The sequence below is a fragment of the Meles meles genome, chromosome 18 (genome assembly GCF_922984935.1).
Source record: "Meles meles chromosome 18, mMelMel3.1 paternal haplotype, whole genome shotgun sequence".
Lineage (NCBI taxonomy): Eukaryota > Metazoa > Chordata > Mammalia > Carnivora > Mustelidae > Meles > Meles meles.
Window position 1 is genome coordinate 9,989,275 of NC_060083.1, and position 60,948 is coordinate 10,050,222.

The following is a 60,948-nucleotide window of genomic DNA, read 5'->3' on the forward strand; positions in this document are numbered from 1 at the left end:
TAAAATCCTAAAAAAATAAAAATAAATAAAAAGTCTGTCCATCTGTCGGTGGACGTCTGGGTTCTGTCCATATTTTGGCTACTGTGGACATTGCTGCTATAAATATTGGGGTGCGTGTGCCCCTTTGAATCACTGTTTTGTATCCTTTGGACAAATACCTTGTGCTGCAATTGTTGGGTTGCAGGGTAATTCTATTCTCAACTTTCTGAGGGACCTCCATACTGTTTTCCACAGTGGCTGCACCGTTCCCACCAACAGTGTAGAAGGGTTCCCCTTTCTCCAAGACAAACACCACAAGATTTCACTCATATGTGGAATTTAAGAAACCAATCAGATGAACATAGAGGGAGGGAAGGAGAAATAAAATAAAAACAGAGAAGGCAACAAACCATAAGAGACTCTTAACTACAGGAAGCAAATAGGGCTGCTGCAGGGGAGGTGGGTGGGACTGGGTAACTGGGTGATGGGCACGGAGCGGGGCACGTGATGTGATGAGCACTGGGTGTTACACGCACCTGATGAATCACGGATCTCTACCTCTGAAACCGATAATACACTCTATGTCAACTAAATTGAATATGAATAAAAACAATCATAAAGTCTATTATTTGTTTAAAACCTAATGGGAAAGATATCTATTCGTCCAAGACCTGTGGGCCATATATAAACCAGTAGAGCCTACACTCCCTCTGGTTTCACACCCTCAGAATCCTCCTCACTCCAGTACCCCCTCAGCACCCCCAGGACCAGTTACGTCGCTGGTTCTGACTCATGCTTCCATCTGGAGGTCTCCAGCGGTTCCCAGTATCTGTCTGCCTTCTCCTGGGAGCCTCGGGAATGCCTCTGATGGTTATGCACCAGGGTTTACAGCCCATCTCCCCCATCCCACCCCTCCCCCAGCGTCAATGCAGAGGGCTAGAGGTCAGAAAAATAATAGAGATTTGCCCATCCTGGGAACACCCCCCCCCCAGCCCATCTCAAGGAAGGGCCTTCCCGCTGCAAGGGTTGGTTTGGTTGGTTGCTTTGGGTTTTGGCTCCAAGCTTTGAGCCCGTCACCACCCTGGTTCTTTCCAGCTTGGATACTGCTGGTACCGGAGAAAATTTCTATCCATCTGGTCTTTGTGACTCTGGCAGGTCTTGTGGTCAGGTGTTCTCCCCACAGCGACACTCTTGAACGGTTTCTCCTTGCTTGAGTCTGGATTTATTCTCAGTTGACGACGATGTTGGCAAACTGGTCTTTTCCCTTAGTTGTACTGGAACTAGGCAGTTTCACTCTGAGAGTCCATGTTGCTCAAATACGGGAAATTCTCTTATTTTTTATGTCTTGAAGTACAAGTTACATATATAAAATTGTGTTGTTGGGGTGCCCGGGGCTCAGCGGGTGAAGCCTCTGCCTTCGGCTCAGGTCGTGATCTCAGGGTCCTGGGATCGAGCGCCGTATCGGGCTCTCTGCTCATCAAAGAGCCTGCTTCTCGCTCTCCCACTCCCCCTTCTGATGCTCTCTCTCACTCTCTCGCTGTCAAATAAATAAATAAAATCTTTATTTTAAAAAGTGTCTTGTTGCCAGCATACAGTCTGATGGCATTCTCAAACCGAACACACTCCTGTAATCGGCACCCGGATAAAAGGCCAAAACAGCCACCCGGAAGTCTTTCTCATGACCCCTTCCAGTCTGTACCCTCCTCCGAAGGGTAACCCCTGTTCTGACCTCTGGCCCCATGGATTCGTTTTTTTTTTTTTTTTAAGATTTTGTTTATTTATTTGACAGAGCGAGAGATCACAACTAGGCAGAGAGGCAGGCAGAGAGAGAGGGGGAAGCAGGCTCCCTGCTGAGCAGAGAGCCTGATGCGGGGTTTGATCCCAGGACCCTGAGATCATGACCTGAGCCGAAGGCAGTGGCCTAATCCACTGAGCCACCCAGGCGCCCCCATGGATTCGTTTTGCCCATCTCTGTACTTTGTATAAATAAAGCCGCTTCATGCATGTTTTTTGTTCAACACCAATGTTTGTGACATTCACCCACATGGCTGCTGAGGGGTGGAGCTTTTGTTCTCCAGAATGCATGGAGTTCTTCTGGGCAAATATACCATAACTAATGTGCTCGTCCCGTTCCTGACCGTAGCTTCCAGCTGGGGGCTATTAGGAACAGTCGTGCTATGAACCTTATAGTGCGTGTCTTTCAGCAAACACATGGAAACACATCCACTGGATGGATAATTGGGAGTGAGTCACTGGATCATGGGACGTGCATATGCTCAATCTCTTGGAAATATTGTCAAAAACTTTCCCAGTGTGGCGGTGCCCATTTCAGCTCCCGAAGTCGGTGCACGGGAGCTCTGTGTTCACGCCCTCCCTCCACCGTCCTCTCCCCTGCAGAGCTGGTTCTCACAGGATGAGGACAGCACGAACCCCGCATCCACCCGACCCCTGTTCCTGGGATATACCCCAGAGAATAATGTAACACTCACCCGCATACTCACTACCCAGAATAATCAACCGTGAACGTTATTGCTTCAGATATGTCTTTACAGAAAACAGTTACAATATCACAGGAGGAAAATGACCCCTTGCCCTTCCTGCCTTCTCGTTCCCTAGAAACAGCCACATTTCACGTTGCTGAAATAGTTCTTCCGATGTTTATATTCGTGTCTAAATAATATCCTCGTCGTTCTGTTCACCGAGCAATCTGTTTTAGAAACTATTTACTGAAAATGGTACCATTTAAAAAAAGAAAACCTATTTACTGATTATCTGACCTCCTGCGACAGTAATGAACAATTAGCTTCCTTAGACTCCCCTCCTTTCCACTGTCCCCTGGGGTCTCCTGTATGATTACACCTAAATTTTTGTTAAATGGATAGAGTTGACATTTTTTCCAATTATGTAAGTATTGTTCACTGCAGAGTCCAATAAACACAAGATTGTGGTTCCTTTCTTGCCCGGCATTTCTTCCCTAGAAATTAATAATTACCTTGATTTTTAGTTGCTTAATTTTGTAAGTGTATCTCCTTCACGATCCCCTGTGCACTCCATCCCATCTGTAAAGTGTCTCTCCATTTTATTTCTTAATTATAAAATACATGAGATCATACACCAGGGACAATTAATTCCTTCCCAGAGCCCTCTGTCCTCCTGCGCCAGCGCAAAATGGCTGCTCTGAATTCAGATCTGACAAACGGTTTTAATTCTGGAATTTGCCTTTATATTTCTCCCGTATTGGATCCTCTGCTCACTAAATCCCCAGCTTTCCTCTTCTTGGTTTTTGCCTTTGTTCCTGTAGCTTCCTTATGGACATAACTCCTCATGCATCTTAAATATCTCCAGCCTTTCCTGACATTTCACAGTTTGGTGTAAACAGAAGTACCGCTTTATTGTCTCTGGCTTTTTATTGTGCTATTTTATTTTATTTTATGGCTACCTACCTGCTCTTTTGTCAGGGTAGGCTTCTAGAATGTTCTCCTTCTCTCTAGGGACATGAAATGTTCACAGTGTTGTGCCTGGAAACGGCTGCTGGTGACAGCATGGTGGTGTAATTTATGTGGCTTCATCCGGGTGATTCCCAGGAGCCTCGCTGGGAACGCGTCTCCCCCTTCCCAGACAGTATCGGGTTCACACATAAAGCCTGGAGTAGGTGCCACGGCGTTGCCCCTGTGGTGGAAACAGCCTCAGGACAAGGCTGACACCGCGGGAGGCAGGACGGAAAGATCCAGAGAAATCGCAGCTTTGAAAACACTGAATCAGACTAATCCTAAGTAGCCGAGCCGCTGACTTCGGTTGTATAAACTGGTGAATCCCCTGTGTGACACCGGCCCGGCGGCCGCGGGGTTTGGTTTTAACAGGGCTGGTGTCATCACTTGGAGCTGTGTTGTTCTTGCTGGAGGTACGCCCCTGGAGCCCTGGGTGGGAGCCGCCCGCCCCGTGCTTCAGCAGCCCCGGGATGGGCGACTGCAGAAACCTGGCCACCTGCCCACATGCTGTATTCTGACACCCCCACCGCAGAGGTCAAGGAAGCAAAACGTCGAAGTGCGCAGGGACAAAAAGCGCAGAAAAGGGAGGACTGGCCACATAGCAGGTTCCAGCCTGGTTGGGAAAGACTGAAGGCAGGTGGAGAAACGGATTCCAGCTTCACCTGCTCGGTGCTATAAGGTGCAGTAGGGGGGGACAGCAATGAGCACCGGCACAAGAGCCCCCCCCCAGAACCCCCCTGGAGGCCCAGCCTCAGAGATGCCGTTTACCCTGTGACATGTGTGCACGAGTGACACGTGGCATGGCCGGAGACCTCTCTGTCTGCAGACTGCATACCCCACCTTGCAGAGCTAAGCCCCACGTCTGTCGCAGTCTTAGTCTCTGTGTGTCCGGCGTGGGTCAGTCCCTGAGCAACCTCCGTCCACACACACCTCCAGCCAGGTACCCCTCAGTCACCAAACTCGCTTTTGGAAACTCGGTCACACTCCTCCCTTCTTGCCCCACCACCCTCACGGCCGCCGTCCCCGCCCTCCTCCTCACTGATGTTGGCGACAGTGCCCTGTCCCAGACATTCATCCTGGGAATTCCCAGTTGACTCTGACGCCGGCCCTCCTTCTTCCCCGCACCCCCATCTCCAAGCCACTTGGTTCCGCCTGCGCTGTGTTTCACACGCCCACCTGCGCTGCGCCATTCCCACTCACCTGCCCTCTTTGTGTTGCTGGCTGCTGGCATAATCGGTCTTCCCCACCCCACTATCTTCTATCACCGAACCCCTGCCAAGTTCATCTTTCACACGCGCAGGTCTGATGACACGCCCATTACTCAGAAATCAACCTTGGCTCCTTGCCAAAGCAATCACCCAAACTCAGTGCACAGATTAATCTCCCCATGCCTCAGTTTTTACGGTAGCACGCGGAGAAGCCGTAACAGTAGAGACTGCATGGGTGGTGCGTCTCCCTAAACACTCACATAGAAACAGAGCAGAGAAAATTCCTGCTCGCCTCAAAACAGACCAAATGACAAATAACCACAATGAGCTATCACGTCACACCTGTTAGACATGCTGTTTGAAAAAGACAAAAAATGACAAGTGTGGGCAAGGATGTGGAGAAAAGGAACCTTTGTGCTCTGTTGGTGGGAACGCCAATCAGGGCAGCCACTGCGGAAATGGCATAGGGCTTCTTCAGAAAATTTAAAAAATAGCGATAGCATATGACCCAGTAATTCTGGGTAGTTATCAGAAGAAAACGAAAACGCTAACTCAAAAAGGTACCTGCCCCCACATTATGTACAATAGCCAAGATATGGGAACAGCCCAAGTGTCCTCGGATGGAGGAGGACATAAAGAAAACGTGCTGTAGGTATCCAAAGGAATATTATTCATCCGTAAAACAATAAGAGATCTTGCCATGTACAAGAGCAGGAATGGACCTTGAGGGCGTTATGCTAAGTGAAATAAGTCAGGCAGAAGGTGACCAATGCTTACATGTGGACTCTTAAAAGGAAGGAGGGGGAGGGGAAGTGGAGGAAAGGGGGGGGGGGATTAGTTAGAAAATAAATAAGTCATGGGGATCTAACGTCCAGCATGGTGACAGCCTAGAAGAAACGGGTAGATTCCCACAAACACACAATCCTCTAGAACTAAATCGGAAAGAAATAGAAAACCTGAACAGACCAATTACTACTAACGAAAGGAATCAGGGAAAAAATGACCAAAAAATGAATTCTTCCTGGTGGTGGAAGTCTGTCTCACCCCACCAAAGCATTTATGCCCAAAGGAATTCCTCTCTGGTTTTGTAAGAAAGGGAATTTGAAGAATGAGATTGGATGCACAGAAATTCGTTCTAGCAGCTGAGCAGGAACACGTTCTTGCAGGAACACGTCCGTTCAAGGGCAGTGTCCGTTGATCCTGAACCGTGTGCGGTAGGAAGGGGGTGAGGAGTTCAGGAAGAGCCAGAAAGAGTTGAGTAAAGCCAGAGGAGCCTTTCTGGAGACGGTGCCTTTTTTTTTTTTTTAAGATTTTATTTATTTATTTGACAGAGATCACAAGTGGGCAGAGAGGCAGGCAGAGAGAGAGAGGGAAGCAGGCTCTCTGCCGAGCAGAGAGCCCAATGCGGGGCTCGATCCCAGGACCCTGGGATCATGACCTGAGCTGAAGGCAGAGGCTTTAACCCACTGAGCCACCAGGCACCCTGAGAAGGTGCCTTTTGACGGGGTTTTGCGAGCACCGGAGGGCAAGAGTGTCTGAAGATATGCAGAGTCGGCATTTCAGGAAGGAGGTCAAGAGGAGGGCGGGATCGGTCATCACAAGCTGCGATGGCCACACTGGCCAGATGGAGGGGACAGCCAGCGTGAACCACTCCTGAGAGAAGCCGGGATGATGATGACAACACCGGTCGAGGACCGTCATTCCAGCGGTGTTGTGGACAGCACGCACGGGAGCTGGAAATGGGAATGAAGGACGCATCCAGGCTTGTATCCCGATCTGTGCGTGAGCGGCGTGGGCTTGGGCGAGCATGCATGGCTGTCTGTGAAATTAAGTAAATATATAAAATTCACAGCTTATTTAGGAATCTAAGTATTCCCTGAAGAGTTGGTCATCCCAGTTACGGCTGCATCAATGAAGCGAAGTTCCTCCAAATTGAAATCAACAAAAATTATCCAAGAACCACAATGACTCAGGTCAAGAAAGATGTTCTAATTTGGCACGCCCATCACCTGTTAACTTGATGAATTATGCACTTGAGTCTTCTGAAAACAGAAATGAATTACACGAAACAAATTTCTACTAGTTTAGTTATTACATATGTCTTAATTTTGTTACTTAGGCAAACATTGCCAGCCCTGGTATCAGTGTATCCTGTCGTCATGATAATAAATTCAAGTGTCTCTCTTACATTGCTGACTTTCTCATTTCATGCTTTTTTCCTCATCTTTTATTCTGATAATATGATGAACTATTTGTCAAGACAGAAGAAAGTATTTCACTGAAGGGTTTGTTGGTTGGATTTTTTTTTAAAGATTTATTTATTTATTTATTTGACAGAGAGAGATCACAAGTAGGCAGAGAGGCAGGCAGAGAGAGTGAGAGGGAAGCAGCAGAGAGCCTGATGCGGGGCTCGATCCCAGGACTCCGAGATCATGACCTGAGCCGAAGGCAGCGGCTTAAACCACTGAGCCACCCAGGCGCCCCTGTTGGTTGGGTTTTTGACCTTGACCTTGTGGATGGTGGATGGCAGACCTGTAGGTTTTGTAGAGTAAACGTGCCTTGAACCCACCATCAGCCTTCCTGAACTGTCCCCTACTCGCAAACAGAGATCATTGTACCTTCCTCCCCTATATCTTGAATGTTTCCATGAAATCATGTACTCAGGAGTGCTTATCTCAGAGAGACGCTAAATTAAACTTGTTGAAGAAAGAGGATCCTGTCATGAGGGTCTAGGCGGGAGGGCTGAAGTCTGCAAATGAAAAACACAAGAAGGGCTGGGCTTAGCCACCAATGGTTCATGCCGGGGGAGAGCCGGCAAGCACTCAGAGCCACCGGTGTGCCTGCCGCCAAGGAAGTGGACCCGATGAATAAAGTTGAATTGTACAAAGTTATTTTTTTAAGATTTTATTTATTTATTTATTTGACAGACAGAGATCACAAGTAGGCAGAGGCAGGCAGAGAGACAGGGGGAAGCAGGCTCCTCGCGGAACCCAGAACCTGATGCAAGACTCGATCCCAGGACCCTGAGATCATGGCCTGAGCCGAAGACAGAGGCTTAACCCACTGAGCCACCCAGGCGCCCCTTCATAAATTTTAAAAATTAAATTCCTTATTAGCTATTTTGAATCTTTTGTTTAAAAGATATAGAACGGGGCGCCTGGGCGGCTCAGTGGGTTGAGCGACTGCCTTTGGCTCGGGTCATGATCCTCGAGTCCCGGGATCAGAGCCCCGCGTCTGGCTTCTTGCTCGGACGGGAGCCTGCTTCCCCCTCTGACTCCTCCCTCTCCTGCTCGTTCCTCTCTCTCATTCTCTCTCTCTCTCTCAAATAAATAGAATATTTTTTAAAAATAAATAAAAGGTCTAGAACACTGATGTGTTTCGAAGATGAGCAGAAAAATCCCCGGTTTGCAGCTGTTGGACGTGACTAGTTTCTACTTTGCGGAAAGCTGGTTCGGGACCGTGCACGGTTCTCCTTCCCATCTGCTGTGATTTTATCTGTTCGTACATTGACTTTGTTTCTAAAATAAAGGGGGGGTGGACCCGATGGTGCCCCAGGCCCATGCAGGACCGAGCTCCTGAGAGAGGTCGGGGAGCCTGAGGGTCGGCAGGCCGTTCCCCCCCCAAGGCTCCGCGGGCGCAGGCGGCGGCTCTCGGTCCAGTACCGCCGGCGGCCGGCAGGTGGCGCCCCCGCGCAGCCCCGGCCCGGCCCTGCACCCGCGAGCGGCACCGAAGAGGTCGCTCCGCGCCTGCCCACTTCCCCTTGCCCCTTCCCGCCACGCGGGGTGCAGACTGCCGGTCTCGTAGGCGGCGTCCTGCAGCCCAGGAACGCGCTGCTGTTCGAGCGGGAGAGGCCGAGGCAAGCCTCACCCGGTGTCGGGCGCCCCGAGCCCGCGTCCCAGGCCGGAAGGCGCTGCGGGGGGCGCTGGGCGGGGGCGCTGAGGGTAAGCCCCCCGGGAGCCGGGGCTGCCATCCGCCCGCAGAGGCCGCCCGGGTAGCCGCTGACTGCCATGCCCCAGTGCCCCAGGCTACCCCACACCCCCACCGCGCAGGCGGTGGGACTGCAGCAGGCTCAGCAGGGAGGGGAGGGGTGCAGCCGGGCGGGCTGGCCCGCAGCTGGGCTGGGGGTAAACCCCGTGGGGCCAGCTGCGAGCAGGCCTTGCACCCCACCCCCTTCTCTCACCTGCAGGCCCCTCGCTTCCCTGTGTGCGCGCTGCTCCCCCCCCCCCCCAGATGCCCGGAGGCCTGCGGAAGGGGGGGGGGTGGGCCCCGGGAGATCGCCCAACTTGCGGAGGAAGAAGTCCTTGCTTCCCTGCTCCCACTGAGCACCTGCTGTAGGCCTGGCCCTTTGCTAAGCCTGTTTGGGGGATGGAGGAATGGGGGAGGGGCAAAGGAAAAGGTGAGTAAGACGGGACCTCCGCAGAGCGACCTCAGGCACTCATGGAGGCTGGCCTGAGGCGCCCAGCTACGAGGGGGCCTTGGGCACCACGCCTGCCTGGGAAGCCCAGGGAAGGCGGCACAAGGAGAGCCGCGGACTAGTCCTGCGCCCGAGGCAGAGGGGACAGCAGGTACAAAGACGAAGGAGACGAAACCGTTTACTGGAGGGTGGCCGGTGGGGAGGGGGGATTCAGGACAAATGATTCAGGGGCGGTCAGGTGTCCTGCTCAAGGGGCTCCCAGCGCAGACATGAGGCACCATGACCCGACTCACAGGGCGGCTTCTTAACTGAGCAGAGACTCAAGTCCAAGCAGTGGCAGAAACTGAGCATCAGCCCCACGTGCGTCTGTGCCCCAAGGCCAGGGGAGAGGGATATATTGGCTAGAGGGGACTCGGTCCCTTTTCTTGCCTTTATTGTTCCCCGCAGGTCACAGATCCCTCCGTTCAGCTCACTGGTTAAGGATGGAAGTGCCTGGACAGGGGCCAGCATAGTGCACTCTGCGGGTGTGTCTCTGGACAGTGATGCTGATGTCCTCTCTCTCTCTCTCTCTCTCTCCTGTCCTGACCCGGGGGCAGCACCACATTTCTCGGCTCCTAACCTGTGCTTCTGACCTTCCTTCTGAGCTTGGTGCCAGGATACCTATGTCTCTGCCTCTGTTACCAGGAGGTCCTGCCCGAGGAGCCCAAGCTGGGTGCCCAGGGAGTGCCCGCAGTGGGCCTGGACCACCATGACGGATGGATGTTTGCCTGGGTCTTCAACATGGGCTCCACCAGCTTAGGTCAAGAAGTCAGATCCTGGGTGGAAGAAGGAGTATCGGATGCTCTCTCCACAAGCCTTGACAAGTGCTCACCCTCAGGGAAACACCAGTGCTCCAGAAGGGTCCGGCTTTACCACGGAGCACCCTACCACACGTGCAGAGAGGGCTGTGAACTTCCAATAACGCTCTGTCTTCTCGTGGGAATTGCCAACGGAAAGCAGATGGAAGCTCCTAGCCCACATAGCCAGGGCCCCCAGGCATGCTAACCTCGCCGCAGGGGTCATCTCTGAGCGATCCACGGTGCCAAGGACAGGGGAAGCCTACCCATTCCAGGTAAGCTCTGAGGGTCTGCTGAGCACTGCCCAGGGAGCTCTGCCAGCGAGAGCGAGCCCCAAGGATGCACCAGGACTGGGAGAGGCACGGGGCGAGAGAGGTGGAGGGCCGTCTGCGGCCGAGTTCTCAACTCAGCGCCCAAGCTTATGTGCTCTGTCTACGCTTTCAACACCAACAGAGTCACTTCTGCTTCTCCCAAAGGAGGAGAATGAATCTTAAGTTGTTCATCTCGAACCTTCAAGACCAACTGGGCTATTCTAAGATTTGCACACAAACAAAGCTCCTTTAAGAGCCGCTGAATGAGCTTACTGTGGGGTGTTTTTATATTAACTGATACACATCTGTAAGCATCACGAATCTGAAACAACTTACAGAGGCTCCTTAGTGTCCATGAAGAAGAGAGCAAGAGATGACTTCTTTTTGGTATTATTTTGACATCGGGGTGTGTGGGGGGGGGAGTCTTCTCTTTCTAAAAGAAAAAAAAAATTGCTTCTTGTACAGAGGAACTGAGAAATAGATTTGCTTTGAAATTAATTTTTTCCCTTTAATATGGAATCTTGCCAGGAAGAGAGAGAGGCAAGTGTTTCAACATTCTTAAAAGAGACACTCATAATTGTAGATCATACTTTTCCTGAAGTTAAAAGGCTGGGGTGAGGGATGCCTGTGTTTTTAAGAAAGACAAGAGCCTCATCTGAATGTGTCTGGAGTCATGGAAGCTTGACTACCCTGCCTTCTCCTACAAGTGGTCCTTGAGGGCTTGTCTGGAGGTCCTAGGAGGGGAGCACAGCCACCTGTAAACATTCGACAGAGAAACACTCCTCCTCTGTCGTGGCAGGTGTCCTCGCCATGTGGAGCAGCGAGGGACGAAGGAGACACTGTCTAGCCAGCCACATCAGCCCAGTCAACCCTAGTGATCAACATGGGGACAGAACTTGCAGCCAGATTGCCCTCACATCCAAAGTTGGGGTTTCTTTTTCAAATAAAGAATCACCTTCCTAATACAAACACACATAAACTATAAACCACTAAGAAATGGAAAGTTCTAAGTCCTAGCCAGCAGGTGGCTATCCAACACCCAGGGTTGACAGAATGCTTGAAGATGCGTGGCATCTACACAGGCAGAGGGCGCCCCACCCACCCTCAGCTGTGACAGTTTCCAAATTCCCTCTCCTCCTCGAGGACCACAAGAGGCACTCCATTCCACATGAAGTAGGTGTCGGGGTGCCTGTGTGGCTCAGTGGGTTGGGCCTCTGCCTTCGACTCGGATCATGATCTCAGGGTCCTGGGATTGAGCCCCGCATCGGGCTCTCTGCTCCGCGGGGAGCCTGCTTCCCCCCACCCCTCTCTCTGCCTGCCTCTCTGCCTACTTGTGATCCCTGTCTGTCAAATAAATAAATAAAAATTTTTTTAAAAAGTTGAAGTAGGTGGTCTAATGCTTTTCAGATAGCTCGAAACTCTCACGATGTAAAGGACTTCTCTCTGGATAGGTGTTATGCGACACAGGAGCCGAGCCTCCCAGAAGCTAAACTGGCAATGAACACCAACAAAGGGACTTTTAACCGAAACTGAATCTGCGACACTGTGAATTCTTGCAGCTACTCTTAAAAGAACAGTGATAAGATGTTCAAACTGCGTGATTATCCGTAGTTTAAAGTACAGTTTGGAGCGATCTAGCCAGCAGAGGGAAAGGCAGACCTTCCCTAGAGGAGGACAGGTGGGGCCTCTACAATGCTTATACCCCTTTTCCAGCATTCAGTCAAAAAGTACTAGTCAAGCCAAGACACAGGACCGTAGACAAAAGGGCCAAAGGAAAAAAAGTCAAAGGAAAAGAATCAGAAATGATACAGATTCAAGTTAACAACACAAAGTCCGTAAAATAGCAGATTAACGCAGGAATGGAGGAAGAGATTAAAAAAATAAGTAAATGATTTAAAATTTTCACCACAGGACTGTAATCAATAAAAATAAATTTAACTGAAAATGTAGCACCAAGCACTGCAGCAGCTCAGAGATTTCAGTCAGTGGATTCACAGCAGAAAAAAGGCAGCAGAAAACTGGGTTAGTAAACCAGAGCCAGGTCTAGAGACAATAACCACGCAGAAGTGGAGAAAGAATTAAAAACAAAAAACAAAGGGCATAAGTATGCTGAACACAGATGGGCTGGCACGTGGAATTTGAGCAGAAAAGAGAATTATACAGAAGGATAAGATGTTTCCAAAGCTGGATTAAAGACATCAACCCACAGATCCAAGAGCCTCTGTGAGCCCCAGCAGGGCCAATGCAAAGGGAACTTGCCAAGCACACAATAGTGAAAACCCTGGAAAACAGAGACAAAATCAGCCAGAGGGGGAAAGAGACACACAGCCAACGTGGTGAGAGTGGGGCTGTCTTCTCTGTCTCAGCAGATGTGATGGAAGCCAGGAGGCAACAGAGGGGCATCTCTAAATTGCTAGGAGGAAATAACACCCACCTCTAAGTCTATACCAAGGAACAATATCCTTCCAAAAAAAAATACAAAGTAATCTTCAGACAAATAAAAACAGAGTTCCTTGCTATCATATATGCTCAAAAGCAGGAGTTTTTCAGGCAGAAAGGAAAGGTTCCGAATAGAAACGTAGAAATACGGCAAGAGAGTGTGTACGCCACACACATGCGTGTACACGTAAACACAAGGGAATATTACTCTGCCATGAGAAAGGATGGACTCTCACCATTTGTGACAATGTGTATGGTCCTATAAGACATTATGTTAAACGAAATAGTCTTAAATTTAAAAATAAAAAGGAAAACAATAAATGGGGCACTGGGTGGCTCAGTGGGTTAAGCATCTGCCTTTGGCCCAGGTCATGATCCTGGGGTTCTGAGGTTGAGTCCCGCATTGGGCTCCCCACTCAGTGGGGAGCCTGAGCCTCCCTCTCCCTCTTCCCAGCCATCTGTGCTGTCTCGCTCAGTCCCTCTTGCTCTATCTCAAATAAATAAAATCTTAAACAACAACAACAACTCAGAAACAAAGAATAGAGAGTGGTGGTTACCAGGGTTTTGAGGTAGGGGGAGTTGGGAGAGGTTGGTCCAGAAGGACAAACTTCCAGACAGAAGGTGAGTAAATTCTGGGTCTCAGTGCACAGCATGGTGATTACAGAGAACAATACTGCCCTGTTTACTGGAAAGTTGCTATGAGAGCAGATCTTGAATGCCGATCACGGGACGTGTTGCAGGTGGGAACTGACACCCCTCGCGGTAACTGGTTACGGTGACCTTAACGGAACTGGATATTTTCACTTCCGAATCAAGCATCAGTTGTTCTCCTGGGGCAGACTGAATGGAGATGCTGGAAGAATCAGATGTTTTCATCTCTAAAGGACATCTTTGTGGGCAGGAGTCCCCATGAAGTCTTTGGCAGAGAAGTGACGTGACCAGACTAATGTCTAAATGGCACCATTCGGGTCGTTGCTTCGAGACTATACCATAGACTTGCTTGAGTTGGCAGGAGTTGGTATCTTTGCTTGGGAGGGAAAAAAAAAATGCAGCTGGGTGGAAATTAAGAGTGGAGAGCATGTTGCAAACCACCAGTACTTTGGAAAATATAAGGTGTTTGGTGGTGGTGAGGCCAATGACGGTGACGTTCTCATTAATATGCTAGCGGCGGAGATCCTAGAAGCTCTTGGGATCTGGCAACAAAATGACAAAGTTCTTACTGCAGTCAGTGGGAGCAAGCACTTCAAAGACCAGGACCAGGGACGCCTGGGTGGCTCAGTTGGTTAAGAGGCTGCCTTCAGCTCAGGTCGTGATCCTAGCATCCTGGGATCGAGTCCTATATCGGGCTCCTTGCTCGGCAGGGAGCCTGCTTCTCCCTCTGCCTCTGCCTACCTCTCTGCCTACTTGTGATCTTTCTCTCTCTGTCTCTCGCTCTCTCTGACAAATAAATAAATAAAATCTTAAAAAAAAAAAAAAAAAGACCAGGACCATGCAGAAGAAGGTTGCCTTTTCTACAGAGCAACGTGGGAAGTCCTAGGAGTTCCAGAAAGTAGGGCCCAGGGACTGTTTGTGATGCCTGTGGAAAACTGAAAAGAGTGTCAAATTCAGATCCTTAATTCATGGCTTCAAGGCAACAACAACTGAGAGACTCTCTTACCTCTTGGGGCCCACATGTGTGAAAAGGAAAGCTCCGTGTGATTTTGTGAATTGAAGAAAGCCATGGGTTAGGAGCCACTGGGGCTTGGGCTTGTTCAAATGGGATATCACGAGCATTTGCATGCCACAGGTATCCCCAAACCCTTCTAACGTGCTCCAGACTTTGCCTCCCTAGAGCAGACCAAATCATGATTGTGTTTTCTGCTCAAATACTAAAATATGGAGACAAGGACATTCAGTCAAACAAACACTTACCAAATGGTAGAAATACAGAGATTACTGTGTTGGCCGTGAAGTCACTGACGGGAGTGTTAGCAAAGACTTTCAGTAGTCAACTTACTCAGTAGACCCTACAAAGTGGGTCTCCCCAAGCATGGGGAATCAGGAGTGTCTCTGTCCTGATGTTTTAGAGTAGCCTGGAGCATTTAGGAACCACTAGCCAGGTTTCAGATGCTTTGCTGCTCTTCATCAGTCCTCTGTTATCGAAGGCTCTTACATAATAGAATGTTCATTTGTACCAAAAACTGTTTTCTGTCATTGTAGATATCTTATTTAGACAGTTGGGCTGTTGCCTGGAAAAGAAAGTTCATAGGAATTTTATCTTCTGACTATCCCCATTAGGTGAAATTCCATAGTTAGGATTTCCAAGAAAATCTGTCATGCTTCTGGCATCCAGCCTGTTAGAGATGCTCACGAAGCCACTCCTTGGCTTAGAGATGCTGTTACTGCCTTGTCAGAGGAAGGCTCTGTGCAAGGAAAAAAATTAATAACAATTTCCCTCAGATGCGCTCCCCATCCCTTCAGCAGCTGGGAATCAGAATGGGATCCCAGCGGTCCAGGGTGGAAGGTGTAAAATCAGGTTCTGGAAGAGAAATTTTACATGCGGACAGGATTTCAGAATTTGCATATTTACATCAGGAATAGTCTAGAGATTGCTTATGGAAATGGATTTTGGAGGACTTCAGTCCATGGAAGAGGAATGTTATTTCCCATCAGCCTCCATCTAGTGATGTGCGTGGGCTTACAGAGATTCTGCATTTGCCCATCTCCATGTGATTCCCACACTTGGCTCTGTCGGATGATACGCTGTCAGGTCAGGCTGGGTGATGCAAGGAAGTTCAGACAGTACAAAACTCTTGACAGATTGCAGAAGGACTTCAAAGATCTGGTACATAACAGTGCTGGGCTAGACCCATCATGAATGTCCTACCCGCCCACACACACACTGTCTGCTGGGAGGACCCGGAGGCTTCTCCCTCACCAGAGTCGAAGAGGCAACATCCTTTAAGTGAGATTTTCTGGGTGTTCAATAAAAGCAACTAATAAACACACAAATGAAAGGAGGATCATCTGGGCCTATGAGTTTTAATTCAAGACAAGTTTCCAAAGAAAGAAAGAGGACTCACTCATTACCTCAATTTTGCATTAGTGGGAGGAGCCATGCCAAATAGGAATTCTATAAAGTACATTTAAGTGACCGTCATAACACCACAAAACCATTCATGATTATGAGTACCTGTCAGAGAAGTCGTTATGGCCAATGTCAGTGACCTTACTGCCTCTGTTCGCTTCTAGGATTATTATGGTTTCAGGTCTCACTTTTAGGTCCCTAATCCAATTTAACTTTATTTTTGTATGTGGCCAAGAAAATGCTCCAGTTTCGTTCTGCGTGGAGCTGTTCAGTTTTCCCAGCGCCATTTTTTGAAGAGACTGTCTTTTTCCTGTTTATATTCTTTCCTCCTTTGTCTAAGATTAATTGACCATATACGAATGGGTTTAGTTCTAGACTTTCTATTCTGTTCCATCGATCTATGTGACTGTTTCTGTGACAGCACCGTAGTGTTTTGATGACTATAGCTTTGTAATATGACTTGATATCTGAGATGATGATGCCTCTAGTTTTGTTTTTCCTTTTCAAGGGTACTTTGGCTATTTGGGGTCTTTTGTGGTTCCACACAAATTTTAGGATGGTGTGTTCCAGTTCTGTGAAAAACGCTGTTGGTATTTTGATAGGGATTGGATTAAATCTGCATATTGCTTTGGGTGGTGTGGACATTTTAACAATATTTGTTCTTCCAATCCATGAGCATGGGATGTGTTTCCCTTTATTTGTGTCGTCTTCAATGTCTTTCATCCGTGTTTTATAGTTTTCAGAGTACAGGTCTTTCACCTCCTTGGTTAAGTTTGTTCCTAGATATCTTGCTTTTTTTGGTGCAATTTTAAGTGGGATTATTTTCTTAACTTCTGTTTCTGCTACTTCATTATTGGTATAGAAATACAATGACTTTCTGTGTATTCCTTTTGTGCCCTGGAACCTTACCAAATTCATTTATCAGTTCTAGTAGATTTTTAATGGACTCTGTCAGGTTTTCTATATATAGTGTCATGTTATCTGCAAGTAGTGAATGTTTTCCTTCTTCCTTACCAATTTGGATGTCCCTTCTTTTTCTTGTCTGATTGCTTTGGCTAGGATTTCCAGTACTATATTGAATGGAAGTGGTGAGAGTGGACATCTTTGTCTTGTTCCTGAGTTTAGGGGAAAAGCTCTGTTTTTCACCACTGAATAGGATATTAGCTGTGGGTTTTTCATATATGGCCTTTATTATATTGAGGTAAGTTCCTTCTAAACCTATTTTGTTGGGGCACCTGGGTGGCTCAGTGAGTTAAGTCTCTGCCTTCAGCTCAGGTCATGATCTCAGGGTCCTGGGATCAAGTTCTGCATTCAGCTCTCTGCTCAGCAGGGAGCCTGCTTCCTCCTCTGTCTCTGCCTGCCTCTCTGCCTACTTGTGATCTCTCTCTGTCAAATAAATAAATAAAATCTTTTTTTAAAAAAACCTATTTTGTTGAGCATTTTTTGGTGGGTTTTTCATTTGTTTGGGTGCCAATTTTAAATAGAGTTTTAAGACATTGCATTTTCCACTTACACTTCACTACTTATAATGTTATAAGTAATGTAATGTTATTTCGTTTCTCTGTACACATGTTTACTGTGTAATGTTATTTCGTTTCTCTGTAACGTTATTTCTGTACGTTACAGAACTGTACTGTTCTGTAATGTTATTTCGTTTCTCTGTACACATGTTTCATATCTACGTATCAAGAATGCCCAGTTGGGGCGCCTGGGTGGCTCGGTGGGTTAAAAGCCTCTGCCTTCAGCTCGGGTCGTGATCCCAGGGTCCTGGGATCAAGCCCCGCATCGGGCTCTCTGCTCTGTGGGAGCCTGCTTCCTCCTCTCTCTCTCTGCCTGCCTCTCTGCCTACTTGTGATCTCTATCAAATAAATAAATAAAATCTTTAAAAAAAAAAAAAAAAGAATGCCCAGTTATTCAGCACAGCAGCTTGGCTTTGAAAAATGTCATGGAATCTACTACAACTTTGAGTCCTTTGATGTTTTGTGGAACAAGGCAAATCTAGGCCCAGGTTGGCTTAATGAACCTCTTCCATGGTGGGGCCAGAGGAGGCACCACCAGATCGAGTCACTCCACCATGAGGGGAGCCCTCCCACATTCCTCCTGCTGCACTCTGCTACCGCTGGGTAATGATGGAGTTGTAGACGTTCTCCAGCTCCTTCTGCAGAGACATTCTCCCCACTCTGCAGTCTGCTTGATTTGGATTTTTTTCCTTCCAGTTTTTATTTAGATTCTAGTTAGTTAACATCTAGTGTAATATTGGTTTTGGCTGTAGCATCTAGTGATTCACCACTTACATACAATTCCAGTTGCTGAGCATTTTTATCATGAATGAATGATGTGCTCTGTCACGTGCTTTTCTGCATCTGTTGGTATATTCATATGTTTTTATTTTTTCTCTTGTTGATGTGATGTATGACATTAATTTGTGAATATCGAACCACTCTTGCATCCCAGGAATAAATCCCACTTGACTGTAGTGAATGATTTTCTTTTTGGTATTGTTGGATTCGGTTTGCTAATATTATGCCAGTACATTTCTTTTATTTATTTATTTATTTATTTATTTATTTATTTTTGACAGAGAAAGAGAGCACAAGCAGGGGGGCAGGAGAGGGAGAAGCAGGCTTCCCACTGAGCAGGGAGCCTGATGCAGGACTTCATCCCAGGACCCTGGGATCATGACCTGAGCTGAAAGCAGACTTTTAACCAACTGAGTCACCCAGACACCGCTATATCAGTACTTTTTAAAGAACATACAACTTAGGGGCACATGGGTGTCTCAGTCTGTTGAGCTCCTAGCTCTTGATTTTGGCTCAGGTCGTGATCTTAGGGTCCTGGGATGGAGCCTTGGGTCGGACTTCATGCTCGGCAGGGAGCTTGCTTGAGATTCTCTCCCACTCCCTCTGCTCCTCCCCCCTGCTCACGTGCATTCTTTCTCTAAAATAAGTAAATAAGTCTTTAAAAAAAATAAAGAATATACAGCATCATCAAACTATTTTTGCATCATCAGAAAGACTTGAGTGTTCACTGGCATCCCAGAATTATCATCAACACTCCATCATTCATCTCTCAATTAGTACAGGTTTTCACATGGGGGGGGGGGAATCTCTTATATGAACAATGGGAGAAATTATTGAATTGAGATGAGCAACTTTAGAAATTCATATGGTCTCTTTTCTTTCAAGGATAAGAAGGGGAAAAATATATGCATTCGGAAAACACAACTCAGTGCTACGCTTCAGCTGCGCTTGGCCCCTGAGAAGATGGCAGTCTCCATGGTTAAGGGCAGGGAACTTTCTTTTTCTTGAAGAGAAAAGAAATCCACTTGCCTCAGCTCACAAAGTTCAGCTGTATTTCATGAAAATATGCCCAGTGCTATCTAGCAAAAAATGCATAACATAACAAATAGAAAAGACCAAAAAAAAAAAAAAAAAAAAAGACCAGCAGACAACAAAAGTAATTTTCTTGCTTTCCAAAGAGCAGCAGAAACCACTCAAGAAACCATGACCTGGGACACCTGGGTGGCTCAGTCAGTTAAGTGGCTGCCTTCGGCTCAGGTCATGATCCCAGGGTCCTGGGATCAAGCCCCACATTGGGCTCTCTGCTCAGCAGGGAGCCTGCTTCCTCCTCTCTGCCTGCCTCTGTCTACTCGTGATCTCTGTCTGTCAAATAAATAAATAAAATCTTAAAAAAAAAAAAAAAAGAAACCACGACCCAAGGAAACTGGTGTTTGCATTGGTGTAGCACAAGAGGAAATAGATGTTAGCCAAAGTGGGGCTTGAGAATCGCATTGCTCTGGACCATATTCTTGCCAAACAGGGTGGAGTATGCGTCCTTGCTGACACCATTTGCTGTGTTAAATGAACAGTTCTGCGAAACTGAAAACTCGTTTAGATAACAGTGGGACAGCAAACCACTTGGCTGCGCAGATTTCCCCAGAAATGCTTGCAGGAACGGATTGGTTTACGGGACTGGTTTCAAGATTCTTCAAGGGATTAGATCAACATCACAGGGAGTACGAAGATTTGGGTTGTCTGTCCTCTGCGTCTCATTAATTGGATATGTCATTTTTAAAAAATGTGTTTTCCCGTCCTGCCCCAAAAGAACCAGAGGCGGAGCTCATGTTTTGTTCATGCAGACCTTACACATCAAGCCAAGTGCTAGGAAATATTTTCCGCAAAGTGCAAAGTTGTTTCATTCCCCAAACCCCCCAACACCACGCCCCTTTCCAGCCGGAAGTACCATGATTGTGGTCACCCAGTCCCTCAAGACTGAGGAATGACGAAAGGCTAGGAGGCCTGGACCCCACACTTAGGAGAGCAAATGCCTCGAAGCTCTGCCCCAGGAACTGCGCACCCGGCTGACCTCTGCACCTGTTTCCCGGAAGCGGACTGACCCCCACCTCGCCTTTGCCAAGCTCCAGCCACCTACATCCACCCCCCACCCCGAGACCTGCTAACCCACGGAATTCCCCGGATCCTCGGCGGTGCTTCCTTGGGCAAACTCCTCCCGCTTCCCTGCTCACAAGCCTGCAGCAAAGCCCACTTTCTCCGCACACATCCAGGGTCGGGGGGCTCTGCACAGCGGGCAGCGCACCCGGGATCCCCGGCCTCCTGCACCCCTGCCAAATGCCCCGAGCAGCCGCGGACTACAGCCTGGGGCCTGCGGCTCCTGCTCTCCTTGACGTCCCACGAGGGGCCCCGCTATGCTCACACCCCCGGCTGCACGCCCTGAGACCTGATGGTGATGTCCCACCACCTGCTGACCACAACTCAGCTTTGACCCCAACCCGGCTGCAAACACCAAGGCCCTTGATTTATGGAGTAAAGCTTCCAGATTACCTGGAGCACCTGCCCTGGCCTGTTCCTTGAGAGAGAAATAAAGGTCTATTTCCTGGAGTTATCGGTCTCTGTCAGGCCGTGGAACCGACCCTAATCAATACTCCTAGCTCCGTAGATGTTCTCACACGTTCTCTAGCGGCATTGCTCCCCGTTGGGTGGACACACGGCAGAGGCACTCAGGCCTCGCCAGGACCCAGTAGGAAGGTCCATTCGGGTTGCTATAACGGATGCAACAGAGATGGAGTGGCTTAAACCACAAGCCTCTGTTTCTCACGTTTCTAAAGGCCGGTAGGTCCCAAGATTCGGGCAAATCTGGCACCTGTGGGATCCCTCTTCGTGGAAGTCAGATGTCACTTTGCCCTTGGGGCGGAGGGCAGGGGAGAGGAAGCAAGTTCTCGCTTGCTTCTTCGTAGAAGGACACTAATCCCATTCAGGACACCTCCAGCCCCGAGCCCTATCTACCTCCCAAACACCCCACCCTAAATACTATAACACTGGGGATGAAGGTCTCCGCATACAAATTTGGGGGGGACCCCAAACATTCAGTCCATAAGAGATGCTAATCTTTTCTTTTTAAGATTTTATTTATTTATTTGACAGAGAGAGAGATCACAAGTAGGCAGAGAGAGAGGAGGAAGCAGGCTCCCTGCAGAGCAGAGAACCCGATGCGGGGCTCGATCCCAGGACCCTGAGATCATGACCTGAGCCAAAGACAGCGGCTTAATCCACTGAGCCACCCAGGTGCCCCAAGAGATGCTAATCTTACTTTCCTTTCGCTGGCAGCAACGTGGGCACAGGCTTTAATCCACAACTTCCTGCTCAGTTCAGCTAACCCACATCAAGGCACCATTTGTTAATTTATTTTTTTAGGATTTGGGGCTCCTTGCTCAGAGGGAGGCTTGTTTCTCCCTCTCCCACTCCGCCTGTTTGTGTTCCCTCTCTCGCTGTCTCTCTCTCTGTCAAATAAATAAAATCTTAAAAGAAGAAAAGAAGAAGAAGAAAGAAGGAAGGAGAAGAAGAAGATGATAAGCATTCTCATTGAAAACAAAAATTCTTAAAGGTTCAGGGTGATTTTCTCAGGAGACCTTGTCACCGGAAGTATTTCCCACAGGACCCTCACAAAACACAGCAACAACCGGCCTAGAAAAGAAAAGGGTGGCCCTTCCTGGAGAAAGACAACGTGAACCAGATGACGCTTTTTAATAGACAATGTCCCACGTTCATTTAAAAAAAAAAAAATTGTTCCTCGGGCCATACCGTCAGAATCCAAGGAAACAAGTAGCTAATCCTATTAGGCTCATAAGTGATGCAGATTTTTTTTTTTTTTTAAAGTCAGCACTAGGACCATTAAAATAACAGCAACTCATCTAGTCAAGAAAACTCAGAAAACTGAATGAAAAGCTGGCCAATGTCAGCAAGGAATTTGAATCCATAAAAAAACCAATTATGGATGTTCTAGAATTGAAAGAGACAAGACCGAGAACGAGAATTCAGGGGATGAGGACAAGCGCAGATTTGTCATAGCAGAGGACAGGGTTTGCTGACCACAGACACTCGACTGTGCTCCTCCGGGGTAAGGAAGGGGTTTAGCGGCCGCACATGCTTCTGCACAGAAGGGCGCACTGTCCCCCTCCCCCCGCTGTAGTCCCATCAGATCTTCGGTTCGGTCAGCATATTCAGAGTTTGTATTCTTGTGGTATGTGAAGGCTATCGCAGCTGAAACACACGGTTTGCCGGAATCGCATTTTTCCATTTTTTTTTTTAAGATTGTATTTATTTAGAGAAAGAGAGCGCGCATGCGCACGTGAGCGGAGGGGAGGGCAGAAGGAGAGGGAGACTCTCGAGCAGATCCCGCCCTGCACTGAGTCCAGAGCCGGATGTAAGGCTTGATCTCAGGACCTTGAGATCATGATCTGAGTCAAAATCAACTGGGCCGGGTGCTCTGCATTTTTTTCTTTAGAAAAATGTTTTCGGGCACCTGGTGGCTCAGTGCGTTAAGCCTCTGCCTTCAGCTCAGGTCATGATCCCAGGGGCCTGGAATCGAGCCCCACATCGGGCTCTCTGCTCAGCGGGGAGCCTGCTTCCCCCTCTCTCTCTCTCTGCCTGCCTCTCTGCCTCCTTGTGATCTCTGTCTGTCAAATAAATAAATAAAATATATTTTTTAAAAAGACGAATATTTTACAGGAGTTGATAATTGCCCCAATTTTTTGTTGACAGTTTCGTATATGCTGGTCATTAATTAATCTCCAAACGCTCAGTGAGATTATATCTTCCCAGCACGTTCAGACACATGAGGTAAGTTGGCAGCTTCTTTTCTGACTGGCATCGTTTCCGTAGGAGCCCTCTACATGCCTCTGGGGCTGGGACTCACACCCGCTGGACCAGCCACACGCTTGCCATCTGTGAATTCTTCACTGTCATTGAGGGAATTCCTCTCTCCCCCGAAAGATCTCCTGCTCCCCAACTCATTCTTTCACCCAACAAACACACTGTCTGTGCCAAGCACTATTACAAGCTCCAAGAACTAGTGACATACTCGTTAGAAAACAGATCGTTTTCTAACAACTCCCTTCCCCTAGGAGATAAAATTTCCAGTAAAATCATGTAGTGATAAACAGTCATTGTTTCTATGGCTATTCTAGTTTTAAGGCAATTAGCAAAAGAGAACAAGTTTTCATTTTAAAGATTTTTTCGGGGCGCCTGGGTGGCTCAGTCTTTAAGCGTCTGCTTTCGGCTCGGTCCTGATCCCGGGGTCCTGGGATGAAGCCCCATGTCAGGCTTTCTGCTCAGCGGGGAGTCTGTTTCTCCCTCTCCCACTCCCCTTGCTTGTGCTCTCTCTCTCTCACTGCGCCTCTCTCTGTCAAAAAAATAATGAAAATCTTCAAAAAAAAAAAAAAAGATGGTTTCAAATTCTGTCAAATATGTCATATTTGAACTACAATTTTTCTTGCCAAAAATGTAGGGATGTATATTACACTTTGCGGTTTGGATGCATTACGTTGTAAACACGACAAGCGCCCCAAATTTGGACAGGCATTCCCACCACACTGTCCTTGGCACGCCACTATTGAGGATACATTAGTGAACAAAACATAATGAAGGAAAATTTTCATCCTCGTGAGCTCAGCGACTATGGTGCAAGGAGACAGACAATAGGAAATAAAGAGGGGCGCCTGCGTGGCTCAGTGGGTTAAGCCTCTGCCTTCGGCTCGGGTCATGATCTCGGGTCCTGCGATCGAGCCCTGCATCGGGCTCTCTGCTCAGCCGGGAGCCTGCTTCCCCCTCTCTCTCTGCCTGCCTCTCTGTCTTCTTGTGATCCCTGTCAAATAAATAAATAAAATCTTTTTAAAAAAATAGGAAATAATGGACGTACACAATATTCCAGCGAACGCGTGGTGACGTACACAATATTCCAGCGAACGCGTGGTGGAGGGTGGATACAATGTTACCCAGACGTTCAGGGAAGGCTGAGGTTGAAGGAAAACCCTTAAGGAGGGGTGAGCCATAGCTATATCTAGAGAGAGAACATTCCACGTTGAGGGAACGGCCAGAGGCCCTACAGCGGAGCGTGCCCAGAGGGTTGTAGAGGAGAGACTAGAGCGGAGTGAGCAGGGGAGAGCAAGGCAGGGTGTGTGTTCAGAGAGGAAACAGGGCGCCCTGAGCTCCTGAATAAGAAGGAAGGCGCTGGGTACTGGCGGAGACGTCAGAGAGGAGACTGGGGCCAGCAGCAGCCCTGACGGCCCCGCCGTGGGTGCAGGAAGATGGGAGGTGAAGTCGGGGCATCTCGGGAGGCCTGAAAGGATCCAGGCCAAGGCCCAGGCTCGCACAGAAGCGGCAGCTGGGGGGGACGGGTGTGTGGCGGGGCACACGTGCAGACAGACAGAGGCTGTGTGTGGAGGGAAGAGCAGACAGGACGTGCTGACCAGTCGCCTACAGGATGGGAGGGAAGGAGGGAAGCCAAGGTGTGTTCGCGGCGACACCGGGGCAGGGGCGGCCAGCTGGAGCCGGGGACGCAGCAGAAGCGAGCCGGGGCCCGAGCAGTGGTTTGCCGGCGCCCGCGAGGTCCGGGATGCCTGTTATGTCACAAGCATGATAGTTACAGGAAGTCACGGCTCCTCCTTTGGGGCCCGGGGGTGGGGCGGTGCTGAAGGTGCGTCTCTGGGAGTCAGCGTAGACAGATGGCATTTCCACACACGCCTCCACGAGGTCCGGAGGGGTGAAAAGGAGAAGGGCCAGCCCTTGGGCTGTGGCGCTTGAGGCAAATGCTGGGATGCGTCACCCACTCGCCCCAGCAGGGCTGAGGGTGGGCAGCTCGGTCCCTCCCTAGAAACTGCCTCTTGCCGGGTGCAGCCCTCCCCGCACGGAGCAGACCTAAACCCCGTTGAATCCGTGCTCGGTGGGAGAGCCACCCCGGAACCCCTTTGCGTGAGCTTGGGGGAGCTTGGAGGACAGTCCAGCTCCGGAGCTCCCTGCGCCATCAGCATCGCTGGGTACCTTCCTCGTGTGGCCGTCCTGGTCCCCGCGGGGACCGTCTCCGCCACTGCCTGCTCCCCTGGGACCGAGCTCAGCCAGGGCTCCCGCTGCAGAGCTAGAGCTGGGGGGGGCGGCCGAGGAGGAGCGGCCGGCTGGGTACGGAGGGAGGAGTGCGGTTTCCCGCGGGGGTCCTTCAGGGAGTGGGGCAGGGAGGAGCAGACTGGAAGTTCTGGGAGGACGGGAGAGGCTTGCCAAGGGGCAGACCAGCCCGTATTGCCATCGGCGGCGTCCTTGGGTGAACCCGGCTGTCCCCATCGTGGGTTCTTTGTCAGGATTGTCAGACTCACCAGATAACAATTTCCAGGGAAGGAGGCTGTTAGCCACCAGCGTTTGGTGTGGGAACGGAATGGGGACCTGAAGGATCGTCCTTTAGACTTTCCTGTCACACCCCGCCCCATTCCGAGGGCTGCGTCTCCCTGTCCTCAGCTGTGTACGTGTGTTCCCAAGCCCAGAGCCCGATTTCTCTAGAGAGTGAAGCCCCGTCTCCTGCTACTGAGGGAGGGGCAGCGAGGGGGCCCCGTGGGGGGCGGAGGGCCACCTGCCTCTCGCAGCCAGCACGGTGAGCTCTGCTCATGCCCTCGGAGCCCCTCGGAGCTCATCTGATGCTTTTTTAAATTAAAACAATTCAAAGTGCACACAGCAAACTAAATTGGAAAGGCTTTCTTTGCCTAATTCTTGCGTATTGAGCAGTTGAGTCTGTAGACGATTTACGAATGCTCGAGATTTACTGCACTCGGACACCCACTGTGACTCTCAGTCACCTCCTCTCCTCAGTCTCCTCTTTCTGTTCTGTTTCGTGTCAGTCCCGCCTTCGCTGGTTTCCCCTTCTGGCCCACGCTTGAAAATATGGGGGTTTTTGCAGCTCTATCAACTAACAGCGGCTGAGTTATGGAAGCAGCCCAAGGGTCCGTTTACAGAAGATGCGGTGCGTGTGTGCACAATGGAATATTACTCAGCCGTCAAAAAGAACGGAATCTTGCCATTTGCAACATTGAGTGGAACTAGAGGGTACTACGCCCAGCGAAATGAGTCCATCGGAGAAAGGCAAATGCCGCATTGTTTCACTCATATGTGGAATTTAAGAAACAAAACAAACAAGCAAAGGAAAAAGAAGGGAGAGAAATCAAGACACAGACTCTTAACTCTAGAGAACACACTGATGGTCACCAGAGGGAAGGGGTTGGGGAGTGGGAGCAGCAGGGGTGGCGAGTTCGGACGGGGCCGGCCGTGGTGAGCCCAGCTGTGTAGGATTGTTGACCTGCTGTATCACGCACCTGGAACTAACATTTCTCTGTGCCTTAGCTCACTGGAAGTAAAAGAAAGAAAGAAAAGAAAACGTGGGATGGTGTTCCTTGAGCTTTCGCCATCTCTCATTTCGTATATCTCACCTCTGCAATCTTCTCCCGGGGCTTTGAAGGCAAAAAGACCTCACTAGAGCGAAAACCCTGTTTTCAACACTGATTAAAACACATTTCATGACCAACGCAAAGAACCTGTCTTCTTTCACCACTCCGAGCTGGGAATCCAAAAAATAAATAAATAAATAAAAGTATAGAGATTCTGTAGGGCAAAGAATGAGAGAGTTCGCTGAAAGCATATTGTTATCAGGTCCCATCGTAGATGACTGATAAGGAAAAGAGCAATGGGATGGGTTTTCCGGGGAAATGAGAACACTTCGAGAAACCCCAAAGCTCCTTGGGAGCATTTCCCACTGGCATGAGAGAATGACTTTACTCAAAAACACGTATATGGCATTTCATCCAATGGGTGAAATTCCGAAGTTAACGGGGCATCCAAGAAACGTCCATCCCATTAGAGCATCATGCCCATTAGGGCATCCCACGAGAGATGGACCTCCCTCGCCCCCCTGTCCGGCTTAGACCTGCCCTTACCACCTCACCAGAGAAGACCCCCCCCCATGCAAGGAAAACAAACAATGCCCCCGGAGACCCAGCCCTGCCCTGAGCCGGCAAGGAGGGTGGGCTCCCAGCACTCAGCGGCCTGCCCTCCCAGATAGAGCACACCATACGTGTAACCGTGAACTCAGTTTCCAGAAGAGAAAGTTGGCATCGGGAAATGGTTCAAGGTATTTTGCTCATCGGTGCCAACCTGATTCCAAGGACTCTCCTGGAAGTGGATTTTTTTTCAAAGATTTTATTTATTTATTTGACAGAGAGATCACAAGGAGGCAGAGAGAGAGGAGGAAGCAGGCTCCCCGCGGAGCAGAGAGCCCGATGCGGGGCTCGATCCCAGGACCCTGAGATCATGACCTGAGCCGAAGGCAGAGGTTTAACCCCCTGAGCCCCCAGGCGCCCTGGACGTGCATTTTGAGAACAATCCACCGAGGAGAAGGGAGCGTCACCGGACGCCAGTCTGAAGTTGGGTTCCGCAGATCGTAACTCTGGCACACCGGTCCACACGTCTGCGTGCGCCTCCAGCCCTTCGCCGGAGGAGGCCGCCCCGTACAGTTCCGCTTGGTATTAAGGACGTGTAAATGCCATAAACCCTGGATCTTTTGTACAGGAGGAAATGCCAAGACTCGGGCCCAGAAGAACACTGGGTTCGTCCTACCGAGTGTGTCCCACCCACTCTCACGCTGTCCCTTGAGACGGTCCGGAAGTTTCTCCCTTCACGGAGAGTGAGACACACGTCCGCAGAGTTTACACCTGTTCTCTCAAACGAGCCTCCTGGCTTCACTAACGAAACCAGCATGGCTCAAAAGGACATGAGGGGGCTGCCCAATACACACGAGCGGTATTTCCTCCGCTCTGCGATGTTTCGTGTTAATAGGAGCCTTAGGAGGAAGTAAAGTCATTCATTCGACTACCCCCACTTTGAGTGTGAGCTCTCATAAGCAGTGCGGGATTTCCGGAAGTGCGTTTCCCACTCTAGGACACGATCACGATTGAAATAAGCATTTGTCAGAAAGATGACGGCATCTTTGGGGCGCCCGGGGGGCTCAGTCGGTTAAGCGTCTGCCTTCGGCTCAGGTCATGATCTTGGGGTCCTGGGATCGAGACCCACATGGGGCTCCCTGCTTAGTGGGGAGTCTGCTTCCCCCCTCCCCCTGCTTGTACTCTCTTGCACACTCTCTCATGAGTAAATAAAATCTTTTAAAAAAGAAAATTGAAACCAGGAATACCATACTTTCCAATAATTCCTCTACTGGGCATTTCCCAGAGGGAACAAACACACTAATTCAAAGACATGTATCAGGCCTCTGCACACAGAGAGCAAAGTGACGGTTGCCCAGGGAAAGTGGGGTGGGTGTGGGTGAGAAGGGCGAAGGCGAGGGGGAGGCCCAGGCTCCCGGTTATGGAGCCAGGAAGTTACCAGAATAAAAGGTACAGGAGAAGACACAGAGTCCATTATACCGTGACACCGTTGTGTGGGGACAGGTGGGAGCTGGCTTTGAGGGGAGCCGAGCATAACGGGTGAGAGCCTGAACCACTGCGCTACGCACCGGGAAGTAATGTAACACTACGCGTCAACTCTGCTCAGATTCATACAAAAAAAAATTTTTTTAAGATTTTATTTATTTTTTGACAGAGAGAGAGAGAGAGAGATCACAAGTAGGCAGAGAGGCAGGCCGAGAGGAGGGGGAAGCAGGCTCCCCGCTCAGCAGAGAGCCCAATGCGGGGCTTGATCCCAGGACCCTGAGATCATGACCTGAGCCAAAGGCAGCGGCTTAACCCGCTGAGCCACCCAGGCGCCCCATACAAAAATTTTAATAAGTAGACGCACAAGTAAAGGTCTCGAGGTGTTCTTTAAGGCTTTCATGACCACTGATAGTTGGTGCAATATGAACTCGTATATTTTTCCGTTAGCTCACAGCACAGCCGGGAAGAGTAAAATTTTCCTTTTAACCCATCCAAAAACTTGAGAGATGGAGTGTATTTTAATAACGCTGCCAGTTAAAATTTTATTAATTACAGTTGTTCTGCACAGTTAACATGTGGGTTTATTTTTCCTCCTCAGTGTGCAACATTTATCTTTTAACTAAGTGTTTGATCTTATCAATATATTTTTCCCTTAAAAATATGCTTTTGCAACATGAAAACCCTAAGACTCTGTCCCTTTGAGGCTAATTTAACCAACATATGCAGTGTGTTTGTGCAAGAGTTTAATGAATGACTGAGCTCTCTTTTCAAAAACTGGGACGTTTGGGGTGCCTGGGTGGCTCAGTGGGTTAAAGCCTCTGCCTTCAGCTCAGGTCATGATCTCAGGGTCCTGGGATCGAGCCCCACATCGGGCTCTCTGCTCCGCAGGGAGCCTGCTTCCTCCTCTCTCTCTGCCTGCCTCTCTGCCTAGTTGTGATTTCTCTCTGTCAAATAAATAAAATAAAAAATATATATATATAAAAAAAAACTGGGACGTTTTAAGATGTCATTTTTTTTTCTGACATATCTCTTACGTCAAGCCTAAAGAGTAACTTCATTAACCTTCATGTTTATTAACCTTCATATTTAAAATATTGCCAATTTGGGCTTTATTTCTACCTGCACATAGCCTGGCCACTCTTTGGGATTTCTTATTTTAGGTTTTTGTAAATACTTATTAATTTCTTATAATTAAACAAGATGGAAACTCTTTAATTTTAAGAATCTTATTATCTTCATATTCTAATACCTCTAATTAAAGGTGCTCTCTGAAGGAAATTGGGTTTTTTGGTTATTTATGGAGTCTATATGATACCAATCCTTGAGGAATTCACAACTTTGGTAAACATATTGGTTTATTGTTGTTGTTGTTGTTGTTTAAAATTTTATTTATTTATTTGACAGACAGAGATCACAAGTAGGCAGAGAGGCAGGCAGAGAGGAGGAAGCAGGCTCCCTGCTGAGCAGGAAGCCCAATGTGGGGCTTGATCCCAGGACCCTGAAATCATGACCTGAGCTGAAGGCAGAGGCTTAACCCACTGAGCCACCCAGGCGCCCCAACATACTGTTTTATCATCAGGAAATCCAGAGTCTCCGCTAGACTCTTTGAATTTTCTTGGAATTTTCACTCCCTAATCCTCAATTCACGTGGATTTTGACTCAAGGATCTCGAGGATGTGTCTTGAGTCATAATACCTCATATGCAAACAGGGTGAAAAAAAATGGATTTCACGGCACCTGCAGATGGTATGGAATCTCTTATTTTCAGGAAAGGAAAGGGGGAAATGCATACATTCAGAGGAGAAAGGACGACCCTGACCTGAAGCTTCCCCTCTGTTTATACTCCGAGAAGGCAACAACATGGAGAAAGGGCAAGGTTTCAGGTCACTGCTTTCCCTCTTGGGGACCACGTACCCTACACTTGGTCTAGCGGCCTTTCAGGAAAACTCACTCATTGGAGTCGTAATGCTCCCAAACAAAGGAAACCCAACTTCCGGAGCTAGAAACATTCTTTCGAAGAAAACCCAATGTCTGTGCTCTGCTACTGGGATCAGACTTCACCTGTACTCCGTGGACACCTACCGCATACCTCTGCCAAAAAAGCCCTTAGAAACAAGGACCCACAACAGAAAACAAAAAGACGACAGTCCCAATTCTTTCACTTACCAGTGCGTGGCGGAGACTGCTCCCTGTCCCGCAGGGTCCACTCTGTCCTTACTCCCGGCCACTCAGAGCTCAGCCTGCTGTGGGCTGGCCCACCAGCCCAAGCTCCCAGCCTCCTCTGCAGTGCACCGTGCTCACGTGACTCAGCCCTCTCACATGTGAGGCAGATGTGAGGTCCGCCATTACCGGGGCAACTCAAGACTAGACCCTCTGTCCTCAATATTCTCTCTTTTTTTTTCCTCCCCACTTTATTGCGGAATAAGTGATGAACAAAAATTGTATATATTTAAAGCATCCAATGCAACGTTTCGATATATGTACACACTGTAAAATGATTCCACAGTCGAGCTAACATATCCAGCCCCTCATAGTCGCCTGTTTTTATTTTTTCCTGTTAGAAAGGGGTTTTTTTCAATGAAGGTTTTAATTCCAGAGTAGTTAACACACAGTGTGATATTAGTTTCAGGTGTACAAGCTCATCACACGTGCCCTCCTTTATCCCCATCACCTGCTTAACCCACCTCCACCTCCCCCCACCCGCCCTCTGTGGACCAGCAGCTTCTTCTCCGTAGCTAAGACTCTGGTTCTTGGCTTGCCTCTCTCTTTCTCTGCCCCTTTGTTCATATGGCATTTGTCTGTCTCTGACTGACTTATCTCACTTAGCACGACACTCTCCAGGTCCTTCCATGTCATTGCAAATGGCGAGATTTCCTTTTTTGTGGCTGAGTAATATTCCATTCTAGCTACACCACACCATTGTTAGCCATTCATCTGCTTCCATAACTTGCCTATTGTAGATAACGCTGTAGCAAACACAGGGGAGCTTGCATCCCTTTGAATTACCGTTTTCGTATTTCTTGGGTAGATACCTAGTAGTATAATTCCGAGATAGCAGGGGGGCTCTATCTCTAACTTTTTGAAGAGCCTCCGTGCAGTTTCTGCAGTGGCTGCACCAGTGCGCGCTCCCACCAACAGTGCACGACGGTTCCTTTCTCCCCACTTCCTCACCGACCCCTGTTGGTTCTTCTGGCTTTGACTCTAGCCGTTCTGACAGGCGCGAGGTGGGATCTCGTTGTGGTTTTGATGTGCGTTTCTCCGATGCCGAGTGACGTGGAGCACTGTTTCCTGGGTCTGCTGGCCATCTGGATGTCTTCTTTGGAGAAGGTCTGTTCGTGTCCTCTGCCCGGTTTTTACCTGGATTATTTGTTTGGGGCTGTTGAGCTGTATCAGTTCTTACACATTTAGGATTCTAGCCCTTTATCCACAAAAACAGCCATTTGCAAATATCTTCTTCTACTCCACAGGCTGCCTTTTCGTTTTGTGATTATTTCCTTGGCTGTGCAGAAGCTTTTTATTTTTTATTTTTATTTTTTTAAAGATTTTATTTATTTATTTGACACAGAGAGAGATCACAAGTAGGCAGAGAGGCAAGCAGAGAGAGAGGAGGAAGCAGGCTTCCCTCTGAGCAGAGAGCCCGATGCAGGGCTCGATCCCAGGACCCTGAGATCATGACCTGAGCCGAAGGCAGAGGCTTAATCCACTGAGCCACCCCGGCGCCCTAGAAGCTTTTTATTTTGATGAGGTCCCAGTAGTTTATTTTTGCTTTTGTTTCCCTCGCCTCGGGAGACTTACCGAGAAAAATGTCCATATGGCCAATGTCAGGCAGTGACTTTCTTTTCAAAAGAGAACAGTTAAGATCTACCCTTGGTAAATTTCAAGTGTGTGATGCAGCATTGTTCACGGTAGTCACCCTGCTGTCATATTCTCTTCCTCTTTCCCACTCTTACAACCCAACCTCCGTCACACAGAGGAGTGTAATATCCTATGAAATGGAAGAAAAGCATGGTGACAAAAACCAGCCTCTTGAGTTGAGGAGCAGAGTCCCTAACTGACTCAAAATGCCAGCCTGATGGGCACAGTGAGGAGAAACGTGATCCTGGCTTTGCTGCTGCATGTTTGGGTCTCTTCATTATAACAGTATAATCAAGCCATGGGACGCCTGGGGGGCTCAGTGGGGGAAGTGTCTGCCTTCGGCTCAGGGCCTGATCTCAGGGTCCCGGGATCGAGCCCCGCATCGTTGGACTCCCTGCTCCGTGGGGAGCCTGCTTCTCCCTCTCCCTCTCCCTCTGCCTCTCCCCAGCCTGTGCTCTCTCACTCTCTCTCAAATAAATGCATAAAATCTTGAAAAAGAAAAGAAGAAAAAGCACGTTGGGGAGGATGTGGAGAAATGGGAACACTTGCACGTTGCTGGTGGGAATGCCATCAACGTGGCCATCGTGGCAAACATTTTGGCAGCTCTGCAAAAAATTAAACATGGAGGGGCGCCTGGGTGGCTCAGTGGGTTAAAGCCTCTGCCTTCGGCTCAGGTCATGATCTCAGGGTCCTGGGATCGAGCCCCGCATCGGGCTCTCTGCTCCGCGGGGAGCCTGCTTCCTCCTCTCTCTCTGCCTGCCTCTCTGCCTGGTTGTGATTTCTCTCTGTCAAATAAATGGAATATTTTAAAAAAAAATTAAACATGGAATTACCATGTGAACCAGAAAATTGATGCCTAAACGTCACTGTGTCACTGCGTCACTATGACCTTACGTTTTATTCTGTGACTTCACTGGAACTTAAGGGGCATAACTTCGTGTCTTAGAGAACATCAAGGCCGTGTGTTGTGGTTTTCTCCCCACGAGCCTGTTTGTAAACCTTGTGTCAGGGGCATTCGGATGGTGCCGTGGATAGAGCATGCAATTCTTTTTTTTTTTTTTTAATTTTTTAAATTATGTCGTGTTAGTCACCATTCAGCATATCATCAGTTTTTGATGTGATTCACTGCTTGTGTTTAACACGCCGAGCTCCATGCAGCCCGTGCCCCCCTTGATACCCATCACCGGGCTCACCCATCCCCCCATCCCCTCCCCTCTGAAAGCCCCAGTTTGTTTCCCAGAGTCCACAGTCTCTCATGGTTTGTCGGCCCCGCTGATATCCACCCTTCATTTTCCCTTCCTTCTCCTAATGTCCTCCATGCTGTTCCTTCTGTTCCACAAATAACTGAAACCATATGATACTTGTCTTTCTCTGCTTGACTTACTTCACTCAGCATAACTTCCTCCAGTCCTGTCCATGTCAATGCAAATGTTGGGTGTTCCTCTGCCCCAAAGATACAGATGGAGTGAAAAGAAGGGCCACCTGCACCCCAGTGTTCATAGCAGCCATGGCCACAATTGCCCAACTACGGGAAGAGCTGAAACGTTCCTCGACAGATGAATGGATAAAGAAGATGCGGTCCATCCATACAATGGAGTGTCCCTCGGCCATCAGAGTACGCAACTCTTGATCTTGTGGTCACAAAATCAAGCCCCACGTAGGGCCTGGATCTTATTTAGAAATTTTTTTTTCATTTCCCAAAAGCAATGGGATTTGAAGTTTTCTCTGTCAGGGAGTGAGGGGGAAAGCTCTCAAAATGAAAGCATCTGACGAGGAACCAATAATGAGAGCAAAGGGGGTTGGCTCCCAAGAAAAGGGGTGTGGTCTCCACAGAGAAGGTCTGCCATCCCACAGAGAAGGGATGTCCCTCAAGGAGAAGGGGTGCCTCTGTGTTGGATTTCCAGGACCCTGTCCTGTCATTACTTAAAATCCTCAACAGCTAACTCTTTCCTGAAGGTCAAGCCTAATTTCCTTCATGAGACCACCCTTCCTGGTGCCTCTCTTCCAGTCCCATGGTTCCCCGTGCCCCACTCCCCAGCCTCCCCAGGTGCCTCGTTTCTGGTGTGGAGACTGGGCCACGCTCTCTCGCCAGATCCCAGTATTGAACTCTACCCCACCTCTCAACCGTGTATTTCCTGTTCTTGCTTTAAGAATCAGACCAAGCATCACCCCTACGTCTTCTGCCGAAGGAAACGATCAGAGGCAAGAAGCAACTTCGTTCATCTTGGAAAGGAAATGGTTCGGGCTGGTGTGTAGTGTGAATTTCTGCTTTAAAATACTCACAAGGGGGCACCTGGGGGGCTCAGTGGGTTAAAACCTCTGCCTTCGGCTCAGGTCATGGTCTCAGGGTCCTGGGATCGAGCCCCGCATCGGGCTCTCTGCTCCGCGGGGAGCCTGCTTCCTCCTCTCTCTCTGCCTGCCTCTCTGCCTACTTGTGACCTCTGTCTATCAAATAAATAAATCTTTTAAAAAATAAAATAAAATACTCACAGAGGGGCACCTGGGGGGCTCAGTTGGTTGGGCATCTGCCTTTGGCTCAGGTCATGGTCCCAGGGTCCTGGGGTCAAGCCCCACTGACGTGAGCTTTCTGCTCAGCGGTGAGTCTGTTTCTCCCTCTCGCTCTCCTTTGCCTCTCTGCCTGCTTGTGCTCTCTTTCTCTCTCAAATAAATAAAATCTTAAAAAATAATAATAATAACATAAAATACCCACAAAATAAAGTAAATTCAATACCCACAGATGGTCATATTAAGAAGTAAAACTTCTAGGTTTATTTTTCCAAAATTTTCATCAGATACAGAAATTGGATTGTACTGATTCCTTTGTTGTCACTCATTAAAATAAGGAGGGTTTTATTAAAAAATTATTTTATTGCTCGGGCGCCTGGGTGGCTCAGTGGGTTAAGCATCTGCCTTTGGGTCAGGTCATGACCTCAGGGTCCTGGGATCGAATCCCACATCAGCTCCCTGCTCAGTGGGGAGCCTGCTTCTCTCTCTCTCTCTCTCTCCCTGCTTATGATTTCTCTCGCTCTCTCTCCCGCTGTCAAATAAAAAAATAAATAAAATCTTTTTTAAAATTATTTAAAAAGAAAAGGTTTGGGGTTTTTGTTTTTTGCTTTCTCACAATGGGTCTGTTGCCAGAACACAAGTTTCATGGAAAGCATCGCTGACCCTAAGCCAACACGGGAAAGGAGAAGACTGCCATCCACATTGTCGTCATGGGACGTGTAGAATCGGGCAAGTCCACCACCCCTGACCACCTGATCTACAGACATGGTTGGGTCAACAAAAGAACTATCAAAAAACTTGAGGAGAGGCTGCTGGGATGGGACGGGGCTCCTTCAACTATGCCTGCGTCCCGGCTGCCCTGAAAGCTGAACGGGAACGTGGTGTCACCATCTAGATCTCCCTGTGGAAACCTGAGACCAGCCAGCACTAGGTGAGACCATCACTGATGCCCCAGGACACAGAGACCCTCTCCAAACCATGATGGCAGGCTCGTCTCGGGCTGACCGTGCTGCCCTGGTCCTTGCTGCTGGTGGTGGTGGATTTCAGGCAGGTGTCTCCGAGAACGGGCAGAACCGTGAGCTTGCCCTCCTGGCTTCCACACCGGGTGTGAAACAACTAACGGTTGGTGTTCACAGAATGGATTCTACTGAGAGATGCGAGCAAATCGTTCAGGAAGTCGGCGTCTACATTGAGAAAACTGGCTACATCCCTGACATAGCATTTGCGCCAGTTTCTGGTTGGAATGGTGACAAGTGCTGGTGCCGAGTGCCAACGGCACGCCTTGTTGGTTCGAGGGATGGAAAGTCGCCTGTGAAGATGGGCCATGCCGGTGGAACCGCGATGTGTGAGGCTCCAGATTGCGTTTCTGCCACCGACTCCTTCAAGGCCTTGACTCTTCCCCTCCAGGATGTCTACAAAATCGGTGCTACTGGTTCTGTCCCTGTGGACTGAGCGGATCTGGTATCCTCAAATCCAGCAGGCGGTCACCCTTGCTCCAGTCGGTGTTAGAACGGAGGCAAAGTCTGTTGAAACGCACCATGAAGCTTTGAGTGAGGCTCTACTTGGGGACAATGTGGGCTTCAATGACAAGAGCGTATCTGTCAAAGATGTTTGTCATGGCAGTGTGGCCGGTGACAGCAAAAGTGACCCACCCGTGGAAGCAGCTGTTTTCATGGCTCAGGTGATTACCCCGAACCGGCCCGGCCCGTCAGTGCGGGACATGCACCAGCAGCCGCGCTGATGGTCACGCGGCCCACAAGTTTGTTATTGTTGTTGACAAGTTTGCGGAGCTGAAGGAGGAGACTGATCCTCATTCTGGAAAAAAGCTGGAAGATGGTCCCAATTCTCGAAATCTGCTGATGTGGCCATGATTGATATGCCTGTGTGTGTTGAGAGCTTCTCTGACTATCCTCCTCCGGGTTGTTTTGCTGTTGGTGACATGAGACAGATGCTTGCTGTGGGTGTCATCAAAGCGGTGGACAAGAAGGCAGCTGGGGCTGGCAAGGTCACCACGTCTGTGGGGAAAGCTCATAGGCTAAATGGATATTAACCCCAGTACCTGCCACCCCGGTCTTAACCGTGGTGGCCTCAGAACTGTTTGTGTCATTGGCCTTTGAAGTTTATTAGGAAAAGACTGATTGATGATAACAACACATCATAAAACAAAAGGAGAGGGGTGCCTGGGGGGCTCAGTGGGTTAAAGCCTCTGCCTTTGGCTCAGGCCATGGTCTCAGAGTCCTGGGATCGAGCCCCGCATGGGGCTCTCTGCTCAGTGGGGAGCCTGCTTCCCCCTCCCTCTCTGCCTGCCTCTCTGCCTACTTATGATCTCTGTCTGTCGAATAAATAAAATTAAAAAAAAAAAACAAAAGTAGAATGCTTTGTGGACCGTTTGTTTTTGTGTGTCTGTGGCAGTTTTAAGCTATTAGTTGTTTTTGTTTTTTGTTTTGTTTTGCTTTGTTACTTAGAGAGAGTGCACAGGAGCAGGCGGGGTGGGGCAGGAGGGGCAGAGGGAGGGGGAGGGAGAATCTCTAGAAGGCTCCATGCTGAGCGTGGCTGATGCGGGGCTCAGTCACATGGACCCAGAGATCACGATATGAGCTGAAATCAAGTCAGATGCTCAACCATCTCAGCCACCCAGGCACGCCTTGCTAGTTTTTAAAACCAGTACTTTTTTTTATTAAAATATAATGTATTATCAGCCCCAGGGGTACAGGTCTGTGAATCGCCAGGTTTACACACTTCCCAGCACTCGCCATAGCACATCCCCTCCCCAATGTCTAAAACCCAACCACCCTCTCCCTACCCCCCTCCCCCCGGCCACCCTCAGTTTGTTTTGTGAGATTAAGAGTCACTTATGGTGTGCAAAAACAATGAATACTGTTACGCTGAAAAAAATAAATAATTTTTTTAAATGGAAAAAAAATTTTAAAAAAAAAAGAGTCACTTATGGTTTGTCTCCCTCCCAATCCCCTCTTGTTTCATTTATTCTCTTCCTACCCCCCAACCCCCCACGTTGCATCTCCACTTCCTCCTATCAGGGAGATGACATGATAGTTGTCTTTCTCCGATGGACTTATTTCACTAAGCATGATACCCTCTAGTTCCATCCACGTCGTCGCAAATGGCAAGATTTCATTTCTTTTGATGGCTGCATAGTATTCCATTGCGTATATATACCACATCTTCTTTATCCATTCATCCGTTGATGGACATCTAGGTTCTTTCCATAGTTTGGCTATTGTAGACATTGCTGCTACAAACATTCGGGTGCACGTGCCCCTTTGGATCACTACGTTTGTATCTTTAGGATAAATACCCAGTAGTGCAATTGCTGGGTCATAGGGTAGTTCTATTTTCAACATTTTGAGGAACCTCCATGCTGTTTTCCAGAGCGGTTGCACCAGCTTGCATTCCCACCAACAGTGGAGGAGGGTTCCCCTTTCTCCGCATCCTCGCCAGCATCTGTCATTTCCTGACTTGTTAATTTTAGCCATTCTGACTGGTGTGAGGTGAGATCTCATTGTGGTTTTGATTTGTATTTCCCTGATGCCGAGTGACATGGAGCACTTTTTCATGTGTCTGTTGGCCATCTGGATGTCTTCTTTGCAGAAATGTCTGTTCATGTCCTCTGCCCATTTCTTGATTGGATTGTTTGTTCTTTGGGTGTTGAGTTTGCTAAGTTCCTTATAGATTTTGGACACTAGCCCTTTATCTGATATGTCGTTTGCAAATATCTTCTCCCATTCTGTCAGTTGTCTTTTGGTTTTGTTGACTGTGTCCTTTGCTGTGCAAAAGCTTTTGATCTTGATGAAATCCCAATAGTTCATTTTTGCCCTTGCTTCCCTTGCCTTTGCCGATGTTCTTAGGAAGACGTTGCTGCGGCTGAGGTCGAAGAGGTTGCTGCCTGCGTCCTCCTCAAGGATTTTGATGGATTCCTTTCTCACACTGAGGTCCTTCATCCATTTTGAGTCTATTTTCGTGTGTGGTGTAAGGAAGTGGTCCAGTTTCATTTTTCTGCATGTGGCTGTCCAATTTTCCCAGCACCATTTATTGAAGAGGCTGTTCTTTTTTCCATTGGACGTTCTTTCCTGCTTTGTTGAAGATTAGTTGACCATAGAGTTGAGGGTCTCCATAGCATTCTTTTATTTAATGATAGAGTTAACTGTATCTAGATTGTGGGAAAAGAAAATCTACTGGAGTTGTTTACTGTCCCTTAAGGACTAGAAATCCACTTCCTATAAGAATTTTCATCTTTAAAGATTAAGGTTAGGGGAAGAGGGAATATTACTGCACTGGGGATTCAACACAAAATTTGGCAAAATTTCACCTAATGAGAGGAAGGACATTTTGGACTGGAGTGTAGGGTAAGCTTTGTTTTATTTTTTTAAAAGATTTTATTTATTTATTTGAGATAGAGTGGGGGGGATCATGAGCAGGGGGGAAGTGTTGGGCAGGGAGCCAGATGGGGGACTTGATCCCAGGACGCTGGGATCATGACCTGAGCTGAAGGCAGATGCCCAACTGACTGAGCCCCCAGGCGCCCCTATTCTTGGCTTTAGAGAGTCGGCAAATCTCTCCGAACACGTGCATTTGATAAAGCAACTGTGAATCTTGCCCGTTTGAACATGAGTTCTGTCAAGATCCTGTTTGGTCCTTGAATAGGCTTTTTTTTGTTTTGTTTTCCCTCTAGGAAGGGGAACTTTTTCAGGCTGCTTTGAGTATGGCAAAAAAGCACACAGGGCCACTTCGTGTTTTATAAGGCAAACGATGCTACGTGAAATGTATCCTATAACTTGGCAACCCTAGGTGAGAAATAGCTGCAATTGAAAATGTTTTTCATTTAGTTGTAAGCTAGGTAAAATGGTCTCTTAACAGTACTACCAAAGGCACTGATGAGGCCTGTAAATTAGAAACTAATAAAAGATTTTGTCCACAACTCAAAAAAAAAAAATATTTTATATATGCATTTATTTGAGAGAGAGGGAGAGCAGGAGCATGAGCAGAGGGAGGGGCAGAGGGAGAAGCAGACTCCCCATTGAGCAGGGAGCCTGATGCAGGATTAGATCCCAGGACCCCGGGATCATGACCTGAGCCAAAGGCAGCTGCCCAGGTGCCCCTCTGGTTAATTACTTCAATTTGGAGCTTTCTAACTTGGGGGACTGCAAACGGGTTATAGATATGGACGCCCCGGTTTTCTTCCACTTTCACTCTCTACATGAGCCACGAGACAGAAATATTGAGGTCTGCTGTGATTGCTTTGCTGTGTGGGCTCTGCCTTCAGGACGCCCGTGCAGTCAGAAAGATGTGCTACGTTCTTCGGCCAATATTTGCTATGGGATAGTTTGTTCTTCTTTTCTTTTGTTGCCCAATGTATCTTTTTTGTTGCCATTTAAACCCAATTTTGTTTCAAAATCATATTTGGCTCATGGACGAGGGGCCTGACATGTGCAGACATCCTATCCTACTCTTGAAACAGTTTACATAAATGTGGCTATTATCTGCCCCGGAGCGGGGGTGGGGGCCGTGGACCCAAATGATGCAGGAGGCAGCAGGCAGAGTCTAAAAGAAAATGTGGCCACAGACCATGGAAAAGGAGCTCTCCTTGGGGCGAGCTGGGGACTGCTGGGGGTCGGGGGGGGGCAGGACCGCAAGCACGGAGGGGTGGCGCGTGGCTTGGGGAGGGGGGAGGCGGCGCTCAGATGGCCACGCTGTTTTCCACCAGGCTGGGCAGCAGGTACTCGTAGGGCATGTCCAGCTTTTCATTCCGGGTCTTGATTTCCTTCTCCAGGACAGCCAGCTCCTCCCTGAACTTCTTCAGCACAGCCTTGGGTCCGGGACCCGAAAAATACTCCTCCTGGTGCTGGCCCACAGTCACCTGGGCGGAGAGAGAAAGGCAGCTGAGAGCCTGGGACCCCTGTGGGCCTCGCTTGTTGCAGCCACCCCTTCCTGGAAGTCCCTCGGGGCACCCCCCCATCCCCGCACCATCACAGGCTGGCGTCGGCCCAGCTGCCAGACAATGGACATCTGCAGGGAGGCCTGATGGAAGTTGGGCAGTGTCGCCATCACTGTCTCCAGGGTCACGTCCTTGGTGGTCGGCGGGGGCATCCGCATGGTGCAGGGCGCATTAGGGACCCAGGAGTACCAGTCCAGCTGGGGAGGGGCAGATATGCTGAGTCAGTGCCGGCAAAGCATGGAAAGCCCTTAGGCCCCCAGCCCCCAACCCCGCCTCGGCTGCAGGTGCAACCCCCCAGCAGCCCCCTGTGGCGAGTACCTGGCCCAGGTGCGTGGAGGAGTGCTGGCCGGTGCAGGTGAATATGCACATGGTGAGAAAGCGGCTCAGCTGGTCCCGGGACTGCAGGGAGTCGGGGAAGCCTGCCAGGGGTTCCGGGGAGACAGAAGCTCGGCTCAGACACAGGGCGGAGTGGGGAGAGGAGAGGGGTGAGGAGGGGCACCGAGCGTGCTCAGAATCCATGGGTGCTGACCGCAGACTGGGTCGGATTGGGGGGGGGGGGACCTGTTGGGAGGGTCGCACCCCGCGGGGCACGGCGAGGTTCAGCGACAGTGGGAGCCGCAGGCGGAGATCCACACCGTGCCGATGGGCAAGTCTGACGATTCAGGCTTTCACTGTGTTTTGTTTCGTTTTCTCGGGGAGCTGGTTGTGAAACATTCATGAGTGACCAGTGGTCCCGCGGCCTCTGGAACTAGAGGGGCTCTTGGGGCAGAGGATGGGGTCCTGTCTCTAGCTGACAGCGAAGGAATCTGGGAAGGCTTTCGGGCGTTTTTATAGTTGGAAATGCTTCTGGAAGATGGCACAGAAGTTTGAGAGGATTCTGGCGAGGTTCCCAGGGGAACGATCAGGCATGGGAGCCCCCAGAGGGGGGCTAACCGTACCTCGGTCCTGGGCCCCAAGCAGCCCGACCTCAGTGATCTCCCGACACCAGGACTGCAGCTCCAGATCGTCCCTCACGGCCTCGTCCGTCTTGTAGTGGAGATGCACGATACCCTGCACATAGCTGCCCCGACGGTCCGAGAGCCCAAGCTCACGGGGAGCCTCGAGGCCCTGGGCTCCTCCCTACCACCTCGCCGGGTCAGGGGCCCCAACCCCCCAGCCCAGACCCGGACCTCCTGTCCTAGCGCCCCCTCCCCAGCCCTGCCTTCCCCCTCCTCACCGAGCGAGGATTTCCCAGAGCCGCAGGGCGTCTTGGGCATAGAAGGAGGACTGGACCCCCAGGAGCCCCCGGTCGGCCAGGTCGTCGGGGGGGCAGAAGGAGCGGTAGGTGAGAAAGGCGCCCGCCCGCTGCAGCAGCTCCACGTGGCCTCCGCCACCCGTGCTCACCACCTGGGGGGCGAGGACCAGGCAGGGTCGGGCCCATCAGCCTGCCCGAGGCCAGAGCCAGAGGGAGGGGTGAGCCCCGCGATGCCCCTGGTCTCCTCATACCTGGTCGAAGACTCCCAAGTCAGAGACGAGCCCGTTCCGGGCCCGGACGTTAATTTCCAAGGTGTAGCGCAGGTGGGGGATGATGAGCTTCGGGGACAAGAGCGGGGAAGGGCAGAGTCAGAAAAAACGGCCCAGTCCCTGCCGGGAACACGGCTGAGGAGCGGGGAGGGGTCAGTGGTCCGGGAAAAGCACAGACGCGAGCTCGGTGGCCCCCGGACGCCGCTGACTTACTACTGCTCTCTGATAACCCAAAGAAATCATCCTCTTTTTCTGTTCAGGTAAGACTGTGCAAGGTCGAGCTCAGTTTCTCATCTATTTCGTTATCAGCCTCTAAGTGGCCTTTTTCGAGTCATATGTATATAGGATTTATATGTTTACACGTGATACACATTTTTAGATAAAACTCCCCCCTGGAATTTTAATGCTACAGCTCTACTGTGCCTCTCAAGTACTGTATGTATATATGTGTTTTATACATAAAAATAGTACTTTTTTGCCTCCCCAGAAGCACTTTTGCCTCCTTGGGGGGCATAATGGCCCCCCACTGAGAATGCAGGGTCTAAATTGAGGACTTCATCTCCTACCCTTTTCCCTCTGTCCCTTCCACTCACCTTCTTTCTGTCCCTCAAACATGCCAAGCTTGTTCCGGCCACGGGACCTTTGCACTGACTGATCCCCGTGCCTTGACCATCTCGAGGCTGGTTCCTTGTAGTCTCGTTCTCAAAGGAGCCTCTCCTGGTCACCCAGCTTAACTCACTCCCGTCACCCTGGCCTGCTTCTCTGCATTGTACTTAGCACAGCTGACCTCCGGTACCTCCGTTACTGCCTGTTAGCCCGTAACGGAAATGAAAAACCCCAAGATCAGGACCTTGGCTGTCTCGCTTCGCACCGGCATCTGGAATGGCTTATGCCCCACGGGAGGATGCCAGGAAAACAAGTGTGTGGGTGAGTACAGGGAGCCGGCCTACCATCCTCCCGAGCCCCCCAGCTGGCCTATGGGTCCCTAGTGTAGGACTCTGCAAAACGGGCGCGAAAAATACTTTATGCTATTTGCATGGTCCCATCCGGTTGGAGCCCTCGTTCGTGTGCATGTTCTGGTTATACCGCGTGCGTGTGTCTGAGCTTTGAAAGGAGTAAGGCTTTGTACCCCCACCCCGCCGATGACTTATTCTCTCCTCCTTGAGAGGACACGCTGCCCTGTTCAGAAGGCACAGAGGGCTCCCGGCTCGCTCATCTGCCCCGGTCGGCTCTCCCCACCCTCAGGGTCCCCAGGGAGCGTCCCCAGTGGCAGGACAACACCACGGGGTGGGGGGAGGGGCAGGAGGGAGTAAGGAGCTACCTTGAAGACAGGGTGTATGGAGGGAAGGCACCTCATGGTGGCCACAGTGATGACCTCGGCCATCAGGTGTCCCCGCAGGAGGTGGGACTGGAGCTCGTGCAGCTGGAAGTCGGAGCTGCGGACCCAGCACTTGGCCAGCAGCCAGGCCATCGGGGGGTCTGTGGGCAGGAAAAGCGGCGGCGGAGGGGACCCCACGCGGGGCAGCTGGAGCTGGAGTGGGGACCAGAGAGTGGGATGAGTGCCAGGCACCCCCACATCCCCTCCCTTGCATCCCTTGCGTCCCTTGCCCACCAGGCGGCTGCTAGTCCCAGGCAGGCTCTCCTCACCTGCCTCCCTACCTCCCCGAGCCCCACCTTCCGCGGAAACTGCCTCCCCGGCCTCCTCCAACCTCACTTCCCTTTTGCTCCCCGCAGTGTGGACAGTGTGGACAGGATTCAAACCCTCTGCTTCCTCCGTCCCACACTCTCACAACCCCGCCTCCGCACGCCTGGCTGCGCCCCGGTCCTCAGCGGTCACTTCTCCTCCTCATTTGTCCCATTTCTGCAGGAGCCTGGCCTGACTCCTCCTCCTCCCTCCCTGAACCCCGGCCAGTTTAATTGTCCTCCGCACCCACAGCTGCTCCCCACACCCGAGCCCGTCATCACCTCCGCGTTGGGCATCACCCTAGTCCCAGGATCCAGCATCCCCCTTCTCTGCCCCGTCCCGAAGCAGGTGCCCGGCACAGCAGCCTCTGAAGGGCCCCCCCAGACTGCTCTGTCCTCAGAGGCTCCCCCTGCTCCGGAGTTTCCTCAGGTTCGCCTGGCCTGTCTCTGCAGCCAGACCCCGACTTTCCTCCTTTCTTTCCCATTTCCTCCAGGCACCTTAGACCTCTGCCCTGAGCAGGGACTCGGGGAGCGGGAGCTCGGCCCCTGGGAGCAGAGCTCGAGGTTGTCTCACCTGGATGGCCATGGGCAAGAGCTTCCCATCAGGCTGCAGCTTCAGCATGACCAGAGGGGCGGCCAGGTGCTGCTGGGTGCACAAGATGACATTGGCCTTGACCCCATCCAGGAGCGAGAAGTCCGCCTCGAACAGAGTGCCTCTCTGCATGCGGGGGTTGGGGAGAGGGCATGGGCAGCTGTCACTGTGACTGTCTCCTTCGACACGACACTGTTCTCCCCCGTTCGCCGCTCTCACTCGGGAGGAAAGCACGTGGTCCCATTTCTCACGACCACCTGATTTCTCCCGGCACATCCCTCCCTGCCGTCCAGCAGGAAGCTGGGCCCACAGTGGACCCCACACCCATCTCCCTGCGTGGCCCCTGTGTCCCTAAAGGGCGCCTGTGTCTGCACCTGGAGCTCCGTCTCCAGCTGGACCTTCAGCTCCTCCACACCCGGGGGGAACATCAGGCGGCCCGGGAGCTGCTTGGAGCGCCTCAGCAGCATGGGGTTAGTGCCGTTGAGGAACTGGTACCCGAATAAGGCATCCTCTCGCCAGGAGTCCCGGACTTTTACTGCAGAGGGCGGGTGTGGAGAGCGCCGTGGGTTGGAGCGCCCCCACCGAACCATCCCCGCCTGACCCCACACTTCTCGAGGGAACCAGGCCTCTGGTCTCCCGGCCCTGGCTCCCTTGTGGGGGGGGCGGTACTGACCAGCCAGTTTGCTCTGGCCACACCAGAAAATCCGGTTGAAGTCATCCAGATCATTCCAGCAAGTCAGAACATTTAAAGAGTCCTTGATGGCCAGGTCTGCCAGCCTTGGGGGAAGAAGCAAAGAGTTTGAGTCATGCTCAGAGTCTGACCGCTAACCACAAGCACCCACCTTACAACCGCCCAGCCCCATGCACCAGCCCCAGCCCCTCCTTGTTCTCACCCCTTGGCCAGCGAAGCCTCAAAATCAATCTTCTTGTCTTCCAGAAACCGCTCGTCTACAGGGAGGTCATTGATGGTGGCCCCAGCCACATTCAGGATTAGCCCGTCCTTCCAGTTGCCCCATCTGTGGCACAGAAGTGAAAGCAGACGTTGGTCCTAGCGAAGGGTCAGCAGGGCCGGGCGGGGGTGGGGGGGAGGGGCAGGGAGGAGCCGCGGGCGGGCGCGGGGAGGGGGGGAGTGGGGGGGGGCGCTGACCGGTACAGCTTCTTCCTCTCCTCCAGCTCCTGCTCCCTGTGCTGCTTGAACAGGCCTTGAGGGTCGTCTGCCACCGTCCGGCCTAGAGGTGGGGAGGAAGGCACGGGCGGGGAGGCCTCTCCTGAGAGCTTCTCCCGGGTCCCCGCCAAGGACGCCTACTCCGCGGGCCCTGACCCTTCAGCATCCCGGCCTCCCGCAGCAGCCCGGGCAACCGGCCCCCTCCACATCCCCCCTCCTGGCTCCGCTGCCCCCGCCAGGCCTCCTCACGCCCCCCGCCCGGCGCTCACCGGTGCCCTCGGGGAGGCTCAGGACGCCACGGCCCTCCACCCAGCGGTAGCACGGGAACCTGAACTCGTCCCCGCCGGCCCCGGGGCCCTGCACGCAGATCCAGTTGCAGAACCAGGCGTCGTCCTGGAGGAAGTGCTGCTTGTGCACTTTGACGAACAGCAGCCGCCCCAGGTACTCCTGCACGTCCGCCTTGAATTCCGTCTCCTGCGGGCGGCGCAAGGCGCTCGGCGTCGGCGGGGCGCGCGGGACGGGGCCCTTGGGCCGAGCCCTGTTCCCGAGGGACGCCCGTCCGGCAGCTTCTGGGAAAGGCGCGCGGAAGGAGCCAGAAGGTGCAGGGGGCGCGCTGGGCGCAGGTGAGTCGGGGCGAGGCGGGAGGAGGGAACACCGGGAGGCGCGCTCCTTCCTTCACTTCTTCCTCCCTGCAGACCCTGCCAGTGCGCGGCGCCGCGCGGGGAGGAAGCGCACCCGGGCGCGCGGAGACGCGGGGCCGAGCAGGCAGCAGGCTGTGCCGGACAGGACTCCCGCGGGACTGGCCGTCCGGGGACCCCTTCAGGAGGCAGCGCTCGGCCGGGCCGAGGTGGGGAAAGGCGGGGAGGCGTGCGGGGCAGGGGCTCGGGGAGACAGGGCCGAGGGGGACGGGGCGGCGTCGGGGAGCTGGGGCGCAGGGGAGAGGTCTGCGGACAGACGCGCGAGCACATCGGGAAGTCTCGAAGGTCAGCCAGGGGCTTGGGATTGGGAACACGCGGGGCGCGTTTGGAGGTGGGACTGTTTGGAACAAACCCCAGAAGGGCTGGGAAGGGCCGCGCGGAAGCGGTGAGGCGGTGGGGAGGGTGAAGGTGACCCGGTTCAAGAGGCCTGGGGGGGGGGCGGTGCTGGTGGAGCTCGGGGCGCGGAGGCCCGAGGGGTCCAGGAGACAGAACGGACCACGCCGGATTCCCGGTTAGAGACACAGACGGAGGGGCGCTCGCGACCCCCGGGGTGGGGGGCGCGAGGGGAGGGCTGAGGGCGGAGAAGCGTCCGCGGGACAGACCGCCGCATCTGGGGGGCTTGGAGAGAGCCGGACAGGCGATGAGAACTGGGGGGGTGGGATCGGGGCGAGAACCAGGTAGGTGCGACGGGTGCGGGGACGCGCGTCGGCCCTTGGGTGCTCTCATCTCTGGGCTTCTCCCCCGACCGGTCCTCCGGCGCCTCCACCCCCGCCCGGGGCGGGCGAGAAAGGCTGCGGGCCGGACACCCAGCAACGCGGGAGAAGCCTCGAAAGGGCAGCTTTGGGCAACAGAGGACCCAGGAGGACAGGCGGCCCGCTCGAGGGAAGGCCGAGCTCCGCGCCAGGCCGGGCCCGCGAACAGCGCGGCGGTCCGAAAAGGCCGGGCGCGGGGACACGTCCCGAGCGCGCCTGGTGCGCCCCGGCCCGGCCCCAGCGCCCCCAGCCCCGGCCCCGCGGCTCACCTGGCCTCGCGCCGGCCTCAGGCGCGTCCCGATCGCCGCCTCCCCGTGCTCGCCCACCAGCCACAGCTGCACCCGGTTGTTGGAGCCCGCGCACAGCGAGGAGCCGGTGGACACGCGGATGCGGTAGAGACCCATCCTGCCCGAAGACGAACGCGCCGTCTGAGGAGAAAGGAGAGCGGACGCGCTAATAACGGGCGCGACCCCGCCCCCGGGAGGCCCAGCGGTCGGAGGGTGCGATGGCTTCCGGGTCCCCAACCGACCCGCGCGCAGCCCAGAGAAGAGCCCCAACCCGAGAGGGCGGGCCTGGCGGGCGCCCAGGGAGGCACGCGGTTCTCCAGGTGGAGGAGAAGGACGGGAGGGGGAAGCGGGGGCGGCCGGGGGCTGCAACCTGCAGGAAGAGGGCTTGGACGCCGGCCCCGCAGGCAGCCGGAGCGCGTGGCTGGGCGCGCACACGGGCTCCCGAGCTGGCTCGCCTCTGGGAAGGGTCCTGCTTATTAAGGTTGCAAGGTGGGGGGCGGGGGGGGGGGGGATGAAGAGGGCAACTCGCTCTGCAGGTGTTTGTGAATAAGGTACGTCCTGGCCACCGAATTAACCCGATCAGCTTGGAACACTTGCAAGCCCTCCGTGCGCAGAGCTCTGGGGCTCCTTCCTTTCTAGCCATTACCTCTCTACTGCCTGCGGGATAAAAATCCATTCAAAGCTCCTGCTCAGGAGGCCTGCCCTCCTCCCGCCTCATCCCACCACACGCCATCCTCATCTCCGCCCCCCCCCCGCCCCCGTCCAGTGGGGTGCAGCCCTGTGTTTCCCAGGACCCACTATATCGTTTGCCTGTTCTAGGAAAATTCTATGCAGCCTTCTAACCCCTGCCCGGACTTCAGGTTTTCAGAGAAGTCCTCCCTGGCGGTTCCAGCCCTCCCCGCCTTTCCCCTCCGGAGCTCACCAGCTTTCCTCTGTACTGTTTGCCCTGTGCGTGGTCCTTTCGCCCCTCACTGACCAGGTCGGCAATTCCTGTATGTGTCCACGTCCCCTCCCCGCCGAGCTCCTCGAGGCAAGGGCCACATTCCCAGCAGGCCCGACCCAGGTTCATCTCCCCAGGACTGAGCACCGTATCAGGCTTGTGGGTGTCAAGAAGTGTTTGCTGAAACACACTGAACCCCAAGATCCGTTATACACGAGTCCTGCCCTGTGGGGGAGGCAGGGCAAAGTACCGGGCTGCGTGAACAGTAAAGGGAGAGTAAGACCCACTCCCACTCCGCTACCCCCCGGGCCAGCGGCCAGCAGCCTGCGACGCGCCCCGGTAGAAGGAACCCAGAGAACTAGGTCTGTAACGTCGGTGCTCTTGTTTGTTTAGTGGGAGTGGATTTACACCAGCCAAGGTGCAAGAGGGAAAGAGACGTTATTCCCTGGCGTCCCCCGCTGGGCCGGGCACCATCGCCTTTCCCCACTTCCCTCAGTCGCTCGCCCATCTTTCCGAGGCCCATTCGAAAGCAACTACACGCCTGTCCTTTTGTCCTTTTCCTGGTAGCGTGTGTGACCTGCGGGTCGGCGGCTCGATTTTGCCACACTGCAGCGTAAATCAGGAGATCCTTCTGCATCAGGAATTGCAAAGCTTCCTTGTTCTTAAGGGTGCCGCCACGCCAGGGTGGAAAGGACAGCCTGCCCGGTTTTGTGGAAGCTGGAAATTTAGTTTGCTTGCAATCTTGTCTCAGTGTTTAAAAAAAAAAAAAAAAAGGTTTTTTCCGGACACCTACCTTTGGCTCAGATCATGATCTCGGGGTCCTGGGTTCGAGCCCCGCATCCCTGCTCCGCGGGGAGTCTGCTTCTCCCTCTCCTCCTCCTCCCACTCATAGGCATTCTCTCTCAAATAAATAAATAAATATCTTTTTTTTTTTTAAGTGTTTGCCAAAAGGGATTACCGGGCATACACATCATTTCTCAAATGCGGAGGTACAAGGAGTACCAAATCCCAGACACGGCATTTCTGAGTCAAAAGCCTGTGTGCACTTGGCGAACGTAGAACTCTGTCCCCCACCCCCACCCCGTGGAACTTGTACCAATTTACACTCGCATCGGCAAGGCCACCGGTGTGTGACACCGCTCCCTCCGCCACCCTCTCGCCCACAGCGAGTGGACAAGCACTTTCCCTGGCCAGCCTGAGAGGTGAGGAACCCAACGTTCCTATCCTATGGCTGTACCTTCTGTTCCTCTCACTCTCCGTAAGGATGAGCATCTCCCGCTGTGGAACCTGCCCGTACGTCCTCTCCCGGGCACTAGCTGCTCCACTTTTCTACTGGATTTGGGTCTTTTTCTTCTTGATTTGTAGGAACTATTTATATGTTAAGGAAATTAGCCCCTTTCCAGCTCTGTCGTGACTAAAAGGGTCGCTACTGCGACAGTGGTTTTTTCCTGACCTACACCAAGTCTTTAGAGCCCAGATTGTGGTCCACAATGTTATTCTCCACGAAAACCTGAGCTCTCGGGGTGCCTGGGGGGCTCAGGCGGTTGAGCACCTGCCTTCAGCTCGGGTCATGATCTCAGGGTCCTAGGATCAAGCCCCGCATCGGGCTCCCTGCTCAGTGGGGAGCCTGCTTCTCCTTCTGCCTCTCCCTGTGGCTCCCCCTGCTTATGCTCTCTCTCTCCGTCAGCTAAATAAATAAGATCTTTAAAAGAAAAGAAAAGAAAACCTGGGCTCTTTAGGGTGTACTCGGAGCAGGTAAAACTCAGGATACACCTGAAACAGGCAATTGTTGCTAAAAATTTAAAAACTAAGTAAGGGGGACGCCTGGGTGGCTCAGTGGGTTAAAGCCTCTGCCTTCAGCTCGGGTCATGATCCCGGGGTCCCGGGATCGAGCCCCGCATCAGGCTCTCTGCTCAACAGGGAGCCTGCTCCCCACCCCCATCGTTGCCTGCCTCTTTGCCTACTTGTGATCTTTCTTTGTCAAATAAATAAATAAAATCTTAAAAAAAAAAAAAGTAAGTAAGGACACTCTCCAGAAAGTCACAGGCAAGACCGACAGAGCATGACGTCCAACTAGAGGGGCTCCCACTGGCTAGGTTGTGACATTTTGAGGAGCAAAACCTAAATAAATGGAGCTAATGGCAATAATGAATTTATCAGGATGTTTTGTGGCAAGTAACCAAAAAATCTATTCAGAACGGCTCAGCCGGCAGAGAAAAATGATCATCTCAGCAGGTAACAGGTCCACAGGGTAAGTTGTCTCCAGGGCTGCTTAGTTCAGCGGCCGCACAGCATCGCCAGGAACCAGGGTTCCGTCTTCTCCATCCTTCCTGGGTGAGCTCCTCAGCATGCGTCCTCGCTGGCAAAACGGCGCTGCTGCTCCAACCATCCCACACGGACAGAGCGACACGCGGTGGGAAAAGAAGGACCATGTTTCCCTGCGCCTCCCTTTTTTTGTTTTGTTTTTTTTTTTTTTTTTTAAGATTTTTATTTCTTTGACAGACAGATCACAAGTAGTCAGAGAGGCAGGCAGAGAGAGAGAGGAGGAAACAGGCTTCCCGCTGAGCAGAGAGCCCGACACGGGGCTCGATCCCAGGACCCTGAGATCATGACCTGAGCCGAAGGCAGAGGCTTTACCCCACTGAGTCACCCAGGCACCCCGCGCCTCCCGTTTTAAGAGCGGGAGAGGCTGGAGGCATCTCTGCCAGCACCACGTTCAAGGTCATTCAGAGGTCTGTGGGGCCAGCCAGCCTGAGTCTGCTTGCCTTCAAAGTCACGTAGAAAGGACCCACCTCCCAAAACTTCCGTGAAGGTCAAGGAGCTTTTGCTCTCCTCCGTCCCCAAGGGTCATTCTGAGTGTGGGGAGGAGCCAAGGCCCCAACTTGAAGGCAGCGTCCCACGTCTGCGACCGTACTGTGAGCCATTTCCAAGCTGGTGTCGGGAAACGGACTCAGCCTCCACCCAGGAGCTTGGCTCGGCGGAGGCAGAGAGCTCGGAGCATCTCCAGAATGCACCTCCCACATTTTCTCCAGGATCTGGTGTGACTGCTTTTGCTGACCTCGTTGCACTTGTTCGGGCTGGAGGTTCAGAAATGAAGCAGCTGGTGTCCCCATCTGCTGTCCCCAGCGAGCTCCACAGCGAGCCAGGCATCATCTCCGTCCAGGTCGGTGCAGAGAGACTATGACTGGGGTTTATGAGGACACGTAGTCGCAGAAGATTTGTGGAAGGAAAACTTTGATGCCAGGAATGCGAACGATTCACCTGGGAATACGGACAATGTTCCTCGCTCGCCCCTTCTAATCAGGTAGAGGTCAACACTGGAAAGTTCATGCAGGAAACTGGTATTTCTTCAGGAAAATGGCAGAGTATAGAGGCTGCTTCTAGGCAGACCAGCTTGCGTGATGGACACAGAGGGGACACCGACCTCCTGGCTGGACACAGGCCCATCAGGGGACCCGCCTGAAAATAGCCACAGGCCCTAACTGACCAATGGGCAGCTTAGAACCAGGCACAGTGACCAAAAAGGGGAGAATTCCGTACGTCCCCATGCCTGCTCACCTTCCCCTCTTAAAAAGAGTCCCCTTCCCCGCCTCTTTGCAGACGGCGTCTCTGCTGCTCCGCCCGCGCTCCCTTGCGGTGTGGTCAGTAAATGGCCATCGCCCTTGTCCTCCCCCAGGTGAATTCGTCCACTGCACACAGCACGGACTTACACCAGATCCTCACCCCAGCTCTGGGAGCCCCCATCCAACCGAGAGACACCCCATTTAGACATTCGCAGAAGTCGGCACTGCATGTAGGCTTTCTGCTGATGCTACCCTCCACGTGGGCTGATGGGCAATCCCTTCCCCTGGAGATAATGTCCAGCCCTAGAACTCCCCATTCTCGTATTATTAGTCACGCACGGAGGAGAGCAAAAGCTCCTTGACCTTCACGGAAGTTTTGGGAGGTGGGTCCTTTCTACTCAGGCTGGCTGGCCCCACAGACCTCTGAATTCAAATGCCAAGTTTAAAAGAAAAAAAAACTAAATAGCAAAGCAGGGAAGCTTTCACAGAAACCATCTAGCAGCCTCTCCTTACCTATTTTGGCCCAAACTGGGCACCAAACCCAAATCCTTCAAGCTGGCATGGGAGATGGGGCCATGTCACCCCCCAGCCTTATCAGGATTTCCCCAAGCCACGGAAGGATGGGTGGACCCACAAATGTATGTGGGTCCCACCAGTAAGTAAACAGGGAAAATGGATTAGGGACTGGGGCCCCAAGGGCATCCGCTGCAATTAGTTTGGGAAAGACCTAAATTCAGACCAACATTAAAAAGAGAAAAGTCGGCGGAGGACCGGTGCAGGCACCGAATGCTGTGAGGAGAGCATAAGATATATATTATTGAAAAATATTTTGAGGTTCAAGATGGAAAATCATGAACCACATGATACTGTCAAGGAAGACTTAATCTTCAATATCATAACAAGAAAAATTAACCAACTCCCAGAAGCAGAAAGGAATCTGCTCGAACATGGATCAACATATGTTGGACTTAACGCTGGTCTCTGTGGTCTAATAGCAAATAGTTTTTTTTGACGCATCTTAAATGTGACCCAGGCTCGTATAGCTGCTGGCTTACCAATGGCAGTGATCCCATTTTTGACTGCAGACTTATCTTACAGAGGTTTTGTAAGTTTACCTTTGATTACAGGTGATTTGAATTGTGAAACCTGTACCATAACACGGGGTGGACTGGTTGGTCTTGTTCTGGGTGGTCTGTACCCTATTATCTTGGCTATACCTGTGAATGGTGGATTGGCAGCCAGGTATGAGTCAGCCCCACTACCAGAGAAAGGAAACATCTTAACTTACTGGACTAGAGTTTCTAAGCCTGTCTTTAGAAAGATGTTATTTCCCATTTTGCTCCAGACTATGTTTGCAGGATACCTTGGATCTAAACAATATAAACTATTTATAAAGGCCCTTCAGTTACCTGAACCTGGCCTAGAAATTCAGTGACTGTTAAAACAAATGTATACACAAAAATAAAATTATAATGTACGAATAAAAAAAAAAAAGAGAGAGAGAAGTCACTGTAAACTGGCACCAAAAAGCAATGATACAGGAGAGGGGTTCCATTCGGATTCCTGGCAGGTTTTACAGGCTTTCAGAAGAACCGGAATGTTACTACCTGCAAGTGTGGGTGCTTCGTCTAAGGGGACTTCCGTTTATAACGAACAGAGAGATGTTCATTCCCACTGGTAGATGGAAAAGGACAAAAACAGGCAACTGGGCGGGAGCCCAGTAGTCCTGGGAGAAACAGAAGCCATTCCCAGAGCAGGAAGGACCGATCAGCACGTGGCTACCCGTAACGACCAGGCAGAAAGGGCTGGTGCTCATGCGCCATGGCCAAGGAGGAAGGGGGTCCTGAGATGCTGGATTAGCTGATGTCCATGGGAGGAGCATGAATGTGCAAACACAACCGTCCTCTCTCCTAGGAGACGAACACACTAGCTGTCTCCAGGGAGGGGTGCATGGGGAGGAGGTGAGTGTGGGAGGGAAATGCATCACTGGGGGCCAGAGGGCATACAGCGGTAGCCAGTCTTCAGCAGAGCCCCCAGTGATCCATACCTCATGGTAGGCACACCCTCCCCAAGTGCATCAGGGTTGGTCTACACAACCAACAGAATATGGCAAAAGTGATAGTATCTGACCCCTGAAGCTAGGTCCCAAGACAGCTCTCACTCCTTCTCTCTCCCTCTCTTCCTTCTCTGTCTCTTCAACTACTTTTCTGGGAGAAGTCAGCTGGCCATGTCCTAAGAACAATTCAGAAAGAATCCAGAAACTCCATGGTGAGGTCTTCATGGCAAGGTTCTGAGCCCCTCTGCCCCAAGCCCGTGAGGAACTGAGGCACTCAGCCAATAGCCACATGAGGGAGCCATCTTGGAAGTGGTTCCTCCAGTCCTGGTCAAGCCTCTGATGACCACAGCCACAGCCACCATTTTAACTGTAACCTCAGGACAGACCTGAGCTGAACTACCAGACTCTCAGAAACTGTGTGAGATAATAAATGTTTGATGGCCCCAAGCTACTGAGTTTCGAGGTAATGGCATTACAGCAATAAATAACCAACATGGTCCACATACTTTCTGAACCCGCCAACTCATAAGCTTCTGTAGGTCAAAAAACATTCACGACGAACTTACCCCTTACAAAATTAGTCCTCGTTCAGACATTCCTCCCTTATTAGCACCAGATACCAACCTTGCGCATCCAACTGGTTCCCAGTGAAACTCCGAGGGTTGAAAGAGACAGATTTCACAAGTCCACGGAAGCATTGTTAGAAAACTGATCAGCAAAGCAACTGACTGAAAATGTTGATGTTGCAAGAAAGGCCACCTACCTGGGGATAATTCAGACAGGGGCTGAGAGGGTTTTCAGGGACCCAGTCAGTAGATGGCACATCAGAGAGACAGGCATGGACACCCAGCAAGGATTTTCCATGCAGGTGATGTCTGCTGGTCTTTTCTGTATGCTCCCCTCTGTCCCCATGTGATAAGAGATGATGCCCTCAATTTAAGGGCAGAGGGCACTTGGATGTGACCCTCCTCCTCTCTGTGGTCCCTCCCAACCCTCATGCATTAGTTTCCCCCCGTGGCCATCACCTATGCATGGGAGCCCTTCCCGATTCCTCTGTGTCAGATATCCAAAACCGAGACTCAAATGTAGTAGGCCCTCCTGAAATTGTGCAAGGAAGTGCCAGGGCATAAAAACACATATGTTAATACCATTTTTGACAAGTACTCATCCATCCAAGAGGGGCCCAGCAGTATAATTTAATAGGTTATAAATATTGCTCCCAACAGTCACGGAGAAAGGCAGAGGTATTTGGGAGGCAGAGACATTACCAAATACTCTGTGCTACATCATGAAGTACTTCTGATAAACTTTTGGCCCTTTCCTTACTACTCTGAAATGCTTGATGTGCTCTAACTTTGAGGGAAGGAACTGAACTTTGCATACAAGTTTACTGACAGGCCATCCGGGGACTCCACGTTAGGAGCTGGGATGAGAGGCAAGAAGTATATCAAGGCCACTAGTCTGAAGACTTCCCCAGAAATTTAGGGGAACCTTTTGGATTTCTCTAGGCCAAGAAAATGGGGGGGCAGTAGGAATAAGAATATTTCCCTTAGAATGTTAAGGACAGGGATGTCCCTAATTGACCATCATGCTACACTTTGAGGTCCCAGCCAAGATACTCTGAACTATTGTTCCAATAAATACCTAGGAGTGGGGTCGCTGGGTGATAGGGTAAGCATATGTTTAAATTTCTAAGAAAACGCCAGACGGTTTTCTATGGTGGTCATACATGTTGCATTCCCATCAGCGTGAAAAGAAACAAACATCACCCAGAGGAGAATAAACAGAGGCTGTTTATTTTTTTTAAGATTTTATTTATTTTATTTGACAGATAAAGATCACAAGTAGGCAGAGAGGCAGGCAGAGAGAGAGAGAGGAGGAAGCAGGCTCCCGGCCAAGCAGAGAGCCTGATGCAGGGCTCGACCCCAGGACCCTGGGATCACGACCTGAGCCGAAGGCAGAGGCTTTAATCCACTGAGCCACCCAGGCACCCCAGAGAGGCTGTTTATTGAGAGCATCCTGTTTTACAAGGGAGTAGACCACCATCACGTGCAGTTGGCGGAGACTCCAAGGCAGGCCGTGTGGACGAAAGCCTTATAGTCTGAGAAAGGGAGGGTTCAGCTCTCTTCTGATGGGAGGCAGCTGGCATGGGAAAGTTGTAGGCAAACTAACCAGAAACGGGGCATCCATGTGATTGGGGGGGGGGGGGCAGATAGATTTGTCTTTCTCCAGTTGGGGCTAAATCGGAAGCAGGGGCAGAACTCGAGAGACGCTGGTAGTTATGGGCCATATCCTGACTGGGCCAGTCACTGAGAGGATGTGCTTTGGCTTCCTGAACCGCTGGCTGCAGGGGCTGTAGACCAGACTTCTACTTTTCTATCATTCTGGCCATTGTCCTTCGGTAGATGGTCTCTCCCCAGCAGTGTGTGGGAGTTCCAGTCGCTCTGCACCCTCGCCTGCTCTCGGTGGAGATGGGGCTGCCCAGGGGAGATGGGGCTGGGGGTGCCCGGGTGTCTAACAGGTGCACAGTCGAGTGCTTCTCTGTCTTTACTTTGCGTGTCCATGCTGTTAATGACGCACTACACCGAGCGTCCTCTCACGTTCTCAGCCGACATCTATCTGTTTTGGTGAAGTTCCTGTTAGCCTGTTGCCTGCGTTTTGTCGAGCTGTTTGTTTTCTTATCATTGAGTCTGAAGACACATACATACATACATACATACATTCTAGATGTCAGTCTTCCATAAGATGCCCGGTCTGCAAGTATGTTCTGCCAACAAGAACTGTCTGAGGAAGCAAGGGTGCCTTTTCATCCCTTAACAGTGTTGTTCACAGAACAGATGTGTTTGATTATTTATTTTATAATAATTTTAAGTATGGGGATGTAAACTTTATCATTCTTTTCCTTTGTGTATCATGTTTGCCTTTGCCTAGCAAAAGGCCAAGAGACTCTCTGCTATGTTTTCTCCTAGAAGCATTATTATGTCATAACTTGTATTTTATACTTAGCTTTCTGATTCATTCTGAGTTCATTTTTGTATGAGGTGTGAGGAATGGTTCAGTTTGATTTTTTTGAAAAATTTATTTATTTTAGAAAGGAAAAAAAATGCTGGGTGGGGGAGGGGCAGAGGGAGAGAGAATCTCAAGCGGACTCTGCACTGAGTGTTGAACCCGATGTGGGGCTCAATCCCACAACCCTGAGATCATGACCTGAGCTGAAACCGAGTCAGATGCTCAACGAACAGAGCCAGACAGGTGCCCCAAAGTTGTTGTTGTTGTTGTTTTCAATCCCTACACCCAGTGTGGAACTTGAACTCACAACCCCAAGATCAAGAGTCACACACTCCACTGCCTATGCCAGCCGGGCGCCCCAAAGTTGATGTTTCAATGTGATGTCTCCACCGTCAGTTCTGATACTGCTAACCGGTCCCTTGTCTCTTGTTTTCTAGGTCATGACTAAAGGTTTATGAACTTTATTGATCTTTCAAGAACGAGCTCTTAGTTTCTGATTTTTTGTTTGTTTGTTTTTTGATTTTGCTGATTTCTGCTCTTATCGGTAAAACCAATAACTACAGAAAAAGCACTACAGTTTTATAGTATAACACGAATTCTGGAACGTGATGCCTCCAACATTTTTTTTTAAAGATTTTATTTATTTATTTGACAGAGAGAGATCACAAGTAGGCAGAGAGGCAGGCAGAGAGACAGAGAGAGAAGCAAACTCCCTGCTGAGCAGAGAGCCCAATGCGGAGCTCAGTCCCAGGACCCTGAGATCATGACCTGAGCCGAAGGCAGAGGCTTTACCCACTGAGCCACCCAGGAGCCCCTGCTTTGCTTTTTCAAGATTGCCTTGGTTATTCAGGGTCTTCTATGGTTCCATATGGATTTTAGAATTGTTCGTTCTAGTTCTGTGAAAAATGTTGGTGGCATATGGATAGGGATTCCATTACATCTGCAGATGACTCTGGATAGTACGGACATTTTAACAGTATTTGTTCTTCCGATCCATGAGCATGGGATGTTCCTCCATTTCTTTGTGTTGTCTTGGAATTTCTTCTATCACTGTTTTATAGATTTCAGAGTACAGGTCTTTCACCTCCTTGGTTAAGTTTATGCCTAGGTATTTTATTACTTTTGATGCAATTGTAAATGGGATTGTTTTCTCAATTTCTCTCTCTGCTGCTTCATTATTAGCATATGGAAATGCAACAATTTCTGTATGTTGATTTTGGATCCCACCACCTTACTGAATTCATTTATCAGAAAGCCTAGCTTTTCTAATATTAATATAGTCACTCCATTTTTTCTACTAGTATTTTCATTGTATATCTTGTTCAACTCCTGTATTTTTAACCTATTATGTCATTATATTTAAAGTGTAAAATTATTATAAGTGGATTATATTGGGGTCTTTTTAAAATCCAGTCTGATCATCTCTTTAACTGGTATTTTAACCCATTTACATTTCATTATTAATATGGTTGAACTCAAGTCTATAATTTTATTGTTTGTTTGTTCTCTCTTTAATGTTGTTCCCCCATTTCTGTCTTCTTTTTAGGGTATCTGGGTATTTTTTAGGATTGCATTTTATTTTTTTTAAAGATTTTAATTATTTATTTGACAGACAGAGATCACAAGTAGGCAGAGAGGCAGGCAGAGAGAGAGGAGGAAGCAGGCTCCCTGCCGAGCAGAGAGCCCGATGCGGGACTCAATCCCAAGACCCTGAGATCATGACCCGAGCCAAAGGCAGAGGCTTTAACCCACTGAGTCACCCAGGTGCCCCTAGGATTGCATTTTAATTTACCCACTGGCTTTCTGGCCATCTTACTTTATACTGTTTTTTAGGAGGTGCTGTGGCAATTACAGTAGACATCTCTAACCTTTCACATAGAGCTAGTATTTTTACCACTTGAAGTAAAAATAGGCGGTTTCCAACCACATAAGTCCCTTAATCCCGTTTAATGTTTTACTTGTCATATACACATCTACATTACGTGCTACACCCCACCAGACAATGTGCTCATTTTTGCTTTAGACAGCCAATACATGCTTTAAATAACTGGAAACAAAGAAAATAGTTAAATATACCACCTAGATACATACCATTCCTGCTGCTCTTCCTTCATTCCCGAAGTTACACGTTTCCCTCTGGTGTCATTGATCTTCAGCCTAAAGGAACTTCCCTTTTCATTTCTTGTGGAAGAGGTCTTATGACAACAAATTCTCATCATTTTCCTTCAGCTAAAAATGTATTCACTCTGGGGCACCTGGCTGACTCGGTTGTGGAGTGTGCAACTCTTGACCTCAGAGTCATGAGTGTGAGCCCCACACTGGGTGTGGAGATTGCTTTAAAAATATGATCTTTGGGGCGCCTGGGTGGCTCAGTGTGTTAAAGCTTCTGCCTTCGGCTTGGGTCGTGATCCCAGGGTCCTAGGATTGAGCCCCACATCAGGCTCTCTACTCAGCGGGGAGCCTGCTTCCTCCTCTCTCTCTGCCTGCCTCTCTGCCTACTTGTGATCTCTCTGTCAAATAAATAAACTAAATCTTTAAAAAAATATATGATCTTTTAGGGACACCTGGGTGCCTCAATCCGTTTGGCCTCTGCCTTCGGCTCAGGTCATGACCCCAGTGTTCTGGGTTCGAGCCCCGCATCAGACTCCTTGCTCAGCAGGGAGCTTGCTTCTTCTCCCTTTGCCTGCAGCTCCCTCTGCTTATGCGCTCTCTCTCTCTGATAAATAAATAAAATCTCTACAAAAAAATAAAAATCTAAAAATAAATAAATGAATAAAATATTTCAGGGGCGCCTGGGTGGCTCAGTCAGTTGAGCATCTGACTCTTGGTTTTAGCTCAGGTCATGCTCTCAGGGTTGTGAGACTGAGCCCCATGCTGGGCTCCAGGATGGGATCCCCGCTCAGTAGACTTGCTGGAAATTCTTTCCATCTCCCTCTGCCCCCGTCCCCAGGCTCTCTCTTCTCTCTCTAAAATAATAAATCTTTTTAAAAAATAATATATTTTTGAAAAAATAAAGATATCTTCATTTTGCCATATTCCTAAAGGATTTTCACTGGAAATAGAATTCTGGGTTCACAGGTCTTTTCTTTAAATACTTGAAGGATTCATTCAACAGTCTTGTGGCTTTGCTTCTAATGAGAAACCCACAGTCATTCCAACTGTCGCTCTGAGTCCTTGTTCTCTGGCAACTTTAAAGAGGGGCTTCCCCCCCCCCAATCTTTGATTTTCAATAATCTCTTGTCAGGACTTTTTTGTCTGTTTGTTTGAAGATTTTATGTATTTGTGAGAGAGAGAGACAGCGAGCACAAGCAGAGGGAACAGCAGGCAGAGAGAGAAGCAGGGTCCCCACTGAGCAGGGGGCCCGATGCGGAACTCAATCCCAGGACCCTAGGATCATGACCTGAGCCGAAAGCAGACGCCCAACTGACCGAGCCCCCAGTCGCCCCAGGACATGGTTTTACTGAGTTCACCCTGTTTGGGGTTTGCCGAGCTTCTGAATCTTCCACTTTTGTCATCTGATAAATTCGGAGCACGTTCATCTGTTATTCGGATATATTTTCTGCATCACATTTCATCTGAGACTTCGGCTTGTACCCTAGACATTGTAAGACTCTAGGTCCTGTGAAAATCCTCCGGAGGATGCTGGTTTTTACTGGTGTTTCGATTCAGCAGACAACTGACCTGGTCAGGTCCCTCTGCCCCACCGTCTGTGGGCTGCGGAGTCAGTGTTAACTGAATTCCCGAAGCCTCTGCTGGGCCGCTCTGGGTCTGCCATATGCATGCGCGGCTCTGTGAGGCAGCCGGGATGTGTGTAAATGCACACACACAACTAGGGCTCCCTCTGCTCGGACGCTGTCCTCCCCTGGATGTTCCCTGACCTCGTCACCCTCC

The 60,948-nt window shown here is 50.6% G+C and overlaps 2 protein-coding genes across 2 annotated transcripts; one reads left to right on the forward strand and one right to left on the reverse strand.

Moving 5' to 3' along the window:
* Positions 1-39,861: 39,861 nt before the first annotated feature.
* LOC123928843 (polyunsaturated fatty acid lipoxygenase ALOX15) lies at positions 39,862-47,713 on the reverse strand. The gene is made up of 14 exons (XM_045983879.1): positions 47,472-47,713; positions 46,022-46,226; positions 45,735-45,816; positions 45,481-45,603; positions 45,261-45,364; positions 44,962-45,122; positions 44,570-44,713; positions 43,634-43,843; positions 42,295-42,381; positions 42,026-42,195; positions 41,748-41,869; positions 41,128-41,228; positions 40,839-41,006; positions 39,862-40,731 (listed from the first exon to the last, which is right to left on the reverse strand). Exons 1-14 carry the CDS (start codon positions 47,604-47,606, stop codon positions 40,552-40,554), a joined length of 1,992 nt encoding a protein of 663 aa, XP_045839835.1. The 5' UTR covers positions 47,607-47,713; the 3' UTR covers positions 39,862-40,551.
* A 5,048-nt stretch (positions 47,714-52,761) lies between these two features.
* LOC123929883 (transmembrane protein 126A-like) lies at positions 52,762-53,453 on the forward strand. Its single transcript, XM_045986016.1, has one exon. It carries the CDS (start codon positions 53,050-53,052, stop codon positions 53,425-53,427), a length of 378 nt encoding a protein of 125 aa, XP_045841972.1. The 5' UTR covers positions 52,762-53,049; the 3' UTR covers positions 53,428-53,453.
* The last annotated feature ends 7,495 nt before the right edge of the window (positions 53,454-60,948 follow it).

Coding starts and splice junctions, on each gene's coding strand:
- LOC123928843 (XM_045983879.1), bottom strand. CDS start 47,606: ATGGGTCTCTACCGCATCCGCGTGTCCACCGGCTCCTCGCTGTGCGCG. Junction 46,227..47,471: donor TGAGGCCGGCGCGAGGCCAG/GTGAGCCGCGGG, acceptor CGCCGCCCGCAG/GAGACGGAATTCAAGGCGGA. Junction 41,870..42,025: donor CTCTGGGAAATCCTCGCTCG/GTGAGGAGGGGG, acceptor CCGTCGGGGCAG/CTATGTGCAGGGTATCGTGC.
- LOC123929883 (XM_045986016.1), top strand. CDS start 53,050: ATGGCAGTGATCCCATTTTTGACTGCAGACTTATCTTACAGAGGTTTT.